Source organism: Mus musculus, chromosome 8 (assembly GCF_000001635.26).
Source record: "Mus musculus strain C57BL/6J chromosome 8, GRCm38.p6 C57BL/6J".
In the NCBI taxonomy this organism is placed as follows: Eukaryota; Metazoa; Chordata; class Mammalia; order Rodentia; family Muridae; genus Mus; species Mus musculus.
Window position 1 is genome coordinate 75,187,512 of NC_000074.6, and position 72,089 is coordinate 75,259,600.

General features: G+C 46.2%; 1 protein-coding gene across 1 annotated transcript; it reads left to right on the forward strand.

The window, feature by feature from the left end:
• The first annotated feature begins 26,432 nt into the window (after window positions 1-26,432).
• Rasd2 (RASD family, member 2) lies at window positions 26,433-36,602 on the forward strand. The gene is made up of 3 exons (NM_029182.1): window positions 26,433-26,567; window positions 31,025-31,304; window positions 34,208-36,602. Exons 2-3 carry the CDS (start codon window positions 31,034-31,036, stop codon window positions 34,735-34,737), a joined length of 801 nt encoding a protein of 266 aa, NP_083458.1. The 5' UTR covers window positions 26,433-26,567; window positions 31,025-31,033; the 3' UTR covers window positions 34,738-36,602.
• The last annotated feature ends 35,487 nt before the right edge of the window (window positions 36,603-72,089 follow it).

Consider the following 72,089-nt stretch of genomic DNA (forward strand, 5'->3'; position numbering starts at 1 on the left):
CAATAATCCACAAGACAGAGGGATGGGCCAATGGTGGCCATGATTCTTGTTGCCCCAGCATCCTGTCACTCAGTATTCATCTGCCTTGTTATTGACTTTCTCCTGTGGCACATCCACCTATGCCCACTGGAGCAGTATTTCCCTTCTGTCCATGTGTCCTGCACTGACCACTGCACAGCCAGGATTGGCACCAATCCTTGTGCTGCTCTGTGGCCGAGGCTCTGACTTTATGCATGTCACAGGCTGTTGGGAAAAATTAACAAGGATACAGTGAATGATGCTACATTATGGTGAATGAGGGGCCGTGGGTGCTGCAAGGACACAGGAGAACCACATGCCTTGAGCTGGGCATTCAGAGGAGGTCTGAGAAGTGCTGTCCAAGACAGCAGCAAGGACAGAAGCTCAGCCTCCAAGGAGGTGATAGGCCATGTGATGTTGGGGAGCTTCAAGGATTCCTTATGATTAAAGACTGTTTCCTGCAGGATGAAGAGGAAGCTGGAGGGAGGTCAAGGCCAGGAAGCAGGTGTCTGAGGACCTTCTAAGTAGAGGATAGATGTGAGCACAGGCACCTCTGAGCACAGGGCACTGGTGGTCTCAGAGCACCATGGCTGCTGCAGCAAGAGGAGATGGCCGGTGCGCTGAGTGAGGGATCCTAGCTGTTATAGGGTCTCAACCAAGATTGTAGCTCATAGACTGAGCCCATCTATGGGCCAGGTATGGAATGGGGGAGGGAGGGGATCCACCTCCCTCATGAGGATCTCCACCCTCCCCCCTTTTCTAGCTTTGCTGGTTTCTGGCTTTGCTACCTCTGGTGCTCAGCTTGGGAGGTTGTGTGGAGAGATTTTAACTTCATTTCAAGAGGGGTCCCTGCCACTCACAGAAGAAAGGCATGGTCAGTGTGTGTGTTAGAAACATCAGCTTTGACATGTTATGGAGACACCTGCACATCAGTGTCTACTGTAATAATAGCTGAGTTTCAGAACCAACCTAAGCATCCAAGGATGGGAGAGTGGCTAAGGAAAATGTGGTGTGCATGTGCGGTGGAATTCTTTTAGCCATAAGAAAAGAATGAAGTTCAAGTTCTATCATTCAGGAAATAGATGGAACAGGAGATGGGTGTACTAGCCAACCAAGTCGGTCCTACAGAGACAATTATGACGCTTTCCTCTATTAATGAGTCCTTGCCATTATAGATATGCTAAGGCACATCTGTACTGATGCCATGCAAGTAGAAATGAAACTGTCTGAGGAACAGAGAGGACTTGAGGGAGTGTAAAAAGGGGAGTGGTGAGGTATGGAGGAAATATAGTAAAAATACATTATATATTAGCACAAACTGGACTTGTGCAGTCCCAAAAAATAATAAATTGGAGCTGGGTGGTGGCTGTGTACACCTTTAACCTAAGCTCTAGGGAGGCAGTGGTTGGCAAATCTCTGAATTCGAAGCCAGCCTTGTCTACAAAGGGAGTTCCAGGAGTACCAAGGAGAAACCATGTCTTGAACATTTTTGTTTGTTTTATTCTTTCAAGATAGGGTTTCCTTGTGTAGCCCTGGCTGTCCTGGAACTTCCTCTGTAGACCAGGCTGGCCTTGAACTCAGAGATCTGCCTGCCTCTGCTTCTTAATGCTGGGACTAAAGGCATGAACTAAGAGCATGTGCCACCACTGTTTGACAATAGAAACAATTCTAAATGTTAAAGAAAGAAGAGAAAGGCCAGGCAGTGGTGGCACATTCCCTTAGCCCCAGCACTTGGGACACAGAGACAGGTGCAGGCAGATATTTGCATTCAAGGCCAGCCTGGTCTACAGAATGAGCTCAAGGATAGTTAGGGCCACACAGGCAAAACCTGTCTTGAAAAACCAAAAGAAAAAGAAGGAGAAGGAGGAAGAGGAGGAAAAGAAGGAGAAGAAAAAGGAGGAGGAGGGGGAGGAAGAGGAGGAGGAGGGGGAGGAGGAGGAGGAGGGGGAGGGGGAGGAGGAGGGGGAGGGGGAGGGGGAGGAGGAGGAGGAGGAGGGGGAGGAGGGGGAGGAGGAGAAAGAAGAAAGAAACACATTGGTTCCAGGAAGGCTTGGTGGAGGGCTGATGAGGGATGAGAGTCAGGCACATGGCAGGCAGTGGTGGGCAGGAGGAAGATGGTTGTTAAGTTGCTTGGCAGTCAGGCATTCTCCGAGTATCTTTCTTCACATGCCTCACCCTAACAAAACCAAGTCCCTATCTAGGATCTGCCCACTTTTCAGCCACTCACGGCTGCTTATGGATTTGTACTAAGAAGCATGACTCTTCAGTAACTACCAAGGGCTCAAGGTATATCTCAGTAACCATAGGGACTGTCACTGACTCCTCCGCACCTGGCATCCTGGGGTGTGGTTGGTGTTTCATATGAATTTATCTGGTACTCTGCTCCCTCATAGGTGCTCAGTAAATAGTATCGGCCACCCTAGCAACTTTTGGGAGACAGTAAATGTTCATCTGACACCTTATAGGTACTCAATAAATGTTGAATGCCTTTTGAATATGTGAAAGTATGCTTCTGGCTGGGGTAGGCTAGCCCTTGGATTATGTAATGTAAGACTAAAGAGGGTGTGCTTATTTGTAGAATTTAGAGGCCACATTTAGCAGTTTAGATAAGATCTCCAAAGCCATGACATACACTTTGGAAAGAACAAAAGACAAATGAGTTTTAAAGGAATCTTAAGATAGCTTATGGGCTGAAAAAGACTCTAGCATAGTATTCAGAGCTCTGAGACCGCCCAGTTTCTGAGTTACTTATTGGGAGCTGGCAACCCTCTGTTGGCAAAGGGAACCAAGACAGAGCCCCGACCTCTTGGTACGTGACCTTTAATGGAACCGCCTATTAAGAGAGAGCTGGATGGAACATTCATTTCCAATCTTGAGCATATCTCAAGGGTGATAATCATATATTTTTAACTTTAAACATGTTTTTGCTCAACTAACAAGTGAACAAGTTTTTCTCCCTCCCCTTTTCCGGAGACTGGAGGCCTGCCATGGAGATAGTGGCTGGCATGGATCACCCTTCTGCCACCTTAGTTACACTGCTCTGGGAGCCTCAGTTTCCCCATGCTTAAGGAGACAGATGACTTCTGCCCACGCCCTTCAGTTGCCTCCCAGGGGTGTGAGGTAGGAGAGCACATTGGCCGCTGAAGGACCTTGGATATTTTAAAGTCACAGTTTTAATAGTGAATGAGGTAGTACTCCAAGGTAAGGGACTGTTCATCTTTCTGCAACCTTTCTGTTCACATGGGAGCAAATGATATTCTTTGTTCCACATTTCCATCTTCCAGGAGGGAAGAATTCAGCTAATCTTTTTTGCCTAGGTTTCTGACCAGTAGGGCTGGTTGCCTACATGTTGGGCATCACCCCCTCATTCAATTAACCAAGAGCAGATTTCAGGTCAACCTCGTGCAGCCAGGCCCATTTCATAGATGAGGGCACTGAGGTTCGGATGGTGTAAGTCACACCATTGAGCTTTCACTGTAGCCTTGATTCAAGCTCTGACTTTGAGCTCTGTTGGCCTTCATTCATCTTTACTTCATAGGCTCAGTCTTGGCCCGGAGCATGACAGTTGCTCTGTCAGCTTGTTGAGCGAGGGCTGGAGAATAATCACACTTATTTGATGGGCTCATTATGAAAATTAAATAAGTGACTATGAGAGAAGGTATCTGGCACAGACACAGGCGGTGAGCAGAGGTGAGTATACACTCGCTAATTCATGGGTTCATCCACTTGCTTCCTCATCTTCCTGTTTTGGGGGGCTGGAAACTGCCTGTCTACACATTACAGACTGCCTGGGATGCTCCCTTCCTCTTTCCCTCCCCATCCTCCTCCTCCTTCTCCTTCATCTCTATCTCAAAACTCCCTCCTCTTTTGTGGAGCATCTGCAAGCTCTATCCACCAAGAGGACTACTTTAAGCATCTCTGAGTGGCTTCTCTAGACTGGCCCCTTTCCCTCTGTGCCCCCTGAGAGTTATGTTGTGCTCCTGGCATTTTAGGGCTCCCCTCTCTTGTGCTGCCTACATTGACCCTGTTCCTATGGGCCTCTTGCTCAACCCAGAGGCTCAGGTCTGGAGACCTGTCTGTCCCAGCAGAAGACACATTTCTGTTCATTGTCCACCCTTCACACTTTCCCTACCTCCTGAAGCATGCTGTCTTGGGAGTACTGCAATGTTGGTCTAGCTGTGTCTAAGCCACAGATACTGTTGTGTCTCAGGTAAGAGGCTTCATCTTTCTGAGCCAGATTTCCTGGGTGTTAGAACTATATAAGAATTATCACTTGAGGCCGGAAAGTGGTGACACACACCTTTAATTCCAACACTTGGGAGGCAGAGGAAAGCAGATTATAGAGTTCAAAGCCAGCATGGTCTACAGAGTGAGTTCCAGGACAGCCAGGACTACACAGAGAAACCCTGTCTCGAAAAACTAACTAACTAACTAACTAACTAACTAACTAACTAACTAACTAACTAAAATAAAAAATAATAATTATCACTTGACAGGCTGTGGTACAGACTTAACAAGACTTGACTGGCCAGCGAGTCTTGCCTAGCATGAAATGGCTCATAATGGCTGAAAGTGGATTTGCTAATGAATTTATAAAAAGGTCTCAGTTGGGTCATGTTGGTGTACACCTTTAATCCCAGCACTTGGGAGGCAGAGACAGGTGGATCTCTGAGTTTGAGGCCAACCTGATCTACAGAGTGAGTTCTAGACAGCCAAGGCTACCCAGAGAAATCGTCTCAAAAAATAACCAACCAATCAACCAACCAACCAACCAACCAACCAACCAACTAACCAACCAACCAACCAACCAAAAAAAAAAAAAAAAAAAAAAGTCTTACCCTGTATTCCAGGCTGGACTAGAACTCACAATCCTCCTGCCTCTGCATCCTGGTGTTAGGATTACAAGCCTATATTATTGCATTATGATCTTTAAAGGGGATTTAAGCAGGCAGGACCTTCTACACAGTATTTCAGCTGAGTTGTACTAGTTCCTAAATAGGCAGAGTGACGAGGGTCACCTCATCTAAAGGGAGCTCAGAGCTTTACTAACTACCCCCCAAACCCTGTGACACTCTTGGCAGGGAAGGGCTCCTCCTTTCTGCCTTCTTCCCTGGTGGGGTCTTCAGAGGTGTGGAGATGATGGGACCAAAGAACTGGAAGGGAAGAGGGGGGGGAGGGGAAGGTAATGAGCGGCAGTGGGAAATGTAGTCACAGACTCTGACAGCCTTCCCAGCCTGAGACCACTGACAGCAACCTTCGGAGCCATGGGTTCAGAGTCCAGTTTGTTGCAGTATCATTTACATAGAGCAGATGCTATACTTGTGCATATACAAATCAATGCATTTCATGTGTATACATGTGCAAATGCACATGTGTGTGTGTGAGTGCATGTGCATCTGTGGGAGCATGTTTGTTGAGGTCAGAGGTCATGAGTCTTCTTTCATTCCTCACCTGATTTTCTGAGACAAGGTCTCTCACTGAATCTGGAGCTCAGTGGTTCACATAGGCTGCCCTTCAAGTCGCAAGGACCCTCTGGTCTCTGCTTCCTGGGTGCCTTGGATGGTAGGATAACAGATGTGGTTGTGTCTGGCTCTTGTATGGGTGTGGGGGGACTGAACTCGGTTCTTATGTTTGTGTGGTGTGTGGTATGCGTACTGGAGTCCAGCTGTGGTTCTGTGTTCTCCATTTCCTCCCTCTCAGGGTGTCTAGATGCAGAAGTGGACTGGATTGGAAGGAGGAAGCAGAGTTTGGTCAGGTTAGAAGTGAGTGTGGGGGTTGGGGGAGAAGTGCCTCTCCAGTGACTTTAATAGAACCAGCTCTCTGAGACAATCTTGGCTTGTGTATGCACCTTTATTTGGGGTGGGCTTGTATGCATATAGTTTATTTGGGGTCAACTTGGGCTGTATAAACCCAGGAAAATGAGAAGGGGTTCTTTTTAGGTTGAAGTTTTATTAGCTGAGGTTTAAGGTTCTGGGGACACCTCATTTCATGGAGAGATGTTCTGGAAGCTGAACCTGTAATTTCTGCCAAGGATTACCTGACATTCCTTAGGTAGAGTGTGGGGTTTGGGGTTCCTCAAATAAGGTAGAACAGAGAAAGCACTGGTGGGAAAGGGAGGCCTCCATTTTGTACTGACCTCAGGCGAACTATCCCAACATGGTAGACTTAGACCTGAATTAGCAGGGTTTCTCAACATGGTGGACATTTTACCCAATTGAGCCATCTCCTAGCTCCCAAATGTATGGATTTTAAGGATTGCACATAGTCATGTAGGTACCACAGACTAGAAGTCTCCTCTGTTCTTTTGTTCTCAAAAGTCCATCATCTGGCCCAGGCAGATATTGTGAGGCTGTGTCATAGGTTAGATCAGGCTGTGTCATGGTTAGATCAGGGTTGCTCTGCCCTTACACTGAATGGACCATGCTAGCCGACACTATTATCAACACCCAGGATAATCAGCTTGCAAAGAGAAAAGGTTTATCTGAACTCACAGTGTTGTAGGTCTGAAGCAGGCCAGCCTCATTGCTTTGGGTTGATGGTGGCTTATCATAGCAGAAGCCAATGGCAGAGGTTTGTTGATTGCTAGATGACTGGAAAACAAAAAATAGAAGAGTGCAACATCTCAAAACCTCATTTCCCAGGACCAGGCCACACCCCTTAAAGGTTCCAACATCTCCCCTAAGTACCAGGCAGGGGATCAAGGCTTGAACAGTAGACCTTCGGGACACTTCAGAGACAAGCTGTAGCATGGATTCTATCTTCTCACGGGTCATTTCTGCTGAGGATATTTGCATTTCAGTTAGAAGTCAACTGTTGAGGCAGAAGCCTTCTGCAAGCTTTAGGGTTTGGCTTGGTTTTTGTGGGAATGATCCCCATACCCAGCAGGCAGGAGGTGCTTTCTGGGCCCAGGTGAGGTGGACTGTTACGTGGGGCTCCATGGCATCAGGTGCCTGCAGCCACAGGGAGACAGGTCTGCTGAGGATATCCAGAGAATATCCTGAGACCTTTCAAGCAGTAAGCAGTGTTGGGGGGGCGCGTCCCACAAAGTAGGGGGCTGCCAGACTGTCCATAGTGATGGTGTTTTGTGCTCTATGTCTCTGCTGTCACAATGCACAAAGGCATGTTGGACAATAGCTCTCCAGGGGATATAGCTCATCTCAGCCCCTCTATCAGGCAGGCACAGATCTGTGAGCTCAGCCCTCCATCCTGGCTGCCTTCCACTACCCCACCTCTCCACCCTCCCCTGCCCCCCCCCCCCCCCCAGGCTCCTCTCTTCTGAGGATGACTCACACCCTGCTGACTCCACTCAGCCCATCAACTGCTCTTCTCTGCAACTGGAGGAGCTGCTGTCTCGCTTATTTATTGAAACTGGCAAACACAGGCTCTGAGTTAATAGGTACAAGAGGGTAGCCAGAGGAAAACCCCCTTCCCACCTCCTTCCCCAGCCTGGCTCTGGGAGAGGATGATCCTTTGCATATGCTAATATGAAGCTGTCTAGACGCTTTGCTTTCCAGGTGCTGTGCACAAATGGTAGCCCTTAGAGCTAACAAACACCTGACACAGGTGACTTATTTATAAAGAGAAAAGACTGAGTTGGTACATATCTGTGATCTCAGAGCTGAGACGCTGAGACAGGAGGATTGAGAGGTCCACACAAGGCTGAGCTGGGCTATATTGCATGACTCTGTCTCCAAAACAAAATAAAACACAAGAATAAAAAATAAACACAAAAAATGAGCGACTGGTGGGCAATTTTGGGGGCTGATGATTTTAAAGGTGAGTGGCCTTTAGAGTCTGTGGTGAGTCTGCCCATCATGGTGAGAGCACATGATGGAGTTGCTTCATTTGTGGCTGCAAATAGAAGTGAAGAAGAGGTCAGGGTACATTTGATGGCACATTTTTAATGACCTAGGCTTTCCCTACGACCCACCTCTTCAAGGTCCTATGCCCTTTGCAAAGTACCACAGGCTGGAGGTTCAGTGTTCAACACATAGCCTTTGGGAGGAAATCCCAAATATAAACTTAAGCATTGGCCAATAAGAACCATTTGTAGCTGGGAAGATGGCTCAGTGGGGAAGAATATGCACAGAAGCATGAGGAGGTGAGTCTGGATCCCCAGCTCTCAGCCACATAGACCTCTAACCTCAGCACAGGCACTGGAGACTAGAGAACCTCGGGGCTTTGCTGTCCTGTCTTGCTGAGACGATGAGCTCATGGTTCAGTCACACACACCAGCACACACACACACACACCAGCACACACACACACACCAGCACACACACACACCAGCACACACACACACACCAGCACACACACACACACCAGCACACACACACACCAGCACACACACACACCAGCACACCCACACTCACACACACACACACCAGCACACACACACCCCCCCCACACACACAGAAAGAGAGAGAGAGAGAGAGAGAGAGAGAGAGAACAGTTTTGCTTCAGTTAACATACCTCACAGTCTATTTTCTTTCAAAGCATAGACTCATTCATAAACAGGAATACAGGAATGGCAAGACCTCTCTGGAGAGGAGCCATCTGTCCAGACCATTGGTGACAGACATGGCCGTGTCTCACTGGGTGGCTGATGTTCCATGTTAGGTGGCCCGGGCTTCCTTGGGAGGAAGCAGTGCAATATCCCTGGCTGCTGTTCTTCCAATCTCTAGGATTCCTCTAATCTCCCCTAGAGATTTTCTAAAGTGGCCCCATGGGCACCTTTCTACTTCCCCCTCCAGAAGCTTCCTCCATTCCTAGTTCCTTACTTCCTGCCCCAGGCTCCCTAGCACCAGCCAGCCCCCCAATGAGTCGAGCCATGTCTCCCTTCCCTCCCTCTCCTTCCTGCCTGTTCTCTCTTTAACACAGGAGCCCTGCTGGGATTTCCTCTCTGATTCCTTGAAATCAGTGTACCTAAGATGGCTTGTGGGAGCATAAGTGTCTCTCTTCATCACCCAGTCACTCTTCTTCATGAGAGTTACTTCTCTAATGATCAGAGAAGTCTTTTTTATAGACTTTCCCTCTCCTGCCTCATGCTAGCACAGTTAGTTTGGCGATTGTATGACCATGTGTAGGATGGATTGTCCCTGTACTACAGGGGAACTACTGGAGTAGGCTTAGTGTTCAGCCTATCTTAGGGGATCCTGGCTTATTTATGTAATATCATTGCTGGTGGCTTAATTGACCTGTTTCACTGGTTGCTATAATAGTGAGTATGTGAGCTGACTCCAGTAATTGAGATAGAAACAAAACATTTCCTTCTTCATGGAAGAGAAGGATACTCATGAAGAATACAGCCATTGTGGGGGAGGAGTGTGAGGGACTTGATATCCAGATCTGTGGCAGTCATTTTGTGACATGAGACAAAGACCTTGAGGAGTCAAAAGACAGAATGGCAGGGTGGAAAGAGCTGGATCCTTTGTTCTCCAGATATCTCAGATGTCCTTACAGCTGATCAGTCAAGATGATCATAAACATACTTCCACTGCTGACCAGATGTGGATGCCATGACCCTTCCACTGCTGACCAGATGTGGATGCCATGTCATTCACTCTTCCACTGATGACTATCGACCTATAGCAAAGCCAATTCCACTGTTGTTATCTAATTCTTCCTTCCTCACATGAGAGGTTGAAGGACAGCAGGGGCACCTTGCAGTGGTGACTCACAAGTCCCTAAAGCCCCAGAGACCTTTTGAACTTTGGTTGGTGACAGGAACCAGTAGAGAGGTCCGTGCTGAACTGAACTGGAGCTGAGTGCAGGTGACTCAGCTCAGATGAGACAGTCCCAGCGTCTTTGTTAGCTCCTCTTTCCCATTTGTCAGCCATCCTTCATCATGCCCCAGTTTCAGGGTATATTTTTAGAGGAAATAAACTCTCACCACCCAGAATTACACAATTTCTCCAGGAGCTTGGCATCACCTGCGAAGGGAGCAAGCCACCAAGAAGGCATGTGGAGACCATTCCCCTGGCCAGCTCCTGGCATCTAGAAAGCCTACTGGCCCAGAAGGGCAAACAGATAGGAATCTGTAGTTTTCTGGAGATCTCTACTTCACTGGTTAAAGTCTCAAGGAGAGCACTGTGGTCCAAAAGCTGGGGCATATGAGTCTTTTCTGCAGACATAAGGGATCAGCCATCCCTTCTTATGCTAAGCTGCAGTAGCGCTCTTGCCCTGTGGTATAGCTAACAGCTAAATGGTCCTCTTACAGCTTTGAATCATCCTGGGGTGTGGAGGGCATAGAGGGCCTTGTAATCCTGGGCTTAGGCTCATTAGTGACATGGGGTGGAATGGCCCGCATCTCTGTGGCTCTGTTCCTGTCCCTAGAGGTAAGTGCCATCATTCCACCTGACTTGGGCCTGCCTGTCACCACCCACACAAGCGAAGAGGCAGGGAATGTTTGTTTTACTTGCCCAAGGGCTAATGTGTGCTGGTTGTTTGTCAGTTCTTATACTATTTTGACTTTAAACATTCTCCACAAGTTCTTAAAATATTCGGAGCAACTGTTGAGAAGAGTAAAACAAGCCCTCCCTTGCTCGGAACAATTCCACATACTCTATCTGGCTCTGTGCTGTTCCTTACATGGATACAGCTCATTAGCACTGGGGTGGGACTTTCCTCAGGAAGGAAACCTTCAGCAACTGACACAGAGGGTGGACAGGGCATAGGCATCAGACGTTCTGGAGCTGGAGTCACAGGCTCTTGTGCCACCTGATATAGGTGCTGGCACCAAATGTGAGTCCTCCAAAAGAGCAGAAAGTGCTCTTAGCCACTGAACCACCTCTTCAGCATGTGCCTTATTTTAAAAGTCTCCCCTCTCCCAGTTAATCATTTAAAAAAGACATGTCTTCCTGGATGTACATTCATTTGAGAAATTGTGGAACAACTGGCTGCCTAAGTAAACTTCAGTCTCAGCCTTGACATCCTGTGCACAGCTGATGTCCTAGCCTGCAATGACCCCAGGTCAGCAGTACAATAGAGGGCTGAGTTTGTAGCTTTGTAGGTAGAGTGCTTGCCTAGAAGGTTCAGGGGATCTGGATTTGACTCCCAGCACTAAATAAATAGGGTGTGGTGGCTGCCCCAGCACTCTGGAAGTAGAGGCAAAATTATCTACAGTTCAAAGGCATCATAGAGAGTTCAAGGCCAGTCTGGGATACAGGAGACACTGTCTCATTAAAAATAAATAAATAAATAAAAGGAAATAAAGCCTGAAGGGGACAGAGCAGAGGGGGTGATGCTACTTCAGGGAGGGTGACTGTTGTAAAAGCACAGTGAGGTGCAAGTAGGGTCAATTTCTAGAAATGCACTCCTGGGGTTTGGGGAGGGCACTGTGATAGTCCTGTCTACTTCCTCCTTCCACGCACTTCCATCTCTCTTCTTCTCCTCTCCTGCATGAAGCCATATGCAGTCAGGGACACTGGCAGACTGCTTGGGAGAGTCCTCTGTGGTGGACCTTCTGACCCAGAGTCCTATGTAGCTGCCTGTTTGGTCTGAGGGTCTTAAGCCCCTTCTGCAGTGTCCTTGTCTGGGCTAGAGCAAGGTGTGGGTGGAGGGAACCCTGTCCAATGAGAGGTGCTACACCTCTCCAACCGGGCTTGACATTTTATGTGTGGGGAATGTAAAACCCAGCGTTGCTATGGAAACTGCCATCCCCTGCTCCCTCTGTCATTCTAGGAGAAATTTCTGTGTTAGCATGGGGTTGGGGGAATCTCCCGCCTGCTGGGTGCCAACATGCAGAAGGCATCTGGTATGAGAGCCCTGATCCTCAGAGAAGTTGCAAAGTTTTCTGCCAAGGGAAGGTGGGGCCTGGGTTGGGGCTGTATCTCTGAAAGAATCCTGGTAGTCACACATCCAGAAAGGCAAATGTGGTCTGTTGGGCAGCTAGGGAAAGCTTAGGTCTTACAATGGTTGAATCCCAGGCTTGAACCAGCTCAGTGTCCCTGCCCTACCTTCAGTTTCTTCCTACTGGGAATGATCACATGCCCTGTACCTCTTAGAGAGGAGCCTGAAACCATGACTTTCACATTACTGGCTCTGGCTCTGGCTGGTATCTCTATAGCAACCAATTAAGGGGTTCTTTCTCCTCCCTCTCCATCACCTGACCCCACAGCAGGTAGGCAGTTGAATACAATCCATGGATGAAAGGCAAAGGATGGGAAGGAGGAAGGAACTCAAAGTCCGCTGGCTGGAACTGGTCCTCAACCCTGTTTAGGCCGCCTTCCTCTTATCACTGTGTCTGATAATGCCCTTGATCCTCAGCAACCTGACTGCAGGCCTCTCTGCCAACACCACTCCAAACTCATTAGTGGCCAGGCTTGTGGTAGCGGCAGCTCTCCCTGTTTAGTATTAAATCAGCATAATGTGCTTCACTTCCCCTGCAGGGGGAAGGGAAGAGATGAGGTCAGGGTGAAGAGCATCCTTTGCCCCATAGGTGATACCTGAGCACCCCCTAGTCTTCCCAGGTGACTTGAGAGTTCTTTATGGGGCAGAAGGAGGAAGACTAATTTTAACTTGGCAGGGATATTTTTAGCTTGTATGTTTTCCTGGCTAGGGGGAGGATGTCAGGTGTTCTTTGGTCCACTGTGTCAGCACAGAGGGAAGCTGGGGGTGGTGTTGCCTCTGCCAGGCAGCCCTTGCAGATCCCAGATGGCTCAGGGTACAAAGAAGGATGCAGTGGCCCGTCTTCCCTCAGGAAAGCTCTATGTTTCTTCCCTCAGACCTAGAGAAGGGTCCTCCTGAGGGTGGGAGGCTGGAGCTGGGGCCTGATTTCCAGACCAACTCCTCAAGGATTTGCTGTGTGGCTTTAAGCAAGTCATTTCCGTCTCTGGATCTCAGCTGCCACACCTGTTCCAGGGGGACAATCACTGGAGTCTTGTCTACTTTTCCCAGAGAGTGAAGGCACACTCGGAGGATCTTTGGACATAGCAAAGCATGAGAGGGTATACAGAAACTGTTAAATGGGGCAGGGGCTCTCATCTTGCCTGTCTGATTTAAAAAGAAAGAAAGAAAGGAAGAAAGAAAGAAAGAAAGAAAGAAAGGAAGAAAGAAAGAAAGAAAGAAAGAAAGAAAGAAAGATAGAAAGATAGAAAGAAAGAAAAGGAAAGAAAACAAAACAAGAGACTGGGCTTCAAGACCAGCATGGTGGCACATAACTTTGATCCCTGCACTTAGGTGTCGGAGGCAGGAGGATCAGAAGTTCAAGGCCAGTCTTAGCTCCATAGTGAATCTGTGGCTCTAGATCTATGAACCAACCCTGCAGTGCCTGGTCCATGATGGGGCTATTCATGCTTGGTTATGAATGGCTCATCAGAACAGCTCCCACTGGGAGTCTGAGGAAAATTAGCCTGGGAAGACCATGGGAGATCAGCTAATTGATCTTTAGGCAGCAGAGTAGCTCTGAAAAGTCTCCAGGGTTGGTGATTAGAGACAGCTCCTGGGGATAAATGAGTAGACACATGAAGACAGATTTCCATTCTCTCTGAGGGTGGTAGGAGGATAGATCTAGAGAATGCTGTGTGCGTGAGAACCAAATGGAAGTGCTTGGTGACATGTTTGCTGAGAGATGATAAAGCCAGAGTGAGGACGGAAGGCAGCCTTTGGAGGCAGTGACTTGGGTTCAAATCTCAGCGTCACTCCCAATGGCTATGTGATCCTTTTCTTCTCTGGTCTTCATTTGTTCTTCTGTGAATCTGGGGTTAAACAGAGTTTCCCTGGCCCAGAATTCACCTGCATCCACATATGCTGTAGATAGCTCTAGCCCAGAGCCTGACAAACAGTAAGCATTTAACCTGTAAGTCCTGAAAATTCACACTCATTAAGGGTGTGAAGTCCCCTTGGCCCTGAGTGACTTGGAGTCTTTTTAGAGAGGTGCTGTTGTTATCTTCACATTCAAAACTGGAAACTGAGGCTCATCTAGATTCTGCTGTGTGCTTAAAGTCACTCTTGACAATGGCCCTAATCAGAGCAGAATCTGTTTCTGCTGTCTTCCAAGTGAGCATCTACAGTCTCTGGGAGATGATCACATTATTCCTCCCTCCATGTCTCCAATACCTGGCCCAGCGAGGGTAAGTTCATACTCAAGGGTACAGAGCTGGGAGATAATTCAGGTTGATCCCAGAGCCCTAGGTTTGCTCTTTATTCTTCTACCCTGACATGACCATGATTGACACTCCAGGGCCTGTGGGCTGCCTGGGGTTAGAGGAGCTGAGACTAAGCCTGCCTATGTGTTTACAGCCCTGAGGTCTCATGACCCACTGGGATGCTAAGCCCTTGAGATGTAAAAACTCAATGGACCTGTGTGTGGGATCATTGGGACTGTTCTTGATAATCCCCAGCTCGGGCTGGAAGCCTAGAGTTCTGTTTACAGGGACAGGGAGAACACACACACACACACACACACACACACACACACACACACACACACACACACACAGGCAGAGCACACTCACTCTGTCTCCTCTCTGTGTCTACCACCTAGTTTCCCCCTTTCCAACAAGTCAACTGGGCTTCCCCAATCCTAGTTCAACTATAAAGCGTAACTAATGCTTCAGACCCTGTTTTTATCTGGCCCTCTCAGGTTTTGTTACTATTGGCAGCGGAACACAGAGGAGTTGACATCCAAGGTAGGTTACATGCAGTCAGATTCTTTTACTCGGAAGTGGGTTGCCTTCTAAAGGTCATCTCATGAAAGAAGTTGCTGGATCAGTGCAATGCCACGTCAACTTGATTGCTGAGTCGACACACAGAACCTGGCAGGATAGCACATCGGAGGAGGTGGTTATTCACACTTGCTAGGTGACAGGCCACTTGTCTTTTATGGGTTCAATAAAGATTGCTTTCAAGGTCTAAGAACACCATCATAGGACGATGGGCTGGCTGGAGGGTTTCATGGAGATGAGAGGACGGGGAGGGGTTTGTAGATCATTAGTGTTTGCTTTTTGAGGCAGGGTTTCATACAGCCCAGGGAGGCCTCAAGCTTGATATATAGCTGAGGTTATCCTTGATCCTCTGATCCTCCTGCCTCCACCTCCCAAGTTCTGAAATTACAGATGTGTGGCACTATGCTTAAGCTATGTGCTGCTGGGGATGGCACTCAGCATGCTAGGCAGGCACTACCAACTGAGCCATGCCACCAAACCTTGTTTGTTTTTTCTTTCATTTGGGACCAGAGTTCACCTTGTTATAGGTCTGGGCTATACAATAGCCATAGAGACAGATTTTGGTTGGTGTGGGAGTGAGTACTGTCCTCCTGAGGTAGGGTGACAGAGTAGAGAGTGGAGGATGGATACTGTGTCAGGGACCAATAGTCTTCATATAGACCTGTAGAAGCTGGCTCCTACTTGGGAAATGTAAGCCTGACCAGTTATAAGGCTTGCCCCTGCTTACCATCTGTTGAAGAAGGGTCACAGACATGCCACCTGGCTTCCTGGGGGGAGATAGCATCTGCAAGACAGGATAGCTCTTCTGGGAGATGCTTGGCTGGACTCAGGCATAATTTATTCAACAGCCTTAGACACCTGTACTCCGGGGCCGGTGCTGGCCTTGGCTATTAGCCAGAACCCAGTTCTGGATACATGCCTGTCTGTTTATCTGACCTGGGGATGTGAGATGTGGGGCAAAGGCCATCCAGAGAAAGCACCTTACCCTACCTTGAACTGCTTGGATGAAGGTTGGAAGGGGGAGTTTGTTTTGAGCCCTAGGTAGACCAGTATGGCCCGGTATTCACTGTCTGCTGCAGAGGAGACAGTAGAAGACCTGGTGGCTCTGAATCCCAGAACCTGAACAACCCCAGTATATCCTCTCTGCAAGCCTTCTAGTGGTCTCAGGACAGACTCATGCAGCCAGGCTCTTGGCATAGCCATTCCTGCTGGATCTTCACACCTATAGAATGGAGAAGACCACCACATTCCATCAGTCTAAATCAGGATCAGATCCTCCAAGTAACATGCCTGAAAAACACAGATGGCATCTGAGGACATGTGCCACCTCCTCAACTGCTCACACTCATATTTTCAGCATTGTCACCCTGATCCTCAAATGTGGGGACATGGTCATGAGGTGGCCCAGAGGAGGGTTTCCTGCCTTGAGGACTGAGCAAGGAGAATGACGCCATTCCATTTCCTCCTGTGGCTACGAGAACACAGACTTCTTTGGTCATTTGAACTGCAGGTCTGAGTGCACTCTCAGGCTGCTCTGAGCAGCTTTGAACATGCTAGTCTAATGAGAGCTTTGTTTTCCAGTTTTTAGCATTTGGCTAAAGGTTGAGTGAGCCAGGAACTCAGTATTTGGCACAGTGGAACCTGATGCTCTTTCCTTAACACGTCCGGCTCCCTTGGCTTGTGTGGCAACTCTCTCCCAGTTCAGCTGCTCTGTTTTCTCTGATGATAGCAACCTCTGTGTCCTGGTGCACCCACACACACAAAGGCCAGGAGTAAGCATCAGGTGTCTTCCTCAATTGTTCTGCACCTTGTTTTTTAAGGCAGGGTCTCCCACTTGAACATGGAGTTCAACAATTCACCTAGACTGGTTGGCCAGTAGGCTCCAGGGATCTGCCTGTCTCTACGTCCCCAGCTCTAAGATTACCAGTGCTCATCACCACACTAGTTTCCCTACATGCTTTCAGTAGATCAAAACTCAGGTCCTTATGCATGGATGACAAATACTTCAGTGATTGAGCCAAGTCCCTACCCTAGGCACTTTGCAGGCAGGATCTCAACAAATTGGGACAACAAACTAATGAGATGAGTATTATTTTCATTTTGCAGGTGAGGAAACAGCTTGGAAAGGTTCTGTGTATGTATGTGTACTTAGAGTTGTAATAGCAGGGAACGGTGGTGCCAAGAGCCACTGCCAAGTGGTCTGTCCTCGCCGCCTGGAAAAGCAGCCCTCAGCTCTGCTGCTCCACTTCTCTGCAACTCTTGCTACTATATCACTATCAGGACCTTGCACATGCAAGGCTGATGGCAGGATGGGTGAGCTGTGTGTGCGTCCAGGGAAGCCCACATCAAGTTGGTAGGCCCTTCACCTGCATTAGGCTTTCCAGGGCCATTCTGACTGCAGCTCCGTTATAATTCTTAATCATGAAGTAACAGCGGTTCCTGCGCAGAAGGAGGAAGGTGGCATCCCCAGCATCCAGATGGCCCCTGGCAGGCGTGGGCTTCATCTGGTCTTTATGTAAGAGTAACCCCGATTTCCAGCTTGTCTGCGAGGCAGACATTTGAACATTTGTTTTGTATTTATAATCGGGGGCAAGGGGGGGTGGTGTCAAGGGCTCTCAATGGACAGGAGGAAGCATGAAAGAAGTCAGGAGTGCCTCCGGGCCCCGTGGGCTCCATGGGAGAAGAGCAGGCTCTGGACTGCTGTCAAGATAAAGAGGAGCAGGTGGACTCGAGGGGCTTTAGGGGCTGGTGCAGGATTCCATGACAGTGGGGAGGTGGGGAAAGTTCCCTCGTGATGAGCTGCAGGGCCTGGTGTGAGTGTGTGGGCACAGGTCCAACCTCCATGGGCATCCTTGTACACAGGGAGACCAAGGCCTGGGGAGCTGTGGAGAATTGGCCGTGTCAGGTGTTCACATGCATAGACCTGGCCTGGAATGGTGTGGACTGCATCCTAACCGGGTGTGTGTGGGTATCCACATCTGCTCCAGCTCCTGAAGCATCCTTGATGAGCCAGCTGCTGTAGGGATGTATGGACACTGAAATCTAACACCTCCACTCCCCAGCTGCAGCTTCTAAAGTCAGTGTCTTACAAGTCTAACATTTGATCGTTTAGAACTTTCCCCAGGTTCCTAGAACCTGGATTGGAAGAGGCCTCAACCAGATCTCAGGCTCATGACTAAGGCTAGTGGATAATGGGTTCAAGGCTTGCCTGAGATACATAGCGAGGACCAGGTAGGCTCAAAAGAGAGATTATAGAATTAAATAAATAAAGCAAGCAAGCAAGAAAGAAAGAGAGAGAGAGAGAGGAAGAAAGAAAAAGAAAGAAAGGAAGAAAGAAAGAAAGCAAGAAAGAGAAAGAAAGAGAAAGAAATAAATATCAGGTTCTAGTCTTACCTCTATCCTGTTGAGGCCATGGACCACTTGGGCTGTGGCTGGCTACTCCTTGCCGCAAATCTGTCCACTCACTGTCTCATTCATCTACTTCTGACTTACTGTTCAATGCCTTCTCATTTTTTTTTACCAAGTTCATTCACTCAGTTGCTTATCCACCAAACTTTCCTGGAGGCATGTGCTATGATTCCAGAAAGATGTTATGGGGCTGGGAAGGAGCTAGGAGAAGGCCCCTGTGAGGCTGCACAGGCTCACACGTGCAGGCCTAATGGACTCAGCTCACCCCAATGGGCAACATATTTATGTACTGGTCTCATCACTATTGCAGGGAGTATCACTTCCAGGGGCAGGGTGGAGGCCACCAGCTTGCAAGGGACCCCTCTCCAGAGTTGTTCCTGTGACAAATAGGGTGTCTCCTGTTGCCCCCATCCCATGTTCCCTCTACATAAGGCTGCACTCTTTTTTTTTTTTTTTTTCGAGACAGGGCTTCTCTGTATAGCCCTGGCTGTCCTGGAACTCACTTTGTAGACCAGGCTGGCCTCGAACTCAGAAGTCTACCTGCCTCTGCCTCCCGAGTGCTGGGATTAAAGGTGTGCACCACCACGCCTGGCTGGGCTGCACTCCTGATGTGCTACAGAAGGTGGTGAGAATCAGCGAAAGAATTACTCCAGGCTCTTGTAGCCTTGGGCAGGCCTCAGGTCTCTGCTCAGAACACATGCTAATAATATTCTAGAAGATTAGCAGAAACCCATGGGTTTTGTGCAGTTTCTCTAAAGTCCAGCCAGGATGTTGAATGAGTATGGCCAAAGGAGGATTACTGGGATTATTGGGGCGCTGGAAGCAGGGATGAGCCAAGGGGCTGAAGATACCCCAGGACTCTGGTAAGGCAGAGTTGACACAAAATAGCAGCAACTTGGTTGTTTGTGGTTGGTGCTAGGTGAGCACTTCAGAGAAACAGTGATATCCAACACAGAGGCACTCAGCTCCATCACACGGTTAGGCGAACTGTGTTAATTGGTCTTACTATAATGAAATGCCTGAAGCCATGAAATAGGGAAGGGAAAGGGTTATGTAACTCAGAGTTTTGGAGGGTATAGTCCAAGACTCGTGGGTTTGTGTCTTGAATTCTCAATCAAAGGCAGGGTATAGTGGCCCAGTGAGCAAACCACATACATCACAAGTCATGAAGCAGAGAACCAGTCCCAGCCATGAGGACAGTTCCCTTCAGGGTCACACTGACAATCATCTAAGGACATTCTTTAATGTCCCACCTTCCACAGCTCTACCATGTTCTGGTAGTGCCACCCTGGGAACCAAGCCTTTGACACTTGGGCCTCTGGGGAATTTCAACATCCTAGCCATAGCACAAGCTATCCTTTTTTTTTTTTTTTTTTTTTTTTTTTTTGGTTTTTCGAGACAGGGTTTCTCTGTATAGCCCTAGCTGTCCTGGAACTCACTTTGTAGACCAGGCTGGCCTCGAACTCAGAAATCCACCTGCCTCTGCCTCCCAAGTGCTGGGATTAAAGGCGTGCGCCACCACGCCCGGCACAAGCTATCCTTTTGACTTGGGCAGCTTCAAACATGAATGTTTTCTGAGTTTCCTCTGTTCTATGGCAGGCAAGGTGAGCAATGCTCCATGTCATCATGGTTAAACACACATGTAGCTATGTTCAGCTGCTGGCTGGGAGACTCTGGAAGTTTCTAGAAGGTTTTCTCTCTTGAGATTTTTTTTTTTCAAAATATGTTTTTTGGTTTTTGTTTTTTTCAGGTAGGACAGGTTCTGCTCGACTTCACCATGGTGACTGGATTCAGGGACCCCACATCTCTCAGCCGCAACCTTGTTTCTCCCATGTCCTCTGCCAAGTCCAGGAGCCTCCAGGTCTCAGGGCAGAGGAAGTCAGCTCCAGCTCTCTATCAGAGGAACTACAGGTGGCCATATTTGCAGATGAATTTCCACAGGAAGTGGCAGGATTTGGGAACTGAGATGGGGACTGAGATGTGAATCGATTCAAAGCCAAGTGGCTCAGCCTCAGGACATTACGCTTAGTGCTGCCAGCCCTGCTCTTAAATGGGACCTTGCAGGGCTTCACTGCCTCCACCTGGCTTTCCCAGAGCTGCCTTCCTTTTCTTCATGCAACCCCAGCAGCAGGACGTTACTTAAAGGAAAGAAACCACACCAAGACTATAGTCATTACCCCCAGGAATACTGGGTTCTATTTTTGGTGGATGTGAGGTCTCTGGCCTTGATCCCCACTCTGCAGTCATCACTTGGGACAGAACACCCTCTATGTGCTATACACCCAGGAAACCTGGTGCCAGTGAGAGAGGAACAGCCTCTGGAAGGGCAGCAAGGACCAGCCTATGTTGGGCTGGGGTTCATTCCCAGTGTCAGAGAAGGACTACTTTTATTGAGCATCTACTGTTTACTGAGTTCTGGGCACATCTGCCCCTTGCTTTCCTTGAAGCTTCATCTTCTATTCTCTACTTCCCAGTCAACATGGAGGACTATTGCTTTTTCAAACAGGTCACTTTTTCTTTCCAGCCTTTGTATGTTCTGTTCCCTGTGTCTATGCAAGTCCTCTCTGGTCACTCTATCTTCTTTGCTAGATTGTGGGCTCCCAGAGCTACATGTTTTTAGCTACTGCTTGGTGCTAGCCAAGCAGTCTTTGCTTGTTGGCTGACTGCTGGAATGAACGAGTAATTCCCATCCAAGCCCATTTGACAGATGAAATCACTAAGGCTCATAGAGAACTAGCTTACTTAGGTAGGGCAAGGCAGGATGAGAAGCAGAGGCTGGACTTGAACCCAGATATGTTTGCTCATCAAGTTTATACCTTTTCTGCTAGAGCTGACTCTGAAAGATAAAAGAAAGGGCTGGAAATGGTGATGGGGAGCACAAGGCTACCCTCTGTCCCACTGCTTACAGGTAATGACACTACAGGTGGGCTGAGCCTGGGGCTGGCCACCAAGGTACCCAGTAAGTGAGACACTGCGGTCTCTCTGGAACTAAGAACTTATGGTTGCCTAGTCTGTAGACAAGAGGGGCAGGCTGACAGCTCAGCTGGCTAGCAGAGTTTTTAGGGCTGGGCTATTGTTAGGTCATAAGCATTGTCTGGTTATGGGGGTCTGGCTAGGTGGCTAGGTGGCTAGGTGGCACCAAGAGCCACATGGACAGCAGCACCCGGGGCAGAATGCTGGTTTGGCTTGTGTCCTGTCAAAGCTGCGAGCCTCAAAGTGGGGCTGCCTTTGTTCAAGATGAGGCCTTTTTCTGCCTTGTGCAGAAGTTACAGAGAGGCCGGAAAACATCTACATTGAGTGTAGTGGGATTCATTCATGAAGACCAAGATAGGGCCCAGATGCATGTGGTCCACCTTGCTTGCTGGACAGAGGAGGAAGCTGCTGGCTGTCTACTTATTCAGCTATTCCTGCATGCTTCCAAAAAACATATACCCTCTGCTCTCAAGATGAGGTGTGTGTCAGATCCTCATCTGTGTGGACAGTGACTCCAGATACCAGGCATTCTGACAGCAAGCTTAGGAGAACAATGCACACTGTCCCCAAGTGTTTCAGGGACAAGTGACTGGGGTTCTGATGGTAAAGGTGTGCCCCAAAGTAAGGGAAGTCATAAACAGAGCTCCTCAGCACAGAGGGGAGGAAACACTGTTCCCTATCAGGAGTCCTCCATGCAAAAGCCAGGTGCAGAGATCCCACAAGTCTCTGGAACTACAGATCAGTAGCACAGGCAACAGGCAGCATACAGGGTAGGAAGTGACGACTAGGGAGGTTAAATAGCTGACTCAAGGGGTACACAGCAATGTTGTCTTGCTGGGATCCTGATGAGTTGGAGTTTGTAGGGACCATGAGACTCATGGGGGCTGGAAAGGTTCACTATGCAGTCAGTTGGAATAGAAGGGAGGGTGCATGGCTTTCCTGTTGCTTCCTGGTGCAGGGCATTCCTCTGCCATTTGTCCTCCACTCTGGGAATGTGTGAAGGACCTACAAGGCTGCACAGCCAGTCCACCAGTCATTGCTCTTTGTACTGACATCTGACCCAGAACTGTGATCACCAATTTATCTACCTTTGCCCAAGTTCAAAACTGCTTCATATGCCTAGCCAGGAGGAATGGCTGTCCATATGGCTGTCCAGCAAGAAGACTGTGCCCTCAGTGGGAAGGAGCACTGTGCTGGGAGTCAGCTCTGCTCTCAGAAGTTAGCTCTCAGCAGGTGATGAACTGGGTTAAACTACAAACAAGGTCTTTGCACAACAAGAAGGCTGGGCTGAGTGGCCTCCAAGGCATTGTGGTTCTGCCCGACCAGAGGTTCTCAGTCTGGAACATATATCCAAGACCTCAGGAGGGCAGGTACCTCACAGTAGGCAGGTGTATGGGACTGGATTCTTCATCTCCAGCAATGCCCAACTGGTCCAGGTTTCTGCATCTTAAGAAAGGCTGCTCCAGCAAACCTGGCTGTGCTGGCTATGTGCTGGGATCATTGGGGGATTTGTCCAATGCCAGAACAGTTAAATTAGCTGTGGAGCTGTGTGTGCATGTGTGTGTGTGTGTGTGTGTGTGTGTGTGTGTGTGTGTGTGTGTGTATGTGTGTGTGTGTGTGAGTTGGAGATGAGGCATGTGTCCAAAATGTAGAAAGATACTTAGTTTATAAGGAAGTCAGACTGGTGCAGACCATTCTATGGTTTATTCTAATCCAATCCCATGAAGTCACTACTATTTTAACACCTACTCCAGAGGTTTAAAGAATCTGGTATCACCAGGTGTGGTGGTGCAGCCATTGGTTCAAGAATTCAGGAAGCAGAGGCAGGCATCTCTCTGTGAGTTCTAGGCCAGCTAGGACTTCATAGAGAGACACTGTCTTAAAACAAACAAACAAACAAACAAACAAACAAACAAACAAACAAACCTAAAGACTCTTCCAAACCCCCTCTCTGCTCAAGAAAAGGTCAGATGTTGATGGGGATGGGGTTAAGAGGACCAGGAGGTTCAGACCATCGGAAATACTGGAAGAAAGCAGTGTGGGTGAAACCCTTTGGGAGTGTGCTTTGAAGGATGTGTAGTGTTCAACCTTGGGAAAGTGTTATAGTGATGGTGGGGACCCATGCACACAAAGCTTGCAATAGTGACACCCTGCTTCTTTTTAGGAACATGGGAGTAATGAGATTTGTCTTGTGGGTCAGGTGGAGAGGCTTAGATTTAATATCTCAGGTAATGAGGAGCTCTGGAAAAATCCTTGAGCAAGGGTGGAGTTTTAAGAAAAGGTTTTAGCATGGCCCACAGAATGAATTAAGCAGGACTCATAGGGGCTCACAGATACTGGAGTGACAAGTCAGGAGTTGGCAGTAGGTCCTCTGCATACATGCTGGGGTTGTTTAGCGTGGGACCCTAACAATAGGAGTGGGGTGTCTCTGACTTATGTCTGCTCTTGTGACTTTCCCTCCTACTGGGTAGTCTTGCCCAACCTGGATATGACAGTTTGTGCCTAGTTTTATTGCATCTTGTTATGTCATGCTTGGTTATATCACTGGGAAGCCTGCTCTTTTCTCAAGGGAAATGGAGGAACAGTAGATTGGGGGGGGGGGGAAGAGGAGTGATGCGGAGGGGGGTAGAGAGGTTTGGTGGGAGGTGAGACTGTATTTGGAATGTATTGTATGAGAGAAGAATAAATAAATTTAAAGTGTGTATGTGTTAAAAAGAAGTTTTAGGTTCAGGGAAGAGAGGGAGCCTTAGGGAGTACAAAGGAGGAGGAGGCTTCAACACGTGGTCCATCCGGAGAGACCTGAGTGTAGGGAAGGGGACGAACTTGGGTACATGTTGGTGGGCTCCATGAAGTGTTCCTGGATGTGGAAGATTTCTGTGCACCTGCCTGGTAGCTGAGCTAATTTTTTTTTTTTTTTTTAAACCAGGCTGAAGCAGGGTCAGGTGGGTCCCCAGGGCCAGGCAACAACATGTGCATTGCCAGCCCAATGTGGATCTGGATCTGGTCACTGGGGTGTGACCCACTCATCGAGGAGGACTTGGCTGAAAGCCCAAGGATTGGGTTCCTGTGCCAGCTCAGAGCTGGCCACCTGCCACACTCCCAAGTGGAGGGTGGAAAGTTGCTTGGTGGCCTGAGTCCTCCCAGCTGCAGCCTTCCAGCTGAGGCACCCTGCTCTGGCTGCCTCCTGCTGCCAAGCTCACAGGCTCTGTGCGTCAGGCCCAGTGCAAACTCTCCGGGCTAAAGCTAGTTCCTAGAAGTCAAGTCTGGTTTGGGAAAGGGCACAGGACTAGGATTTTGCCATTTGTTTGCTACTGGTGACCTTGGGCAAGTCTCTTAGCTACATTGAAGCCTAGACTTAGGCCTTAAACCCCGGCCCAAGGGGACCGGCAAACCACCTCTTCCTGGCCCCTCCCCCATCCCGATGCATCTTCTCTCATATAGTATTCCTGGAGGATGTCAAGATACTTTAATGTTTGATGAGCAACCCATTTCCTGTGTTTTAAGCCCAAGGCCATGTTAACGATTTTGTTACTCAATGGACTTGGCAGTATTGATGCTCATTCAAAAATAACCCAAGCATGGACCAGAGACTTCCACAACTGGTCCAGGGAGGAACATTTGGGTGGTGAGCGACAGAACTGGAGCACAGAGCTCTCACCCAGGCTTTCCTGCCTATGACACACACAGCTCCCAGAGAAGGCTGTCCCACAAAGGAGACATTCCCTATGCGCAGGACCAGGAATTGAAGGGAACACAGCACCTACTTCTTTCTGGTCCACCTAAAGGAGTCCGTAGAAAAATGTCTGCTTTGGGCGAAAGAACTTCCACCCCTTCCAAGCCTCGCCCGCACATCTCCCTGGATAAAGGCAGGCTCCAGCTGCAGTTCAGAGGCCTTGCTTTGTTTTCGGGCTTGTTTTATACTAACCTTCTATTTATGGCCTGGGACACAGGCTTCCCATGTAAGGCAATGACATTAATGAGACTGAAAAATGTGTTGGGGGTAGCGGGTCTTGGATTAAAGAAAACATTAAGAAATATGTGGCCCGTGGAAGCAAGAACGCCTGATGTCTGGCTTGGTTCAAAGCGCTCCCTAGGATAGCACGCTCTGGCTCTGTCAGGGACGGGAAGACTAGGTCCCACCAAGCCAGAGGAGGTCTCTCCATAGAGTTCACTCTGAGCTGCTTCCATTACCCAAGGTGATTCAGGGCCCCTCGTGGCTGCACGTGTGCCGCCCATGTGCTCCGCAGGCCAAGCGTTCGCAATGGAAGCCGCGGCCTGGACCGGGCTCCCGGCGAACGTAGGTGGGCATCGGAGGGGGTGGAGGTTCGCTCAGGGCGAGGTTGGGAGGTCAGGAGCGGGTTCCCACAGTTTGGGCTGGCTTGCGGGCGAGTGCGTGCTCAGTGTCAGCCTCCCAGGCCCGTGCCTTACGGTCTTCCGGTCACGGTGCGCGTGGCCGAAGCCTCGGGATAGCCCTCCTCCCCCGCGGCCCCAGCCCCACGCGCCCGGGCACGCGTAGCCGCAGATTGCCGCGGCTCCTAGACTGGGGTGGGGCGGAGGCGGGACCTGGCCGCGGGACCCGCCGCTGATTGGCTGCTCATGGCGGGGGCGGGGTGCAGGCGGCAGAGCCCAGGCGGCGGCGCTGGGCAGGTGGGCTCGGGACGTAGCGCGCGCCAGGGCCCGAGGTAGGCGTAGGTTGCGCATCTGGAGCCCGAGCTTGAGCCACCGGGAGAGCACGAGGGAGGAACCCACCCTAAGAAACTTCTCCTCGCTTGGGGAGAGGAGGCACAGTGCGGAGCGACGTGGGCTTCAGGCGAAGTTGGAGCTGCTGAGCTTCGGGGCGGCGTTCGAGGCCCCCTCCCACTTGCGCGCTGAGCGCAGCTAGCGGCGTCGGGCGAGGAGCAAGCGGCGGTCCTTTCCGCGAGGGTCGGCTGCCCGACTGAGGGCAGCCGGGAAGGACGGCCCGGCGCACAAACCCCTCTACCCTGCACGCGGCCACCCGCTTTGCGTCCAGAGAAGGAGGTAACGTAAGCTGCCAGGCGGGTTCGTAGGCCGATCGTCACCCCCAAAAGTCCTCCTGAGTCTCCGGGGTTCGCTTCTATATCCCCGGAGTCGTGCCCCTTCCCCTTCAGCGCGGAGCTCCAGGCGGGGGCACCCCGTACTGGACGTCCCCAAACCTTCGAGCACCTGGCTCAACCGGAGTCCCCCCTGTCGGGGCAGGGCAGGGCCGCCGGCGGCGAGCCGGAGCCAGCCCAGCGCCCCAGCCCCGCCGAGCCCTCGGAGCCCACCCATGGGTCATCATCCCCTGATCCGCGGGCCTCCTCGCCCTGTCGCGCTCAGCCCAGCTCCGGGCGCCGCGCGCAGGAGGATCCGTACGCAGTGACCCTGGAGCCCCCGCAGACGCCGGGAGACTCAGCGGTCGGAGCGGCAGGCGGCTCCCCGCACCTCCAGGAGCTTCCAGGGAGCCCTCCAAGCCGTGCTCGGGGTCCGTCCCGCTGTTCTCAGGTAAGGGAGACATCCCAATAGAACAGGAGAGGTAGCTAGGTGGAGTGGGGCAGCCGGCTCAGTAGAGGGACGCAAGCTCGGTGACGCTGGCATTTTATGACAAAGGAAACTTAAACTGTACCCTCTACGTGCTGAGATGCTTTATACACGTAGAGCATTAAGCTCACTAGATGCCTAGCCTACTACCTCTGGTGGTCTTTAGCCCCTTACATAGCGTAGGAAAGTGGATTTATTGAGCTCTTGTGTGCTCCGTTTGTCCCTGGGAGCTTTCTTTTAGACCAAGAGACAGTCCACTTTAAAAGGAGGAAACTGAGACTCAAGAGGAAGAGGCAGTTACCCTCCCTAGATAAAACCTCAAGCAAGAATGATCAGGGGTCCTTTAACCTATCCTAGCGTCCCTTGAGCTTTGGAGCATTTCCTGCAATGTTTCCTTGCTACCATGGTTTCCTGAACTCAAGTGGCCAGTGTGTGGGGCCTCTGAGCCACACTCTCTTGCCCACCTCTGCCACCAGTCCACGAAGGATGAGGAAGGGTATTGGATTGTCCTGGACCTCCTGGAAGCTAGACTAGGGTCTGGAGCAACGACCGGCTTTGGACTCTCTGATTCAGGTTCCTCCTAAGCCTCAGAGGGACAAAAAAGAGTCCCTGCAAGTCGTCCACGGGGCTGGGAGCAGCCGGGTGGCTCATGACTACTCAGAGAGACTGCCCAAAGAAAAGAGTCTTGTATTGGAAAGGTTTCTGGGTACCTGACCGTGTTGCGTTTGTTTCTACCCAACGTTTAACAGAGAGGTGAGCTGAGTGCACAAACCAGATCACTCAGAGGTTCTGTGCTGACACAGCTGATCATCCAGAAACAGATGCCCCCTGTTCTCTGCCCTCCTGACATCCCCAGGATGGGAAGGGTGGCTTTGTAAAGCTCCTGAGACTCCCCAGAGCCTAGGGGAGGAGTCAGGACTACAGCGTGTCAGTCCTAAGAGGCTTGGGATGTGCACACAGGTGTGGCAGGTAGTGTAGTGAACCTGGCTCTGGGGTGCACCCAAGGAACTCATCCTGACCAATCTGTACCTGTTCAGCTCCCATCAAGCACTGGGGCAGACACAAGGGTGAATGGCCCACAGTTGCACTGCTTGTGAGCTGCTGGCAGGGTATGCAGAGTCCTGGGCAGGATGCCACCCCAGCTGCCTAGAGGGAGAGAGGAAACAGGACTATAACATGGATCACAGAGTCATTCCCTGTCCAGTGCCAACTGGGGCTCCACTGAGTCAGAGCTATTAGGAGAAGACTAGTTGAAGCCACTAGAGGGGTGGGAGTGGTGTTTTGAAGAGGTGAGATTGGACTCGGGCAGCCACTCAACTTTCCTGAGAACTAGAGTCCCCATCTGTTCCTGCAGAGCGTCTCATAAGAATAAGGCAGCCCCAGCATGACATGCCTAGGGATGATGGGCACTATTTCTGGGGACAGCCCCACTTCTATCTTTGAGGTACCTTCCAGCACTCTGCTTACATCCAGGTCCCTCTTCATACATTCAGTTCCCCACTTCTCTCTAGACCACCAAGGTTGGCTGCTGGGAAGGAGGGCCTGCCCCATGCTGTCTGTCCTGCACTCTGGGGGGCCACCTCCCACCATACACATGCTTTTCTGTCCAGGTCACTGTGGCTGTGTCAGCCGCCCACTGGCAGTTCTTACATGTGGTGGAGGTCTGGTCCTAAAACCCTGATGTCCCCACTGAATGCATACCTGTGAGTCTGTGCTTTGGGGTTGCACTGCTGTGCATACAGAAGGTACTCAATAACTGATCCCTGACATGAGAGACATTGCAGATGCTTCTGCAGGCTTCAGGCTTATTCAACCCTTTCATTCCCCTGCCCCAAACCCCACTCTGGCATTTAGGATTTGTCTTTGCCCACTGTGGAGTTAGCCAGCTGAGGAGCAGAGTGAGATGGGCAGGTGGCAGGGGAGACTCTGCCTACAGGGCTTTAGGGCTTCCCTCAGTCTCCTGTGGAGGTGGAGCCACAGATGCTCTGTCACCTGGCTTCCAGGTATCTGGGTGCCTCACACTGCCCCACGTGGCTGAAGCCATGTGAAAAGACTAGGTCTGTCAGCAGAGAAAGCCATAGGTTCTCCTCGCCTGTCTCCACCCCTCTCTGATCCTCCGGCTCTTATTTCTAACTCCATGCCGCACCCCCTCCCTCCGTGAGTCTTCTGTTTTCTCTCTTCCTTCATTCCTGTCTCTCCCTTCCTCCTCTCTCTGATTCCCTGCTGCCCTCTGACTCTGCCTTGTTTCTCTGACTCTCTCCTTTCATTCATTGTGTCTTGGGAGGCCTGGCTAGAAGCTGGGACAAGGAGACATCCCTGGGGTCTGCTGGCTCACTCCTTGTCTTCCATCTAATGAGAGGCTCAGCAGCCCTCCTCCCTGCAGAAGGACTGGGTGGGCGAAACTAAGCCATAGGTCTCCGGTGGTTTCTTCTCAGCACAGCAGCAGGAGCCAGACAGGTAGACTGGGTGAAGGGAGAAGTCCTCATAGCCAGAGCAGGTTGAGAGCAGGCTAGTGAGAAGTTTGGGTGAGCCTGATGCCTGCAGAAGTATCTGCAATGTCTCTCATGTCAGGGATCAGTTATTGAGCACCTTCTGTATGCACAGCAGTGCAACCTCAAAGCACAGACTCACAGGTCAGTTCAGTGGGGGACATCAGGGTTTTAGGACCGGAACTCCACCACATGTAAGAACTGCCAGTGGGCGGCTGACATAGCCACAGTGACCTGGATAGAAAAGCATGTGTATGGTGGGAGGTGGCCCCCAGAGTGCAGGACAGACAGCATGGGACAGGCCCTTCTTCCTGGGACCTTGGCGACTCTGTGCTTCAGTGCCCTCATTGTCTGCCCCCTGGGTCACTGAGGGATGGAGCAGATGTATGCCTGGCACTCAGAGCCCCGTGATATATATTAGCTGCAAAACAAATGTCAGCAGTGTTGTTGTTCTATACTTAGCGTGTGCTTGGCACGCTGCTGGGCTTGGCCCAGGAATGATGGTTCCGGTGCCAGGCCTGGGGTCCACAGTGTGCTGAGCTGGCCCATGCGTGTGTCTCTGACGTCCATTTTTGGAGGCCATGTTTCAGGCTGGGAGCTGGGAGCGTTTACATTGTGGAAATTGACAAAGGCTACCAAACAGGGCTTTTAGGAAAGGTGAAGGGTGTCAGGCTGGCAGGCATGAGCAGAGTCTGTGCATACCTAGAGACTTGCAAACAGGAGGATGTCACTCAGCCCGAGAGGCCATCTCAGACCCTGGTCTCATGGTAGGTCTGATAATGATAAAAAAAAAATGGCTGAGGTATCCAGATGAGGCTGTGGTCTCAGTGAGTACAGTACCTTTGTGCAACAGAGCTTAAACCCATAGGATTCATGAAGACACTCTTTGTGGTGGGATGAAGCCCCTATTTGCCTACTAAAGGTGTGGTTTGTGCAGTGTCCAGCCTACACAACTTGTAGTGGCTGGCAAGGAACACCCATGTTTCTGCAGGCCTGTATCCATGTGCAGTCCTGGGGTTAGCAAGCATCTTTTGTAATGTTAGAGAGGTGGCATCTGGGATGAGCTCCACAGCTAGAGAAGTGTGCTAGGGAGAAGCTGATGGAAGGAAAGGTGTGGAGGAGCTCATAGCTCACACTCACCTGGGACTGAGGGATCCCAGGGTGCTGAAACAACAGAGGAAGGGGACTGGGGACAGCCCTTTGATTGCCCTGTTGGAGCAGATGCCTACATAGTTCACGAAGGATCTAGAGCCTTTTACATGAGACACTCCCATACAAGTTTTGAGTTTCAGACCCCAGAATCCCAGTCTTTTAAGAGTCTGATGCTTGAGACCCCTTCTCCTCTCACTCAAGCTCAGGTTGCTCAGAGGCAAAAGTTACTGAAGCCAGTGGTAGGCTGTATGTGAGGAGGAGCCTACCATGATGCAAACCTTGGGTCCAGGGTGTATCCTGGGAGTGGTGGGGAAGTGGCCTGGACTGCCTTTCCCTCCTTCCTATTAGAGCTGCAGAGCTGACTGGGCCATGCACCAGAAGCTGTGGAATAAGGAGCGCTGCTCTAAGAGACGGCTGCCCCCTAGTGGTAGTAGACACTAGTGGTAATTTAGGAATTTCACCTGTGTCACGGTGGATGGAGTGGGAAGTGAGGCTCACTGTGAACAGCAAGGGTGTGACCTTGTGGTTGGTCCTGTGCTCAAGAGCGTGAGGATGGGTAAGTGAGCAAGTTGAGAGAAAGAATAAAGAGATTAGAGATCATGAATGAATGAATGAATGAATGAATGAACGAACAAGGGAGCCATTCCAACCTTGAAGTCCTTCAGGGACCCTAGCCAATGGCTTTTATTTTACAATAGAAAGCAGAAACCTAGACAGGGCCCACAGAGAGGAGGCCCCAGGCCAGAGGTCCCTGACTCCTGCCTCTTGCTTCTGCCACAGCCCAGAGCCATGATGAAGACCTTGTCCAGTGGGAACTGCACACTCAATGTGCCTGCTAAGAACTCCTACCGCATGGTGGTGCTGGGTGCCTCCCGAGTGGGCAAGAGCTCCATTGTCTCCCGCTTCCTCAATGGCCGCTTTGAGGACCAGTACACGCCCACTATCGAGGACTTTCATCGCAAGGTGTACAACATCCACGGGGACATGTACCAGCTGGATATCCTGGACACCTCTGGCAACCACCCATTCCCTGCCATGCGCCGGCTCTCCATCCTCACAGGTGAGGCAACTGAGGGGATGGGACAGCTGGCCTGCACCCACGTTCCTCTCGCTGAGCTAGGAGGCTATGTCTAGGAAACTGAGGCAGAGTGGTTAAGTAACCTCATCCAGGTGGAAGCTCATGATTGCTGTTGAGAGACCTACCCTGGGGACTGTCTGCCCTTCTAGGAGCAGCATTCAGAGAGGGACCGGTTGTGGGCCACCAGGGACCTTCTGGTCATATGGCACTGGTTGTCATGGTCATTCCTTGAAGCCAGTCTTCAGTTGATTACCACTGTTGGGTACAGCCATGCCCTCAGCTGTATCCCTGGATAGAAATAGAAGGGAGCATACGACCTGGGAGATAACTCAGCCAGGAAACTGTTTGCTGTTCACGAGCAGGGACCAGCGTTTGATCCCCAGCACACAGACCAAGAGCTGGTATCTTGGTGAGCACCTTGTTATCCCAGCACTGGGAACAGAGACAGGAGGATCCCTGGGGCTCACTAGACTGATCAGCAATTTCTAGATCTGTGAAAGACTCAAAAAACAAGGTTGATGGTGCCACAGGAACAACAGGCAGTGGTGGCCAACACATACACATGCACACACCCATGCACATAGACACTCACATGAACACATACACAAATACACACACACACACACACACACACACACAAACACACACACGGACACAGACACACAGGGACACGGACACAGATACACGCACACATACACACACAGACACAGACACCCACATGCACACACACACAGGTAGACAGACACACACACATGCACACACACACACACACACACACACACACACACACACACGGACACACACACGGACACAGACACTCACATGCACACATACACAAACACACACACACACACACACGGACACAGACACGGACACAGACACTCACATGCACACATACACAAGTATACACATACACACACATGCACACACAAATGACAATTTAAAAACACTTCCACATTGAGACACTACTACCAAGAACCCCACAAACTGCCCCCTTTTTCTCATTCACCCTTTCTGTCCCAGAATGCTTGTGGGGGGCCCCCAATTCTGAGAAGAAACATTCTGCTTAAGGAACTTAAGGTGGGCCTGGGTTCAAATCCTGACCTTGTTTCTGTAGCATAGTGATGTCATTGTCAGTGGCTTTGTGACCATGCTCCCCAAGTAGCTGTGAGAACACGATGGTGTAAGGCAGCTGCCCAAAACAGGTAAATGGCACGTGGAAGAGCTCTTCCTATTTGAGGACTGGGTGCCCCCTGGTGGAAATATGCATACTTCAATGTTAATTTTCAATTATAAAAGTGATACAAAGGCAAACTTTCATTAAACAATGCTTATGGTGACCACCAATCCCTAGCCAGCACCAGTGCACTGACATTCACTTTGTACCCTCTGTTTTCTGTGGACTGCATCCTGAGCATATCTGTCTGTTGCTTTATTTGCTCACCGTCCCAGGCCAGAGCTCATTTTCCAGCCTGGTTCTGGGCACAAAAGATGCACAGGGCTGCTCAGTCTTACCAGCTTTTTGTGCAGCTGCCAGCTGGCCAGCCAGGCTCTAATGCCTGGCATTTGCAGTCTCAGATTTGAACACTTGGAGGCTGCAGGTCCTCAGGGGCTGGTCTAATGGGACAGAATGAGGCTTGGCAGCAGGAACCAGAGCAGTTGGCAGCCAGTCGAGGACTTGTGTCAATCACTCATCATCCCAGCCTTTCATTGACCTCATTGAAGACCAGTGTGTGCAGGCCCCAGGGGACAGGTGGCTGGGCTAGAATGGGACAATGTGCTTTGGGGGCCCTACTTCCTAGTTCATGCAGTACATGTGTGTCATTGTAGCGAACCAAAATGTGTTTGTAGACTTCTCTGGACTTCCAAATTGTGATGTTTGGCTGGACCCAATGGCTGGACCTCTATCTACAAATCAGGGACCTCAGACCACACTCAGGACTGTAAAGTTGAGGGCAAAGGTGGGAAGGGTCTCGGAGGATGAAGCTGTTTCTCTGTGGTGATTGGCTTGGGACTGTGACTAGAGGCTGGTTCACATACCTGCAGCCCTTCCAGGGTACACCCTAATCACTGTATCAGACTCAAAGCCCCATTAGTGTGTTACAGTGGATCTAGTGTGGGCTGCAGTTTCTTACTTATCCTATGGTTTGTCCTAGAATCAGAGAGCAGATCCTGCAGGCGAGGCACAGGCTGGGTGAGGACCACATTGGATTGCAGCCATGGCCTACCACATTTGAGTCGTGTGACCTTGGGCAGCTTCCTTGCCCTTTCAGAGCCTTTAATTGGTTCACTCAGAAGAGTAATAAAATCTTCCCCATGGGAGTATTATGAGGTGCCCAGGAAACATGTGTGCCTACTCCTCTGCTCCCACCAGGTGCCTGAGTGCATGCTGTACTGCATGCATTAGCTCTAATCACCCTCCTGCAAGGCAGCCTAATTGACATGATGTGGGAGGGGAAGCTGAGGAGCTCAGAGATTCCACAGACTTTAAGGTCACACAGTTACTAAGCTGAGGTAAGATGCAAACCAAAGCTCCCTCTCACCAACATTGTCTGCCACACAGAGACACATGCTGAATTCCGACTGTGGGCAAGGTATTGGTGAAGCCTCTAAGGATGTGGCTGAGTAAGGCCAGCCACACAGTCCTGTAAGAAAACAGGACAGGGACTGACCATATCTGAGTCCACCTGGGTGTGCCTCACTACTCACAACCCCTGCTGAACCCTGGCTCCCTCTTTTGGGAAGTGGGGACAGTGATAGCAGATGCCTGGAGGAGCCTCCGGGTCAGGGTTTGCAGGCTTCCTAGGTGGCAGCTGATGGGACCTGTGCTGAGTGGGACACCAGGCCATCCTGGCCCTTGTTTACTTGCCTCATCCCCTTCACAGGAGATGTCTTCATCCTGGTGTTCAGCCTGGATAGCCGGGAGTCCTTTGATGAGGTCAAGCGCCTCCAGAAACAGATCCTGGAGGTCAAGTCCTGCCTGAAGAATAAAACCAAGGAGGCAGCAGAGCTGCCCATGGTGATCTGTGGGAACAAGAATGACCACAGTGAGCTGTGCCGCCAGGTCCCTGCCATGGAGGCTGAGCTGCTGGTGTCTGGTGATGAAAACTGCGCCTACTTCGAGGTGTCAGCCAAGAAGAACACTAATGTGAATGAGATGTTCTATGTGCTGTTCAGCATGGCCAAGCTGCCCCATGAGATGAGCCCTGCACTGCACCATAAGATCTCCGTGCAGTACGGCGATGCTTTTCACCCCCGGCCCTTCTGCATGCGTCGCACTAAGGTCGCAGGTGCCTATGGCATGGTCTCACCCTTTGCCCGACGCCCCAGTGTCAACAGTGACCTCAAGTACATCAAGGCCAAGGTCCTACGGGAGGGCCAGGCCCGAGAGAGGGACAAGTGTAGCATCCAGTGAGAGGCAGGGACATCGGGGAGGGGGCTTGGGCAGTGCCTTAAGGGAGGTGGCTGAGGATTCCCACTGCGCACATCCCACAGAGGGCCCTAGGTGTGTACCCTGTGCCCATTCTCTTGTTTCCTGGACACCTCCTGTGAGCCGTGAGTGTGGTTCCTTTGTGGGAGGACGGAGACATGTCTAGGGACATGACAGCACTCATGCCGAGACAAGCTTTCCGTGGGAGGGATGCAAAAAGGCCAGGAGTCCTGCATCAAAGCAAGATGCTCAGTACAAGTCACAGGATGAGAACATCTTAGCCAGATGCCCCAGCCAGGTTCCCTGGTGGCCTCTGCTCCCTCTGTTCAGACCAGCTTGGTCTCAGTGTCCCTGGAGAAACCACCATCCTGGGTCTTCAGCTCCTGCCGTCTGGCCCAGCTGTGTACACTGCCCCCCAATTTAGCCCCTGGGGCCATCATGACCTTGAGTGGAGGGGGGAGAGAGAAAGGGAGAGAGAGAGAGAGAGAGAGAGAGAGAGAGAGAGAGAGAGAGAGAGAGAGAGAGAGAGAGAGAGAGAGAGAGAGAGAGACCGGTGTCCCCCAGATCACTGCCTTTTGGCTCCACTCCCAGGCTCCTCCATACGATATTTCTCTTTGTTTTGAAGTGTCTTTCCTGTTCTGTTTGCAGTAGACATGAAGTCCTTGTACTGTAAGAGGCCAATGCTTTGTCTTTGACCGGGCTTCCCAATTCAAATCCATTGCTTTGGCCGGGGTCTCCCTCCCTGCTCCCAGGCAGGCTGTGTTCTGCCCAGTGTCCATCGGCCTACAAAGAGCCCACAGTGCCACAGTCACAGCAGTAATCTCCTGCCCTCTGGAGAGGATGACTGAGCTTTGAGAGAGTGATTCTAACCCCCTCCGCACTCCTAACTAGTTCAGGACAGAGCTCTGACTAGATGCAGCTTTCTTCTGCTTTAGTTCCTTAAACATCTGCCAAGCACCTACCTGATACTGGTCCCTTGTGTGCTAGGCAACAGAGAGCGAGGGGTCCTGTGTGTCCCCAGCTCCGGCCTCTGCCCTCCCATGGTGCCCTTTCTGCGCACACAGCTGTTGGAGGAAGTGGAGCAGTTGAGAGCCAGAGCCGAGTCCAGGAAAGGTTGGAAGGACATATTGCAGGACTTACCCTAGTGTTCAGGCTATGCTAGGTACACAGGAGTGGGGGTGACCCTGAAAACCAAAGGTCCTGTTCACCACCTCTTAATGCATCTGTGCTTTAGTCTTATTAGTACTGCAGCTGGCCCATTTGAGATGACTCTGGGTAAAGACACCTGCTGCCAAGCTTTCAACCTGAGTTTGGTCCCGGGGTTCCATGTGGTGGAAGGAGAGAAGTCATCCATTGACCTCCACACATCCATCATGGTACCCCTAGCGCGCCCCCCCCCCCCCATGAATTATTGAAGCTGATGATTATCAGAAACCACAGCAATCTAATAGTGCATTCTCTCAAGGCCCAGGTCACTCCCTGCAAGCTGGGTCGGCCATGGGCCTTCCATACACACCACGTCATACCCTGTCTCCTTGGAGCTCCCAGTAGCCGGGATTTGGATCATGTTACATATGCCTTCCTCAGAGCAATCACTGAGGCTATCTGTGGATACTGTGCACATTGTCACCCTTGCTCTGCACACCAGGCCCAGCCCAGACTCCATACACACACCTGCTGCTCAGCACAATTGCTTCAGCACCTGCTTCTGTCCTACAATGACTCCAGCCCCAGTCCTGAGTATACCAGGTACTTGTCCAGGCAAGTCTATGGCCTGGTCCATCCGGTCAAGCTCTACTGCCTGGACCTCTGTGTACACTATCAATTAAAGTTGGTTTGTTAGCTGTGCCTTTGATGCTTACTTCCTGTATTTCCCTGGGAGGGGCCTCTGTCTGGGTCAAGACCTCCTTGCATACAACAGTTGTTTTTGAGTTCAAAATTTGGAGGATGAAACCCAAATAAGGAGATTGTGCCTGGCCTGCCAGAGTGTGTGCCCTGAGTGGTTATTAGCAGCACTGTCTGCAATGATCATTGATTATCAAGACTGGCCGAGGAGTCAGATACTGTGACATGTGTCTGTTGTCCAGTTGTGGCAGGAGGATTGCTACAGTGACCAGCCTGGTAATATGAGTCTGCTTTCTTTACATAATGGAAAAGATGGGATTGCTCCACATCTCTACTGGGAGGGGCCAGAGATGTTGCTCACACTTTTCAAGACACAGGACGGAAAATCCATAGGGATGGTAGGCGGTGCCATCTAGAAGGCCAGCTTGGGGCAGGACCAGCATCTGTGAATGTGTGACAACAGGCAGCTTTCTGAATGGCAAGAACAGTCAATCTTTCCAAGTTGAGAAGGGATGGAATGTGGTTGGGGACAGCACCTGGAGGCAGGGATGCTGGACGCATCATGAATGACCCCATAAATGATGCTTAATGTGCCTGGGTGCCTCTCTGGGCAAAGAGAAAGGCAGGAGGCTGCTGCTAACCCACCTCAAGCACCCTCCTGTCCATTTCCATGATACACCGTTGTGGCCCATGTTTTCTCAACTGGCACAGAACTCAACTGCTTGTCCAAGAGGCATAACTGACATGTGAATGGTGTTCTGGGACCGTGGTGTGTCTGGGAGAAAGGTTTTCATCCTGGCAGGTGGCTTTGAGCACAGCAGGTTGCCAGGGCCTGCAGATGGAGATCAGAGAATAAGACAAAGGACCCACAGGGCCAGGAGCCCAGCTAGGGGGCCACAATCCCTATAGGGTCACTTGCAAGCAAAGTAGGCTAGACTGTATTGGGGTGTGAAGAGCACCTTTCTACATGTCTGTTCTCTAGCACTTGGCCTCACATGGCATGGGTCTGAGTGTGGCACAAGCCTCTTGGGCACTTTCTCCATCATGTCTTTTGTAGAATGAAATATGGAAGTGATCTCTCCCTGTTGTTACAGTCACTGTCTTGGCTACATGGGAAAGTGTTCTCCCCAGTGTGTCCCCTCAGAGCTTAGCCTACTGCCACCATCGCATAGCTTCCATGCGGGACCTTGAGTAAATAACATCCCAGCAAACACCATCCACATACAGGAGGTAGGCAGGCATCTGGGTCAGATGAGCACAACACAAATCAGTGTAGCCCAGAACCTGCTAGCTCCATGCCACCTCTTCCTTCCCCTCTCCCTTGCTCCATGCTCCCTCCTTCCTCTTCTCTCTCTACTCCTCTCTGCTCCCACAGTTCTGGCACTAGAATGAGGTTAACAGGGGTGGGGTGAGGGGATGGGGGGGGAGGGGGAGATTTCCCCTGCAGACATCTCCACCTAGGACAGGGTAGAATGAGCTGTTAGGCTGCCCTTCCTGGAGAGACTGAGGCTGGCCTGAGAACCTCATGCCAATCTCCTGGCCTCTAAAATGAGCCCTGAGAGTCAAGTTTCAGAGAGGCCCATACTCTGAACATGGAGTACTTGTCTATCCTCTCTCCTTGAGCCCGTCACTCAGGAGAACATCTTCAGCCTGCGTCATGGCCTGGTGGAGGCTGATTTGAGCCTGCCAGCAGCTTAACAACAAAGGCTACTGGGAGTTGGGAAGGCAGGGATCTGACTTCTGCTGAAGGCCTGCTCTTCACTGAGCCTATGCTGGCCTCTGGCTTGTGTTCTCTCATTGGATCTTCTTGGCAAAGCATCATATAAGGAATGAACGTCTTTCTGATAGTTGAACAGATGCAGAGAGGTAGTGTTGCTTGCTTGATATTGCACAGCAAGTAACCAGGAAAACTGGGTGCATATCACCTGGTTTCAAAGCATTTTATTCTCCAGGCTTTTGTAACTGGGTGGCTGAGGGTCAGCTCTCTGGAGGGGAATTGGCAGGTGTCAGCAGAGAGAGGTGATCCACCCCACCTGGCCAGGCAGAGCCCAGGCTTCTTTCATTTCTAGGTTGTTCCATGTCCAGGACCTTGTCATCATTTGTAAGGCAGACACCACATTGAGCTTCCGCTAGAGGGTCAGGGAAGAGAGTAGAGGAGTCGTATTCCTGCATGCCACAAGTGTCCACTGGCTCTGGCTGGAAAGTTCTTTGCCAAAAGCCCCAAACCTCTGATGACATTCATTGTGGATAAGGAAAGAGCCGTAGGTGGCCTGCCATTGCCCAGTGCTATAGACCCAGACCCAGACCCAGGACACTGTATACTGTACATGGTCTGAGTCCCAACAAGACCTACTCAGCTCCACAATCAGACAGTAGACCCTGTTCCCTATGGCTTCTTGGTACATATGTGGGAATGTATGCCACAGCCCATGAGTGTAGGGTCAGAGAACAAAACACCTTTTTGTTTTTGTTTTTTAAACAACTGTTTTTAAGGCAAAGTAATTGGTGTTGCAGGATATTTGATAACATTGGGAACCCCAAGATCATGAACTGGAAAAACCTTATTGTGGTGTGGCTCAGCCCTAGCAAACACCTTTAATCACACATGCTTTCTGTAAACAGGATTAAATAAAGTCAACAATAGGTCAAGAGGAGGAGAAGCACAAAAACAGTATGCCTACAGTGTGGACTCTGGCCTAGGTTCTCTCAACATCACAAAGCACCTGCTACAGAATCCTGGCTCCTCTCAGAACTTCTTACCCCACCCACTAGCCGAAACTTCCCCAGCCCCTGAGCTTCGTTTCTCTCCCCCCAGCTTCTCTTTCCTATATGACTCAGCCATTTTGCCTATGTGTTCTCTTGGCTCTGCCCTTGGATTCTTGGATGTCTCTCTCTTTACCCTTATGGTCTCCCCCTCTCTTCTCTTCCTCTTTCACTCTTCTCATGACCCAGTCTATTCTGCTGGCCATGTGAGCCTGGACTCATCTAGATGCCTCTGGCTGATCTCTCCCTCATAGCTACAGTAAAAAACCTTCTCAACCATGCATAGGAACAATCATGACATTGTTTTTATTTACGTATTTTTTCATTCATTCATATATGCCAAACCTGGGAGTGGCATATTAGAGTTCTCTTCCAAAGGACATGGCCTGTCTGAACCAAGGTGCTGATCGGCCTCTCCTAAGGTATGTATAGATCATCTGTTTCTGCTCGCCTCTTACACCCAACAAGTCTGACTCCAAATCTTAGAGTCCACCTCTTCAGCTGCTTCTTACCTCTACTAGCTGTAACCATTGTTGATGGTAACTCCTCGTCTACATTGACTCTGTAAATATCTGTCTAGCTCCCCAAGCCTCCTAGTCCACCTGCTACACTATCCATGTGGACATCTCTCTAAGACACGAATGCTTCTCCCTCTAATGGAACCCGCCCCTTTCCCCAAAGCTTTTCTCAGTCTGCCTCTTCAGCTGCTCTCTCCTCTCCTCTGCTACTGGATAAATGTCACCCGGAGCTTCCTAACTTAACTAAGTCACACCTCTGTGCCAGGAGGCTCCTTTCACCCCAATGGGCCTCTGTGACATGGGAAGGGATGCCTCTCTTCTGTGGTTTGGGACATTCCTCTCAGTCTGCTTGGGAACACTTGGAATAAAATTCTTGTCACCAAGACACTTACCTCCTCTGCTCCCTTTGTTCTCAGCTCCGTTAGGAAGCTTCCTTGCCTCCCCATAGGAGCTGCTTGCTAAGTCCTGTGGCTCCTCTCTGCCCTCCTGGGCCTCAATGATTTTGGAATGCTCAGGAGGAATTCCTTATCTGGCTCTGCTCTTTCTCTCTTCTGGAATTTATAAGAACCATTCTTCTAGTGGAGTTCTGTTTTGCAACTCTTTCTCTTTTTCTCCTCAGACTCAGAGATTTGCTTCAAGCTTCACTGTCTTCCTGCAAACAGCTTGGTGCGCTTGCTTTCCAATTCCGTCATGTGGGAACAGCTTCTGCCACTCCACAAGCAAATGATCCGGAGTCTCTAAAGTATACATAAACTTCCTCTCTTCTACGTTCCCCCAAAGTCTCTTATCTCTAAGGTTTTCCTACTTTCCATTCTTTTTGTTTGTTTGTTTGTTTTTGTTTTTTCGAGTCAGGGTTTCTCTGTATAGCCCTGGCTGTCCTGGAACTCACTTTGTAGACCAGGCTGGCCTCGAACTCAGAAATCCGCCTTTCTCTGCCTCCCAAGTGCTGGGATTAAAGGCATGCACCACCACTGCCCAGCTACTTTTAAAAATCTTTCATCTCTATGATTTATTTGTTCTCTGCTCTAAAAAAACAAGTCTCTTAGAACCATGTTGTAAACTCTCTCAGGATTCGTAAGTTCATCGGGTATGGTTTAAAAAAAAAAAAAAAGGATCTCTAAAATTTGTAACCAAAAGTCATCTTAAATCCTGTAACCAAAGTTGATAATTTATAAATCTATACATAGGTAATATTAATTAGCTATGATATATTATATATGTGATTCAACTCTTGCTTAATAAAATAGATATTTTTAAATAGCAACCACATGATTCCCTCCATCTTGGCTGATGACCTAATCAGGATGGAAGCAACCATGTGGTTGGCATCAGGTTAAAAGAGAGTGATAAATAAGGTTTATGAATTCCTAAGGTTATAAATGTATAAGCAAAACTGACTTAAGAGATCTATATACTACCACTTATGTCTTTGCTAATTGCTTAACATCAAGCTTCTGAAAAGTTTAAATAAGGAACAACTGTTTTTTTTAAAAAGGAACTATTTTTTTTTATTTTATGTATATGAGTACACTATATATATCTTCAGACACACCAGAAGAAGGCATCGGATCCCATTACAGATGGTTGTGAGCTGCCATGTGGTAGTTGGGAATTGAACTTAGGACCTCTGGAAGAGCAGTCAGTACCCTTAACCATTGAGCCATCTCTCCAACCTGGAACAACATGTTTAATGAGTAAGGTTTATGAGTTCCTAAGATCAACTCAGGTTCACAATAATGACTTGAAGATGTGTGTCCAGCCTCTTTGTCTTGCTAACTTTGCTAAGCTTTAGCTGCTTGGAGAAGTGGACACTTGCCTCATCCTTAGCTCAGAAGCTATCTCCAACTGAAAACCAATTGCAAACAAAAATTTAGTTTTCTCCAAGGGAGTCTCACTGAGTTAACTATTCTTATTTTTTCTTACATAATTTTTTATTGATTCTTTGTGAATTTCATATCATGTACCCCAATTCCACTCATTTCTCAGTCCTTCCATATACATCATCCACTCCTCTAACCTTCCCCACAAAAGAAAATTAAAAAATAAAAATTAAAAAATTCAAACATGTATCCATGGAAGTTGCAGTGTGTCATGGTGTGTAATGCATACACCCCTTGGCCCACACAGGTTTACTTGCAAACGTCCATTGCAATGTTTATTCCATTGGTCTGGTTCGAGGCCTCTGCTTCTGCTACATTATCAACAAAGGATCCTCACTGAAATTCTTCCTGGACAATGTGCTGTTGCCCTCAGTCATGGAGGTCCTGCAGCTTTGGTTCTGCAGGACCAGCTCCTTCATGTGCTCCAGCAGCTCATAGATGGGGTAAATGTTGGTAAAGGCTAAGTCAAAGCCCTGGATCTGGGCCTGGGTGGTATCTCAGTTGGTCAACCTGCCAGTTCTCCTATGCAGTGGCCAGTGAGGAGCAAGGTCAGCTTGGTGCAGCCCTCAAACATCAACATAGCTTCAGGCAACAGCCCAGACCACAGACATCTGCATGGCCTTTGGTGGAAACATGGACCATGGACGTTGGCACAGATGCCTGCTGTGGTAGGGTCATGGACGCAGACATGGCCCTTGTGGCACAGTGGCTTAGACATCATTATGGCCTCAAGTGTCAGCACGGGCCTCTCACAACAAGCTGCTCTCACATCTGTGGTGTTTCCAGTTCTGTCTCTCTTCATACAGCACAAACCATTCTGCTTCTTTTTCTCTACCATCTCTCCATCACATACTTGCTCATTGTAGTGGTGCCCACAGGCTGGACATGAGGCCTACCCACAAACTGATCTTGTGTTAGGTCTCATGCCCAGCCATTGACAGCCAACAGGAAATGAATTCAGAGGTGTCTTTGGAGGTTCTCTGTCTGATAATGTTGAGTCTGGGCTTTTCTTTTTATATTTTATGTTTATTCTTTATTTTATTTTTTTGTACTTAGCATTTTAATGAAATGTTACTGTAAACGTATCATTTTACCCACATGAAGGTGATTTTGTAAAACGTAATTAGTACCTTTCTTAAGCACAGTTTTCGAAAGATTCATCTGTCCTAGTACCTTACATCCAATTTTCTTCTTTTTTATCTTTTTTATTAGATATTTTCTTCATTTACATTTCAAAAGCTATCCCCAAAGGCCCCTATACTCTCCCCCCACCCTGCTCCCCAACCCACCCACTCCTGCTTCCTGGCGCTGGCATTCCCCTGTACTGGGGCATATGATCTTCCCAAGACCAAGGGCCTCTCCTCCCATTGATGGCTGACTAGGCCATCTTCTGCTACATATGCAGCTAGAGACACAGCTCTGGGGGTACTAGTTAGTTCATATTGTTGTTCCTCCTATAGGGTTGCAGACCCCTTTAGCTCCTTGGGTACTTTCTCTAGCTCCTCCATTGGGGGCCCTGTGTTCCATCCAATAGCTGACCATGAACATCCACTTCTGTGTTTGCCAGGCACTGGCATAGCCTCAGAAGAGACAGCTATATCAGGGTCCTGCCAGCAAAATCTTTCTGGTATATGCAATAGTGTCTGAATTTGGTGGTTATATATGGGATGGACCCCCGGGTGGGGCAGTCTCTGGATGGTCCATCCTTTTGTCTCAGCTCTGTACTTTGTCTCTGTAATTCCCTCCATGGGTGTTTTGTTCCCCATTCTAAGAAGAAGGAAGACCAAAGTGTGGATACTTTATCTTTATTTTTTATTTTATTTATATTAAAATTTTTCTGTTTCTTATTTACTTCCTTTCTTTTTTTTCTTTTCTCTCTTTCTCTCCCTCTCTCTTTACCCTACAGGTCTTTGCATATAGATGATGGTCCCTCCCCCACTTTTGGGGGATTCCTGAGTGTGTGAACGAGTGTGTCTCTGCATGTGTATCTGTCTCTTGTGCCTTTTCTGTCTGTATTTTTATATTGTCCTGTTTGAATGTGTTTGTTTTTTTATCTTATAGCATTCTGTTTTATTACTAAACATTTCTTAGAAGCCTGTTTGTTTTCTAATGGGACAGAAAGGGATCTGGATGGGCTTGGATGTGGGGGAACTGAGAGGAGTAGAAGGAAGAGGAAACATAAAGAAAACACATTTTAAAAATAAGGGGGCTGGAGAAATGGTTCAGTGATTAAGAGCACTGATTGCTCTTCCAGAGGCCCTGAGTTTAATTCCCAGCAACCACGTGGTGGCTCACAACCATTTGTTACAGGATCTGATGCCTTCTTTTGGTGTGTCTGAAGACAGCTACAGTGTACTCATATACATAAAATAAATAATTCTTTTAAAAATTAATGAATAAAATAAGCCATAAAATTAAAATTAGTAGAGATTACAATTATTAGCCTAATAACTAAAGGAACAATAATAAGGTGACTTGATTTGCCAAACTGCTTATTTATATATATTTTTGATTTTGAAGTAAACCAACTTTTAGGCAAGATCTCTGAAGAAAGTGAGTCACACAACTGATTTTCATCATCCAGACCCACAATTAAAACTCAAGATTTCCATCTTTCTCATGTGTGTGCGCACGCATGTGTAGAAAAGTGAAATTAGTCCATATCTATCACTTTCCACAAAACTAACTTCCAATGGATCAAAGACCATGGTGTAAAACCTGAAACTGCTACAAACAAACATAGGCGGTGCCTATGGGACATAGAAATCGACTTTCTGAATAGGACTTCATTTGTCCAAGAATTAAGGCCAGCTATTGACAACTAAAACCAGAAAGCTCCTAGACAGGTAAAGACAATCAGTTGGTTTAAGAGGAAGCCCACAGACTAGAAGCAAATCTTTGTTAGTTATATACTTAACAGAGGTTTAATATTCAGGATATACCAAGAGCTAAAAACAAACAAAAACCACAACAAAACAAAAAAAAATTAAAAGAAAACAAATTTTAAAAAATCTTGAAATAAAAAACAGTCATATAAAAATGAATGAACAAACAAACCCAAACAGCTCATTTAAAAAATTGGCTTGTATATGTAGCAGAGGATGGTCTAGTCGGCTATCAATGGGAGGAGAGGCCCTTGGTCTTGGGAAGATCATATGCCCCAGAACAGGGGAATGCCAGGGCCAGGAAGAGGGAGTGGATGGGTTGGGGAGCAGGGTGGGGGGAGGGCATAGGGGGCTTTGGGGATAGCATTGAAATGTAAATGGAGAAAATATAAAAAAAAAAAAAGACAAAAAATTTAACTCAAAAAATCAGTAGTCCTCTTTTGTACAAATGATAAATGGGCCGAGAAAGAAATTAGGAAAACGATATCCTTTACAATAGGTACAAATAATATAAAATATCTTGGTGTAACTCTAACCAAGTAAGTGAAAGACATGAATGACAAGAACTTCAAGTCTCTGAAGACAGAAATTGAGGAAGGTATCCGGAGATGGAACGATCTCCCGTGCTCATGGACCAGGAGGACTAACATAGTGAAAACACCCTTCTTACTAAAAGCAACATACAGATTCAAATTCCAGCACAATTCTTTACAGACCTTGAAAGAGTAATGCTCAACTTCATATGGAAAAAGAAATCCATGGTAGACAGAAGAGCCCTGAACGATAAGGAACTTCTGGAGGTATCACCATCCCTGACCTCAAGCTGTACTACAGAGCAATAGTGATGAAAATGGCATGGTACTGCTATAGGAACAGAAACGTTCATCAATAGAATTGAATCAAAGACCCTGAAATAAACCCACATACCTGCAGACACTTGCCATTTGATAAAGAAGGCAAAATCATACAATGGAAGAAAAAAAAGCATCTTCAACAAATGGTGCTGGTTTAACTGGATGTAAACATGTAGAAGAATGAAAATAGATCCACATCTATCACCCTGAACAAAACTCAAGTCCAAATAGATCAAATACCTCAATATAAAATTGGATACACTAAATCTAATAAAACAGAAAGTCAGAAATAGCCTTGAACTTATTGGTACAGGAGACAACTTTGTGAACAGAACACCAATGTCCCAGGCTCTAAGATCAACAGTTGATAAATGGGACTTCATGAAACTGAACAGCTTCTGTAAGGCAAAAGACATTGTCAGTACAACAAAAGAGCAGCCTATAGATTGGGAAAGGTTCTTTACCAACCTTACATCTGACAGAGGGATAATATCCAAAATTTATGAAGCACTCAAGAAATTAGATACTAACAATCCAAATAACTTAATTAGAATGGGGTACAGAGCTAAACAGAGAATTCTCAACAGAGGAATCTTGAATGGTTAAGAAGCACTTAAAGAAATGTTCAACGTTCTTAGCCATTAGGGAAATGCAAATCAAAACAACTATCAGGCTTCATCTTACACTCATCAGAATGGCTAAGATCACAAACTCAAGTGACAGCACATGCTGGAAAGGATGTGGAACAAAGGGAACACTCCCCCATTGCTGGTGGGAGCGCAAACTTCTATAACTATTTTGGAATGTATTAAAGGGTCTTAGCATTAACAAGACCCTTTAATTCAACCTTATCAACTTTCAAATGATTCTTCAAAGCTACATATTTCCAATTTGTGTATGTTTTAGCCTGTTCCTGAGAACTACGATTAAGAAGGTTTAGGGGATCAAACTCAGGTTGCTAGGCTTGCAGAGCAAGCGCTTTTCCCTGCTGAGCCATCTGAGTCACCACTACTTTAATCATTGGCATGACCCAGAAGCCCAGGCTAGTTCACCAACACTGGAAAGTTATCAGCTATTTTGATTTTGAGTCATATTTGTGTCTTGCCCTATTCTGTGGCTTGTGGCTTAAACACTCATTTAGTTTATCCCCTTTGTCACAGTGGTTTGGTTTTGCTTCCTCTGATGTAAACTGGGCAGAAATTCGTGAGACCTTTTGTCACCTCCTTTCTGGAGTATCAGAAGATGGACCCTGGGGTCCTTTCAGTAAAGAGGTGTCCTCAAATGGCCTCCCCAGCTGTTAGGTGGCTGTAGTGATTCCAAAGCCCAGAAGGATCTGGGTGTCTTAAAGTGTATGTATTTGCCTAGGATTCATCTAGAAGTTCCTGCTTCAGTTGCTGCCATCTCCTGGTGAAAGGTGTCAGGTGCACTGGGAAACGTGTTGAGCATCTGAGGTTTTCTGTTTGTTTTGCTTTGTCTGTTATTTTTAGATATTTATATCCTGAATAATTTGTTCCAAGTGACTTTTGAACTCTCAGTCAACACCTGTCTAATCACCTTGCCTCACCGCAAACTCCTTGTGTTAGATTACAGTGCAGTATTGTGTACAGGCTGCGACCATAGTACTTACATGCATTGAATTGTAGGGATGTTTAAATGTATAGAAGGGAAAAGAAAACAAAATACAACAAAACTGTAGAGGAGTTTGTAACATGAACAACACTCACGCCTTTAATCCCAGCACTCGGGAGGCAGAGGCAGGCTGATTTCTGAGTTCGAGGCCAGCCTGATCTACAAAGTGAGCTCCAGGACAGCCAGAGCTATAAAGAGAAATCCTGTCTTGAAAATCGAAAAACAAACAAACAAACAAACAAAAAAAAAACAAACAAAAAAATGCCAGAGACTTGTGAACATCAAGAAATATTCAAGAAAGAGGATTAGCATGTTAGCAGAAGGTCATGATCTACCTATGTTACCTGGTCAATAATTCAACCTTATCAACTTTCAAATGATTCTTCAAAGCTACATATTTCCAATTTGTGTATGTTTTAGCCTGTTCCCGAGTCTACAACAAAGTATCTTCTAAATGACTCAGCTGAAGCATCAGGTCATTTTATATGGTTTGGTGACCTGAGAAGTCCAGGTTAAAGGCTCATGCAGATTTGGTGTTGGTTGGGCATCTATTCCTTCTTGGTGTGGCCTCATGCTGTAGAAGAGAGGGAAGATGGAGCACACTCCCTCCACCTTCTCTAGAAGGGTTCTGATACTTTCATGTAAGCCCAACACTCGAGACTTACTAAATGCTGCCACTACTGAGTCTGGGCAATGATGCCACTATCCAGGTCTTAACAGTATGTTAGTAGCATGAAGAAGTGTGCTCTAAACCAGTGCTGATTAATGTCCACCCTGAGAATGTCAACAGACTGTCTACAGGTTTAGAAAAGTAAATTCCAGATTTGAGTCACTTCTTTCTGATTTCCTAAGATACATTTTAGACAGGTGACAGATTGAGAATATATACTTATTTTTGTCTTTAAAAGTGGGGGAATAAAAGCCAGTCATGGTGCCTCCTCTCTTCAACCCCAGCACTGGGGAGGCAGGAGGATTCCCATATTTGAGGGGCAACCTGGACTACACAGTAAATTCCAGGACAACCAGGGCTACACAGAGAAGCCAGGTGGCCAAAGCCAAAGCCAAAGCCAAAGTCAAAAACCCAAACCAACCAACCAAAAAAAAAAAAAAAAAAAAAAAAAAAGGTGGGGGATAAACTCAGACAAGTGATACTGTTTTATTATTGTTTGGTTGTACTGGGGATTGAACCAAAACCCTCACATTCTAGGCAAGTTCTCTACTACAGACCACACCCTTGTCCCCTCTATTATATATATTTTGAGGCAGGGGCTCACTAAATTGCCAAGGTTGGCCTTGAAGTCATGGTCATCCAGGTAGACTTTGAACTTGTGAATTTTCTGCTATAAGCTCTTGAATAGTTGGGATTGTAATCTTGTGCCACCAGGCCTAGTGTGATTCTGGGTGCATTGTTTTGCTATAATTTGTTTTTTAAGTGATATAGCAGATAAACTTTCAATTAAGCTTTTATTTTTGCTATATTTAAGGTTTTAAAAGTTGTGGTATGTAAATCACTCCTTTATGTGCTTATGTGACAGGTATACACATCATCTGTGTTGTGTCTGTCTTTGCATTATTAGACTTAGATAAACTTCAAGGTATCATGAAAAACCCTAACTTTTTGATAGTATTCCCCAGCAGTTTGTCACATTTACTGATTGTGTGTGCTCATATGAATGTGTCAAAGGATAACTCTCAGGAGTCAGCTCTCATTCCATCATGTGGATTCTGGGGAGGAGACTCAGGCCGGGATTGAGGGCAAGCATCATTCATCCACTTAATTCATAGGACTTGTGTGAAGTTGGCAAGGGCATTTCCTCCTTTGAAGTAGGCACCTGGCTTTGTAACTAAGTACGTTATTTTTTGAAAGTTTAACCGTTCTGAACCTCAGATGTCAATTGTGAATTGGGGAGAATTAATCTAGAAAATTAAGGGCCAGATTGCTGGGATTGGTTTTATGTGCTGTGTATTCAGGTGCTGTGTCTGTGCCCCAAGATGAGGCTGCAGTCTTGACATAGGCACTGTATTGATCGATGTGTTATAAAGAATGCTTCTAGGAATCTCTGACTGGGTAATAAAAAGCTAGAGTCTATGTCTGCATAGGAGAGAGAGAAAAGCTAGACTTGCGATCAAGTAGTGGGTCTCAGGTAGGGTTCTTGAGGGAGGAGAGAGGAGATAAAAGTAGGTTGCCACGAGGCAGGATGGACCTTGAGGATGCCCTGAGCACATGGCCAAGAGAAGCTTGCCCTGAGGACACACATGGAGCAGAGCAAACAGAGCAAGGCTCAGCTAGCAAATAGTGGGGACATTTATCTGGTTATTAATAACCTAGCCACGTTATAATAGTCTTAGACCCTGTCCAGTTTAGGTTTGTAGCTTGTTAATAAATTCTGATGTCTTGGTGTTGTTTACTTGGGAGCTGAATGGGAAAGAGTAAACCTCCTGTAAAATTACTTTAGTACCAGAGAGATGACTCAGCCTAACATTACAAGCACATTGCTCTTCCAGAGGACTTGAGTTTGATTCCAAGTACCAGTGTTAAGTGGCTCAAAATGGCCTGCAACTTTAGCTCCAGGGAATCTGACAACTTAGCCTCTGTGGGCACCCCAACGTATTGTATGCTCATATCCACAAACACACTTTTAAATAAACAAACTGGAGAATTAAATTGGAGGTTTTTAAGGTTTTTAATGATAGTGTGCATTTAGTATTTAATACTTCAATAAAAGATAGCTGCAGGTAATGAGATTTAGCCTTTAGGTTACAAAACTGAGTAATTTCATTCTTGTGATAACAAAGATCTGATATGTCACTCTCACTTAACCGAAGAACTTTAAGTCTCAGTTATTGTAACTGTAACATGAAATATGGTGATTTTAGTAATCACATTTATTTGACACACAATTTTTTGATTTTAAAATTTAATTTTGTGAATTTTGGATTATTTGCTACCTTACAAGAATCAAATATTTCACCTGAAGTAAAAAATCCTAAACACACTAGAAACCTCACAGCTTCTGACTCTGGGGAGGTTTCACAGGACTCTTCCATTTTGATGGATTTTTTTTTTTTTTTAGATGTTTAATATTTTTCAAGACAGCAGGATTATTTCTTGATACAAATGTAGATTAACAAGCCCAGCCCCAGAAGGTTGGAAGCCCATAAAAAAATCAACATGTACATTTGTTACTAGCTATCTTATTAAATCTAGTTAGAGCATGGATGCTAGGAAGATGGCTCAGTGGTTAAGAGCACTTGCTGCTCTTCTAGATGGTGTGGGTTTGATTTCCACCAGCTACATGATGTCTCACAACCAGCTCTAAGTGCATCCAATGCCCTCTTTGGCTTCCACAGTACTGGACACAAATGTGATGCACAGATATATGCATGGGCAACACTCATATACATTAAAAAACCTAGTTTGGTCAGGAATTACAATTTTTGCCTTTACCGAATATCAGTCACTCATTGATGCAGGTACCTAAGGACTACCCACTGAAATATGCACCCTAATGCACTTTAAATTAGTGTGTATGGTTAGAGGATCTAGAAGAGTATATTAAACATGCAACTTATATTTATCCAAAATGAATTTCCACTCATGTCAAATACACTGAAAAGACTAAAGTCTTCACTGGGTCTGCTTGTCTGACCAAGTAGACTCATGTGCTGTGAAAGAGGAAATGCTGGGAACTCAGACAGGCCATGCTGGTTGCTGTGACCCCTTTACTACTTTCAGTGAGATGTGTTTTTGTGTCTGGTAAATAGATTTTTATAACATAATTCCCAAATTACTTAAAGATAATAATTCAAGCCGGAGTAACCCACCATGTATGAGAAAACAGATACTTCTAGATTTCATCTTAGTTGTGGTTGCAATTTAAGCAGTGTAGTCCCTAAATTAGAAATAAGCACTGATGGGCTGGAGACATGGCTCAGCAGGTAAGAGCAACGGCTGCGCAATACTGAGGGTGCGAGCTTAGTTTTTAGAATCTATTCGAAAGTCTGGCATGGCCATGTACCAGCCTTTACCCCACAGATGTGCAAGGCAGATGAAAGAGGATCCCTGGGCCTTACTACATGTCAGTCCAGTTCCAGGTTCAGTGAGAGACCATGTCTCATAGGAATAAGACAGAAAATGATAGCTAGGACACCTGATGTCGTCTTCCTCTAGCTTTTATGTGTATGTGCATCTCATTACATCCTTACATATGTCTGCCCACACATGCACATACATAAATACATACACATAATGATTATAAATGCTACATAAAATATGAATTTACATGCAGTACAGTTAAAAAAATGTAACTTATCCTTTTGGGGGATGTATCTTCAGGTCTTTTATAGATTCATACTATGAAACTATCAAATAGCAGGATATTTTAAAAGGAAATGTTTCTATATTTCTGAGAGTTTTCCCCGTGTGATGTTAAAGAATACAGTTTTAAGAAATTGTTGTATTATAGTCCTTCACACATTACACAGACTAGCCAACTGAGATCTTTTTACGCACCCCAAATCACTTATTTCTTTACTCTTTTCTATTTGAAAAGTATATTGTAGGAAGAACAGATAATCCTGCAAAATAAATAGGTCTTCACTCCCAGTAATAAGCAAATGGTTTTGGAAGGTCAATGCTTTACAGTTAAAATATCACATGTTACAAATGACCCCAAATGCACAGAACTCTAACTCACAGAAATCCTCCTGCCTCTGTCCTTAGGGTGCTGGAATTAAAGGTTTGTGATGCCACCACACCTCATACAGAAAGTGCACATTCTAAAAATCCTTATTCTAGGTTTGGAGACATTATATTAAGATAATCTGGTTATATCTGCTCAAAAATCTCTCTTTTTAACTTACTAATTATTTTCCCTTATTAGAGTAAGGTCCCAATTCTTGTCAGCAATTCCATAGTCAAGGTTAAATCTCCAGCTCTTGGCTAAAAATGAGACAGGGCCCCAATTTAGCAGTGTCATCACTAACACTTAGTTTCACCCACAAGTGGCTATGCCAAGGCTAGAAACATTAATACATTTTGAACTCCTTATTTCCAATTTCCCAGTATTCTTTCCTCAATTCATCTCCCAAATAAAAATTCTCTTCCAATAGAAAGTAAACAATCACTGAAAACTCTTCCCCCTTCTCATCTCAAGATAGAACAAAGTTTATCAAGGTCCTTTGATCTTAGGAACATTGGGCCTCGCCCTACCTTCACTGAGTGAATCACAGTTGACTTTCAGGCAATTTTGGTAATTCTACCTCTTTTACTTAGTGATAAGTCTGGCAAGTATTAGTTTTCTATTGCTGCTGTAACAAGTTCTCCAAAGTTTAGCAGTTCAGCACAGAAGTACTCTTCTGTGGTTCCATTGGCCAGGATTTAGGAGTTATTCCATTGGTTTTTCTGCTCTAAGTTAATAAAGATAAAACAAGATGCTGGCCTGAGATGTTTTTATTAAGATTCTCTGAGAAGACTCTGTTGAAGGATTTTCCCTGTCCAATTACATTAGTGCAAAGGAGGTCTGTGATTGGACAGGGAAAAAGGGGTGGGGCTAAGAGTTGCAGGGAGAGAGGTAGAAAGTCTCAGAGGAGGGGAAGAAGAACAGTGGCCACAGACGTGTACCCACCCGCTTGGCGTTTTCCAGCCACAGGTAGCTATGATTTCATAAGGTTAGAAATACTGGGATTAAGCTTTTATCCTTATTGATTGGCTCTGAAATTCTTGTATTGGCATCTTGTACATTGTGATATTATTAATACACAAATCTGATTGGTTAATTAAGCATTGAGAGTCTGATTTTGCTGGGTTACTGGGTATTGTGTTGTCAAACTGTGAGGATGGCGGATCTATTTGGTTACCAGAGTGTGGGACCACCGGTTACAGGGGATTATAGCAGAAAGGGAACTTAGTGGCTTGCAGGATAAGTGAGACAGATGCTGTGAGGGTTAGCCTCGGAGAGTTGGCAGGCTGGCAGGAGTGCAGAAGCTTGGTCTGGCACAGCACAGAGAATTGGTGGGTTCATTTTTTAATACTTCCCTCAACAAGGCTCTGTCTCCACATATGTTCAGCTCTATGGCAAGATACAACAGTTGTCATTGTAGAACTCTGTTCCTTTCCCCTGTTGGTTATTGACTCAGTGTGGCTCCCAGGTCACTAGAGGCTTCTTATATAAGAATCCTTACATCTCTCCAACAGAGTGTTGAGTTCTCCATGACTGGAGTTACCCTAATTACTTTTCACTTCTCTCATTTCAGCTAGAGTAAATACTTGCTGTTAATACTTTAATCCTTGAATAAATCTATGATATATTCTAGATAAGGGTGATTTAAGTACATTGTGTTCACAGGTTATAGGGATTAGAATATGGATGGCCAAGTGGCCTGTTATTTTTGTTTCTTACAGTATGCAGTATGTGTGTACTATTGTTGGTGACTGACAAAAAAATCTTAGTGGAGAGAGGGTTTATTTTAGTTCACAATTCCAGATCAAAGTCCATTATAGCAAGAAAGTTAAGGTGGCACGAACTTAAAGCAGCTAATTATATCTGTCTTCAACAGCAGAGAGAAGTGAATGTGTGCATGGTTCTAGCACTCAGCTTGTACTTTCCACTCTCATACAGTTCAAGATTCGAGCCCAGGAGATGTTGCTGCCCATGGTGGACTGTGTCTTCTTACATCATTAACAAAAGCAAGACAACTGCCATCCCTTATATAACCACAGGCCAACCTGATCTAGACAATCCTTCACTGAGACTCTCTTTTAGAGTATATCAAATTGACACTTAAAGCCAATGCACATTCACATGAAAAACCCCTTCCCAGTCTCCAAGGCTTATATAGTCCTTGTCACCCCAAATATAATATGTATGCACAAGTGTGCCACTGAATAACAGAGCTGTTTCATTGAATTCCATCTAAAAGAGCTGTGACATTGAAATCCTTGGAGAAGGCTAACCAATCTACCTTTGTACTCACAGTCAAACCAAGATCCTAACAACCCACACTCTCTAAGCTCAGATTTATTCTTCCTCTCCCTGTGTGCAGCCTGGATACCCTGAGGGAGGAAGCAGAATATGGAACCACACAAAATGTTTGGATCTGCTGCAGCATGTTGTAACCAGGTGTACTGGCTGGTTTTGTGTGTCAACTTGACACAAGTTAAAGTCATCAGAAAGGAAGGAGTCTCATTTGGGGAATGCCTCCATGAGATCCAGCTTTAAGGCATTTTCTCAATTAGTAATCAATGTAGAAGGGTCCAACCCATTGTGAGTGGTGCTATCTCTGGTGGTCCTGGGTTCTATAAGAAAACAGGATGAACAAGTCATGCAAAGTAAGCCTATAAGCAGCACCCTCCATGGCCTCTGCATCAGTTCTTGTCTCCAGGTTCTAGTCCTGCTTGAGTTCCTTTCCTGATTTTCTCCAATGATAGACTATGATCTGAAAGTGTAAGCTGAATAAACCCTTTCCTCTCCAACTTGCTTTTTGGTTATGGTGTGTTTCGGGGAATATTAAAAAATGAACCCGCTAACTCTCAGCAGGGCCAGGCCATGCTCCTGTGCTCCTGCCTCCGCCAACAACTCTCTAGAGCTAACCCCTGCACCAGGTGATCTCACACACTCAGTCTCTCAGACTGCCACCTTGCCAACCCTGAGAGGTCATATGGCTCCCACCGGGCCATCTCTTGGACGCCCCCCCCCCAGTTCCTCTCGCTTTCGCACGATGCACCTATGCACCCCTGGATAGCCATCTCAACACTTAATTACCTGGTAGAATCAATTAGCAAATTAGACTTATGTATCAATAATAACACAATTAACAAGGTGCCAATACAAAATTTCAGAACCAAATGATAATGATAAAGCTTTAACCCAATTATCCTAACCTTTTGATAATACCATGTCAGCCTCCATTCTGGTTCTCTCTCCTCCTGAGACCTCTCTCTCTGTCTCAACTCCTCGCTCTGCCTCTCTTCTCCTGTCCAATCACAAGCCTCCCTTCTCCTGTCCAAATATAAGCCTCCCACTGTGATTGGACAGGGAAAATCCTGCAACATTGGTACTTCATTGCAGTACTAGAAACTCTAAGATACCAGGAAACAGTAAGAATTAATATGTTGAGAATGTTAGCTTATGCCTTTAATCCTAGCATCCAGTAGGCAGTGGCAGACAGATTTCTGTGACTTTGAGGCCAGCCTGGTCTACATAGTTAGTTACAGGGCATCCAGGGCTACATGCTGCCTCAAAAAGGCAGGGGGAGGGGAATAGTATAAATGGGCCAATAAGGTGGCTCAGTGGGTAAAAGCATTTGCCACCAAACATGGTGATACTAATGAATCTGTGTTGTAGGAGAGAACTGACTCCCACATTGTCTTCTGACCTCCATATGCATGTCTCACACACCCACTCACTATAAATAAATAAATAAATAAATAAATAAGTAAATTGTTCAAAAAACAGTGAGAGGCTGCAGAGGTGGCTCAGTGGTTAAGAGCCCTGGCTGTTCTTTCAGAGAACCCAGGTTCAATTCCCAGCACCCACATGACATCTCACAACTGTCTGTAACTCCAGCTCCAGGGAAATCCACCACCCTCACACAGACATACATGCAGGGAAAAAAACCCAATTCCCATAAAATTAATTATTTGAAAAATAGAGTTGGAAAATCCACCTTAAAAAAGGATAGAAACTGACTGTGATCATCCACTTCTGTGTTTGCTAGGCCCCGGCATAGTTTCACAAGAGAGAGCTATAACTGGGTCCTTTCAGCGAAATCTTGCTAGTGTATGCAATGGTGTCAGCATTTGGAAGCTGATTATGGGATGGATCCCTGCATATGGCAGTCACTAGATGGTCCATCCTTTCGTCACAGCTCCAAATTTTGTCTCTGTAACTCCTTCTATGGGTGTTTTGTTCCCATTTCTAAGAAAGGGTAAAGTGTCCACACTTTGGTCTTCGTTCTTCTTGAATTTCATGCGTTTGGCAAGTTGTATCTTATATCTTGGGTATCCTAAGTTTCTGGGCTATTATCCACTTATCAGTGAGTACATATTGTGCGAGTTCCTTTGTGATTGGGTTACTTCACTCAGGATGATACCCTCCAGGTCCATCCATTTGCCTAGGAATTTCATAAATTCATTTTTTAAAATAGCTGAGTAGTATTCCATTGTGTAAATGTACCACATTTTCTGTATCTATTCCTCTGTTGAGGAGGAGCTAGAGAAATTACCCAAGGAGCTATAGGGAACTGCAACCCTATAGGTGGAACAACAATATGAACTAACCAGTACCCGGGAGCTCTTGTCTTTAGCTGCATATGTATCAAAAGATGGCCTAGTCGGCCATCACTGCAAAGAGAGGCCCATTGGACTTGCAAACTTTATATGCCCCAGTACAGGGGAACACCAGGGCCAAAAAGGGGGAGTGGGTGGGTAGGGGGTTGGGGGGCTGGGTATGGGGGACCTTTGGGATAGCATTGAAAATGTAAATGAGGAAAATGCCTAATAAAAAAATTTCATCTGTAAAAAAAAAAGGATAGAAACGAATACATCACTGCTGGCAGAGCGGTGGGCTTTGCCTGGTTCTTCACATCAATGAGCAGCAGGAACAATGCAACTCCCTTTGTCTGATTGGCTTGACATTTTGAAAAAGAAACTTGTGTTCTGTTACTGGCAACTAAAACTGGTGCTAAATGGTAAGTTTCTCTTTTCTTAAGTTTTTGGAAGTCCGGTTTTTAGGATTTAAAATGTAGAGTTTGCTACTTTGACTCAATTGGGTTGTACTTCATTTATGCTATGTTATAATCCATAAGAAATATAGTAAATGGTAGGTCCAATAATAGCTTTTCCCTGGGACTGTTCCCTCAATTATAGAACTTTAAAGGTTGGAAAACTGTAGTATGACAGGTGAAGATAGTGCCGAGCTTCCTCCATCTAGTATTCTTGCTGAGGTTATTTCAGGTTTAACTGGAATTTGATCTCCTTGATGGAGAATTGTTACCTCTTTCCAGCCTAGTAAGGCTGGCTGTGACCATCCACCACTTAGGCAGAGCCACCTGCTGTGCTGCTTCTCATCACTCTCCTTTGATGTGCCACTACCTGCTACTTGCCTGAGGCCGAACCTGTTCTCCAAGATTTTCCAGAGTTAGCACCGAACTGTGATCTTCGAGAGTTCCTACTAAAAGGCTGATCTGACAACTTCAAAGGAACTTTGCATAACTGGGAATGGGCCTCCCCTCTTCTTTATAAAGCTGTGTTCCCCGACATTAAAGTTGAGTCTTGATCAGAATTCAGTCTTGACTCCATTTCTTTCTTTACTTGCCTAGATTCCCTCTTTTCTTTCAGTTCCAAGATGCATCCCAGGCTTGAACCCAGACATGAGAGCCGCAGGCCGGCCCCAACAAATTGGAGTCCCACTCAGGGTCTGGGAAAAGGCAGAGGACATGGGAAGGAACACTGCTGGTTTGGAGCTCCATGGAAGAAGAAAATAATTAAAAGAAAATTCGTACCAGAACACGAGAAGCAACAGGCATAAGGTTGCCAGGTGTGGTACAGTCTAAGCTGGATCAGCGCTAAACCCGAGCACTGGATTCACTGAGGTTCAGCAGTGAGATTATCAGAATCTAGGAATGTAGCAGGCAGTTAGCCACAGCTTCCAGAAGCTGCTTCTGAAAGACCCACAACGTGAGGACTCCCCCACGTTCTGACTCAGGAGAGGCGACACCCCAAAATCACCAACGAGAAAACGGTCTTGTTGCAAATTGCAAGAGGATTTTTATTCAAGAGCGCTCTCGGGCCCACGGTCATACACCACGCAGGGGTAGAGGACTGTGGCGCCCCGAGTAGCTGAGTAAGGGGGTATTTAAAGGAAAAAAACACAACTCAAGGAGGTGGGAAGGGCGTTGTTGGAAAATGCCAAAAATACCAGATAAGAGTCACAAGGAAGTACAAAGTCACAGGTGTCACAAGGAATACCTGGTAATTGTTAACTCTCAAGACAGTTTCTAAGAGCCCCTAACAATAGCACATTTGCATTGCAGCTTCCGGTAATGGTCAGGGTGACTTTCTTTGAATGAATACTCCTTGAACTCAGGAAGTGGGTGGGTGGAGGAATGTCACTATCTGTTTTATGATTAGCATACCTTGGAGCACTGAGTTTACTACTCTTTCACTTCTTAGGTGAGAGAGAAAAAAGGGTTTAGATTTAATAATTAGGCGGATTAGCCACAGTCAGAAACTACATCAGGTGAGAGGAAAATGTCCCAGAACCAGAGAGAAATTTTAGGTGACACCCTGTCTTGTTCTCTCTGGGCCCTACAGCAGAAGTTTGCTGCCCTCTTTGTGTTTTTGTCTAAGGTCTTGTCTAATGTCTGGTGCACCAGTCTGTTCATGTGTTCAATTCATGTATGTTCATGTCTAGTCTAAATGAATGAATGTTCTGTGTTTTCATGTTGAAAGATAAAAGATGACTAAAACTTTCTCTACTGGTATAGCAAAGCGAGAGTGGCCACAGGCTTTAGCCAAAATCAGGCACACAGCAGGAGGGCCCCTGCTGAAAAAACTGTTCTTTAAAAGAAAAAAGAGAGTCTACAGCCTCATGGTTTTAGGGCAGAAAAAGCTGATAGATTTTTTTTTCCTAAAAAAGATTCTCTGCATTCGTGATTATTGCATTTAGCTAATTACAAAGTGCTTTTTATTTTATAATTATAGCTAGAAAAATTAATATTCTCTGATTGGTCTAAGTGTAACTGCTTTATTGAGTTTTTTACTGGTAATGTGCTCTGCGTGTCTTCACAATCAGCTCATAAGTTATTGGTTAGGATTAAATAATTGTTACATTGGTAACAGAGGGTTAGCGTTAAATTGGCAACTCAGGAGTTTTTCAAACACATGACATAAACAGGCCAAAAAACTGGGCCTCCTAAGATGCTTCTAGCTGAGATAATATTTAATGTGATTCTTATCCTAGAAAGTAAATTTTAAGATAAGATTTAAAGCAATGTCTGTTTAATGAAGCATTAAAGCTTGCACTGTCATGTATTCATAGGTATAAACTGGCAGCCAAACTTCGTAATATGATAGTAATGCTTCTAATATTAATTCTAAAGATGATAAATTGTTTTAAAATTGGGTTTTGCTTTCCCAAAGTTATAGTTATAATCTAATGCTGCAAAAGAAACTTAGTAACTCTAAAATCTGTCCTCATGGCAAGAGGAACTAAGCTTGGAGCAGCCTCAGCGAAGTTTGTGTGACTTTCTTTTGTCTTACAAACGGTGCCTAAAAAAGGCTCTCCTTGCACCTTTGCAGATCTAGCCAGATGCTGTTTTAATAAAGTTCAAATTCAAAGTTTATAAAGAGTCAATCAGACTGTAGAATTTATAAAGGCATTACAATCTGGCTTGCCTACTTTTTATATAGTTATTATAGATCCAAAAGTTTGGTTTTTTTTTTCCTTTACATCTTAATGATTGTAAAGTTTTTGCTTCTAGTGAGTTTGTAAATACTGAAAAATTTTGCCTCTTGGTATGGCTAAATATAGGTCTACATTATGTGAGAAATTTTTATCATTTCTGCTTCTATACAAGAAGCCAAGAGTTTAAATCTTTCAGTATATATTGTTTCCTAAGTGAAAAATATTATGTTAGCTAATGCCTCTCAAGGGAAATTTTCTTAAAACCTTAGCTGTCATTAAACTAACCCTAGGCAGAGCCGCTTTATCCTTACTGTAAACATTTATCTGGTTCCTGTTAATTCTTTTGAAGTCATTCCTTTGTTTCATGTCAGGTAACTTCTAAATATTTTGCCTGCTGTGACTTCCTATCCTCTTTTATTATCTGTATTCTTTGGCTCCGGGCCAGCGAATGCTGGCGGCTACAGGGCGGGGGCCCCTTGGTCGAGCAGCTTTCCCTGAACGTGGTGACACAAAAAGCTGCCAAAAAGCGGGTAGCTTTGTAACAAACTCAGGGCGTAGGGCCTTGCCCGCCATGGCCCATGAGCCTCTGCCTGTCTCCTCTGGGGTAGCCGGATTCCCCCCACCCCCAGGCCCGGGGTGCTCCGCCACCCTGGCTTTGATAGCAGGGCCTGCGCCGCTGCCAGTGCTAGGGCTGCGAAGCTGCTGCTTGACATCACGGCTGAGCACTGTCTGTGGCGGTGGTGGGCACGTCAGGTGCGCACCGCTGATGTGGGGCTCAAAAGCGGGTTAAAATCCAGAGTCCTTTTCAGAGTGACTCCACATGCCAGGGTGACAGGCAGCCAGGGCTGAAGAGGATTTAGGGCAAATGCCCCCCCCCCCCCACCAGGTACCCTGTGGGTGTAAGGCTCGAGACCGCTGAGCCACGACAAGGCAGGTGGGCAGGACGGAGGTAGCACTCACCTCAAAGCACAGTTTCAAAAATCTATTAAAACTACTGTGGTGCTAATAAAGAATTGTAAGATATATTCGTGTATTTTGAAAAAACTATAACAAAAATTGTGCCTTAGAAACCTGACAAAATGTCTGTTCCTTGTTCCAAACAGCATTTAATTTGGTTATTACAGAATATTAATAATTGATCTATTACATACCATCATTTTAAATAAATTGACAATCAATATCCCAAAGATAAGTTAAAAATTGTTTTTATGCATGCTTCTGTATCTTCTATAAATTCATGCATGCATACATCCCATTTACTGTGTTTAAAAACAACCCCTCTATGAGAAATATGTAGATGTGAATTAGATCACACGCTTATTCTTTTGAGCTTCCCCCTACTTCAGCACAGATAGTTAAGTTGTGTGCTGTAGATGGTGTTTTAAAATGCTAAACAATCAAACCTTAATTTGTATATTAATAGTCAATATTATATCTCAGAGCTCACAATTGCTTAAGATTGTTCGTCCCTCAGATGCTATTAATTCTCAAATTTGCAATTGCTTATGATATACAACTCATAAAAAAATGCTGTCCTTTTAAGAAGGCTGTTTTTAGACATTTAATAAATTGTTCTGGATTGCCTAGACATCTTAAAACAATGCCATGCTGGATTTATATCTCAGGCAATCTATATGTCCTACATATAAGATAGATTGGATATATAATCTCATTCTTTATATATTCAAAACAGTTATGGTTTAAGATAATATTTTAATATTCTTAGAAATTGTACATGTCAATTTCTTTGCTATTAGCATCCTCAGTTACTACTTGTTTCCACATAATAGTGTTAATTCTTGAGGACTTATATTTAATAAATTGCTGCAAATAAATGCTCCTATTTCTGATTAATTAATAAATAAATTATGCACATGTGACTATTAATAACTTTTCAAGCTTTCTAGTTACAACTGCTCTTTAAGAAAAACAATGAAAGTACAATTAGTAACTGCCCATGTTACATAAATACTGACTATAACAGTCAAGTATTTGAGATGTTTTGTCAACAAATTATTAATTCTAAAGGACAAGATATTGTGAAACTTTAAAACTTTAACTTCTTAAAAGACAAAAAAGGGGGAAAATATATCCCCGTGCATATTATTTAGTGCATTCCCATGCACATTATTTTAATCATACTTTTATTTAAAAATTTTAAAATTTAGATGTCAAAAAACTTAATCAATGACTTATAGTATCTTAAAAGGATCTATTTATTGACATATGGTTTGATCCTAAACAGCTACCTTATTAGAGAAGAGAAAAACATAGGTTCTCTCCACAGAATGCTACAGAAGCATGATGGTTAATTCATGTGACAAGCTGGCAGGTGAGTTGGCTCAGCGCCCTGACTAAAGCGACAAGGAAGCTAAATTGGTACATGTTTTCGACCCATCCTTGCTTGCCATTTTTTTCCAGTTTAGACTAGTGAAGATGCCTTGCTTCAAGCTTTTTAACTTTATGACAATAAGAACATCAGAGACTGTATATTCTGATTTAGAAAGACGAGTCATTTAATAGAGTCATAATGATTTTTCTCTTTTCTCCATTGTGACCAGTTATTCTAACTCAATCTTAGACTGGTCTAGTAATAATTCCAATATTAGAGATTCCTATTGTAGATAGCTAAAATTCTTAATTACCTAGCAAAGTTAATTTAGAGCTCAGCCTCCACTTCCAGAGAATCTCTGGCCTTTCTGCTAATTCTCAAAGCCACCTTCCTCACACCGGGAGCTCAAAGCCTGAGCTTGGTCATTGCTAATTTGCAACTAAATAGGGTACCTAGACTTCTTCAAAGAAGCCTTTATACTGTTGCCTTTCACTGTCCTACCTTTGTTTTTCAAGCAGGTCAGTTAAGGCTGTTCAGCCTGACTGCAACAGGAGTAAAATCTTGCTTCCAACAACGCAGGTGGCAGTTATTATTATTGTCCATCAAAAAGAATTCAAGTACATATTGTGGCTTTGGTCTGATTTGGGAATATGGTGTGCGATGAGGGCCTGATGAAAGAAAGATGAAATTTCAAGACCTGTAAGTCATATAAACTACTCAGAAATTGCTGGTTGTTTGTGAGCTAGAGGCTGCCTGGGGCTGAGAAAAAAGAAAAACAAACCTGGGTATGCCCCATAGTTAAAACATTCCTGGGGACAGCTTAACCTTTAAGATAAAGAGGAATGTGAGGACATAACATCTTGTCTGGGTCAACACCACCTGGCCAGAAACTCCCCTCTGTCTACTGCCCCTTGATGCCGGGTAAAGTCATACATCAACTGGTTGCTATGTGAACAAAGATAAGCCCCCAGCCCACAGGAACAAAGTCCTGATGCCCTTTTGCTGACATGTAATCTTTTTGTTAATGTTTGAATAAGCCAATAGTGTGTTGCTATGCTGAATTCCACACCCCTAAGCCCCTTACCCCATAAACCCCCCTAGCTTTTGAGCCTCGTGGCCAACATCCGTTATCTCCTGTGTGGGATGCATATAGGTCCGGAGCTCCGTAATTAAACATTCTCATGTATTTACATCAAGATGGTCGTCTGTTTGTGATTCTTGAGTGCACTCTGAATCGGGAGTTGAGTGGGGGTTTCCCCACTAGTTTCTAACACTGACAGTCAATGACGGACAACCAGATCACGAAATCATACCAATCTAGGGCAGGGGTACATGCCAAAAGGCTGTGGTTGTTGATAAACACCACAGAGCCATGTTTGTGTAAATTATTACACAAACTAGCTACATGTAACCTCCTATGATGAAATTGAATGGTTCGAGAGGATCTGAGATCCTAAGACAGACAGGGCCGCCAGCCACCATAACTCCCAGGCAGGACTTTAGAGCATAAATAAAATTTATGCCTCAGTCCAGTTTTGTTTAATATTTAAAGGGGAAAAATGTTACCTCCTTCCAGCCTAGCATAGCTGACTGTGACCATCCACCACTTAGGCTGAGCCACCTGCTGTGCTGCTTTTCATCACTCTCCTTTGATGTGCCACTATCTGATACCTGCCTGAGGCCAAACCAGGAGTTAGCACCGAACTGTGATCTTCTCTTCGAGAGTTCCTACTAAAAGGCTGATCTGACAACTTCAAAGGAACTTTGCATGACTGGGAATGGGCCTCCCCTCTTCTTTATAAAGCTGTGTTCCCCGACATTAAAGTTGAGTCTTGATCAGAATTCAGTCTTAACTCCATTTCTTTCTTTACCCGCCTAGATTCCCTCTTTTTCAGTTCCAAGATGCATCCCAGGCTTGAACCCAGACATGAGAGCCACAGGCCGGCCCCAACAGGGAATCCCATAGAAAATGACCAAACTCTATTGTAGGAGTTCAAGGTCAATATTCCCTAGCCGACTTATCATAGCTTCTGTTAAACTACTTACTTCTGTGAATGCCCACTGCATCTGATGAGCAAGATACCAAGATGTGGATTTTGCCTTCAAAACTCAGTGCCCTGGACACCTGGGGCTACACCTGGGTCCCTAAATACCCAAGTGTAGTCCCAGCCAGCTGGAACAAAGACTTTCAATTGGGTGTAAACTGTGTCTGAATGATCATTTCTGGTTGGATCCCTGTTACAATAGCTCACTTGCCAAACTTGCCAGAAGAAGTAGGACAAACTAAGAAAAGGTTTCTATGTTTTTAAGGTGTGTGTGTGTGTGTGTGTGTCTGTGTGTGTGTGTCTGTGTGTGTTGCTGTGGACTGGCCCCAAGGCCTTGTACAGGTTAGGCTAGTTTTCCAACACCTGCTCATCATCTTTAAAGGTTTTGTTAAAAAGAAAAGAATGAAAGTAAAAGAACACATAGGCATAAAGCAGGAAATACTATCTTAACACTTACAGAAAAATTTTGCCAACTCTTGAAAAGCCACACAGTGATGTCATCTAATGAAGCTGAGATTAAAGTTTTACTAAGGAAAGTGCTATTAAGTTTGCACTTCAATGCCTTTGAAAAGTATTATAGTTAGTATTATAGTAAAGCTTTCCCCCCCCCCCCCCCACAGAGGAAGATGAATTCTATCTTTAAATTCAATCGCTTTTCAATACAGTTCAGTTTATTACATTCTATTGTTAAAAGGATATGAATGGTATGAATGAGACAGGGTCTCAGAGCAGTTTAAGTCTACACAGGGAGTCAACTCTCTATGCAACACCCCAATAAAAGATAAGAGCCTGTATACATAAGATTATACACATGTGTGTGTGTGTGTGTGTGTGTGTACTTGCATGTAGTGTTGGAGCCCAGGGTTTCTGGAATACCAAGTAAGTTCTATGCCTTGGAATTATGGAGTCAGCACTTAAATTTTTATATTTATCTGTGGGAACTTAAAAGGGGTCCGGGGAAGGATGGGGAGGGAGGATAGCCCATGCCTGGCCAGAGTTCCTCCTATGTTCTGGGCAGGTGGATGTGGGAGGGCTGCCAGATGCTTTTTACTAGGCCCCAGGTGGGCATCTACACCACTCATCCCACTTGACGGAGGGTGGACAAGGGGCAGCCCCTGACCTGGGAGCCCCAGGGTTACACCCTGTGCCCTGGGGTTTTGGGAAAGAGGGCTGAGGGAGAGAGGTTCCTACATAGGCGAGAGTCTGCGCAGCAGTCCTTGATGAGCAGAGACTGTCTACGGTTTTAGAGCTTTATTATAGAAAGGCAGGGGGAAAGAGAGAAGGTAAAAGAGAGACAGAGAGACCGGCCATGGCCAAGAGGAGAGAAGGGGGAAAGGGAGAGAGAGAAAGAGATAAGAAAGGCTAGAGAGTAAGAGAGAGAGAGGAAGAGAGAGGAGAAAGGAGAGGACAACACAAAGAGAGGAGAGAGGGGGGGGAGTGAAAAATAGAGGAGGGGCCAACCCCCCCCTTGAAAAGTATGCTGCTATCTTTTCTGTTGCTAGGTAACTGGGGAGGAGTTTAGGTTGAGGGAAAAAAGCTTGGGACATTGCCTATGTGACTGTTAGCCACACACTTCTCCTGTGGGGGCTGAGAGGGGCAGTAACTTTGACAAGAGCCAGAGTTCCAGGAGACATGAGAGAACTTCCGTCCCATGTAGGTGAATTATCACCACTGGGTCCCAGGGTTCAACATCTCAGCTCAACTGGAGACCAGACTATCTGTGTATAGCCCAATGTCCAACATGTATCCTTCTTTTTCTAGAGAGGGCTGGATAGTAGATAGTTGGAAATGTGTGCCAGGAATTCAAAAGCAGAGGAGTAAAGGAATGAACACGCGACGGCCACTTTCTATGTTGTATTTTATTTATTTATCATCCCCAAAGGAAGATGCTGTTTGCTGTACCTCGAGACTAAGGTTGTAGTCTACCATGTCCAGACAGTTTTCCTGAGCTCTGCAAAAAGTGGAGGACTTCCTTTTCTTAGGAGGCTTCCTTTTCTCCACCTAATCTGTGGAGCCTGACCCCCTGTCTTCTATCTGAGGAATGTCATGTAATCCCTGGTGAAATTACAGGTTTAACTTCCTAGAATGCCTCTCCGTGCAAATGAGTACCTTAAGTCTCAGCCAATAAAAAAAAAAAAAAAAATCACTGTCTTAGTTAGGGTTTCCATAAAGACTTTCAATTGGGTATAAACTGTCTGAATGATCATTGCTGTGAAGAGGCACCATGACCAAGGCAACTCTTATAAGGACAACATTTAGTTGGGGCTGGCATACAGGTTCACAGGTTCAGTCTACTATCATTAAGGCAGGCATGTCGAGGGAGGAGCTGAGAGTTTTATATCTTGATCTGAAGGCCAATAGAAGAGTAGCTAGGAGAAGGGCCACTCCCACAGTGACACCCTTCTTCCAATGAGGCCACACCTACTCCAATAAGGCCACACCTCCTAATAGTGCCACTCCCTGGGCCAAGCATATTCAAACCACCAAAGTCATTCTAAGAAGAACCCCTTTCCACTTTCCAAGGTTCATAAATATAGCCCTTGGTTCATCCCAAATAAAGTGTGTAGAAGCTGGTTTGTTGAATGTCATTTTAAAGAGCTATAACACTGAAATCTTTGGAGAAGACCTCCTCCTAGCATTCACTGCTGGACTGGGGTCCTGCTGACCCACCCATTCTAGGCTTTGTTTCATCCTTTTCTGCTCAGTGTGCATTGGTGCCCGGACACTCTGAGGGAAGACTCAGACTGTGGGACTCAGCTTCATCCATCCTTCCCTGCCCAGACATCCCAAGGGAAGAGGCAAAAATGGGATCTACAGCTGTTTTGTAGCTTCTACTTAAGGTTCAGGGAAGTCAGAGCCAAAAGGGAAGAGTAGGAAATGACTCACAAATGCATTCATAGCTGGTCAGAGTAAACAAGAAGAGAGAACGTTCAAAAATAAAGCCTTAGGGACTGCTGAGGGAGAAGAGGCAAACTCAGAAAATCAGAATCGGAATGTAGAAGATAAGTAAAAGAGAGTAGTTTCATGAAGGCTTACAACTTGTGAAAAAGCTTCTGCACCTTAAAGGAGGGCACACACCAAGGTAAAAAAGGTGAAGTAATTGAACTGGGGCAACAGGATACAGGGATATTTTATAGTTTTGTTCAATTTGGTAGTCAATTGTCATACATGGGTGTTCCAATCGAATTAAAAGTAAATAAAACATTTGCAATTCAAGATTTCTTTGTTAAATTGTATTAGCTACATTTAAAATGCTCAAAGCCACCAAACTGGTGTCCATCACACTGGACAGCTCAAGGTATGAGATATTCTATGTTTGCAGATCACTATTGGTATTTAGTTTTGAAAGTGTCCGATAATGCAGAAGCCATGGAACCCTCTCTCTTGTCTGTGTTCTGGATAGTTTTACACCAACATGACACAAATTAAAGTCATCAGAGAGGTGGGAACCTCAATTAAGAAAATGCTACCATGAGATTGGCTGTCGGCAGCCTTTAGGGCATTTTTAAAATTAGTAATTGACATGGGAGGGCCCATCTCATTATAGGTGGTGCCACCCCTGGGCTGGTGGTCCTGGGTTCTATAAGAAATCAGGCTGAGCAAGCCAGTAAGCAGCACTCCTCCATGGCTTCTGCATCAGTTTCTGCCTCCAGGTTCCTGCCCTGCTTGAGTTCCTGTCCCGTGTTCCTGTAATGATAAACTGTGATGTGGAAGTGAAAGCTGAATAAACTCTTTTTTCCCTAAGTTTCTTTGGTCATGATGTTTCATCACAGCAACAGTAACTTTAATACAGCCTGGTTAGTTTGACCTCTCCAGCTTGCCTCTTTGTAGTCTCCCCTCCCCCAGCCTGAAACCTGCTTGCTCAGGGGTGGAGCTTCCCGCTCAATCGTTCTGCCATGCCCACTGCTGGAACCTGCCGCTTTGCTGTTCGGAGCCACACACGCATTCACCCTGCTACTGGACCCCGAGACCAGTTGGCAGGAATCGGGTTCCCTCCCCCTTCCTTTATAACTGAATGTCGGAACTAGTAAAATTGAGCTTTGAACAGGATGAACTTGTCTTGGCTCCGTTTCTTCTTTCTCCCCGTCTAGTTCCTCCCTTAGCTTGAGTGGCCATCTCAGTTGAACCGTTCACGTTGAGAGCTGCTGGCCGGCCGCAACACCTCTTCTCATTTTAAAATTTGTATTTAATTATTTATATGCATGTGTGTCGGTGTAGGAATATAAGCATGTGAATGCTGTTGTTCTTGGGCCAGAAGAAGGTGTTGGGCGAACTGAATTACGGTATCTGCAAGAATAGTGTGGGCTCTTAACCTGTGGGTCTCTCTTTGCTCTTTTAATTCAGTTTTGGTCTCAATCTCTCTTTCCTTGTGTAGTGTCTGTTGAGCCCTACCCCCCAGCACATTTTGTTCCATGCCCACAAGCTATTTATACTGTCCAGCTATTTATACTACTCAGAGTAGAAGCATGCTGACCTAATACTCTGTTATATACTGTATGTTATGAAGTTGTTAATCCTAAGAAATTCTATAGCCATATGCTTCATGTAGGACTCATCAAGTTAAAAGTCAGTACGAACTGTTATGTCTAAAATGACTTGAGTCAGGGCTGACCACCAGGCAGCACTTCCATCATCTTTATATGTGTTCATTGTTTAGATGTGTGTTCAACAAACCATCCCTGTCTGACTGAGTTGGTGTTCACATGGTGTGTGGGGTGACTCCTGGACCCCAACACTGTCTATCTGCCTTCTACCTTCTGGTCTATCCTCCTGTTCTTTTTTTGAGACAGGGTTTCTCTCTGTAGCCCTGACTGTCCTGGAACTCACTCTGTAGACCAGGCTGGCCTTGAACTCAGAAATCCACCTGCCTCTGCCTCCCCAGTGCTGGGATTAAAGGCAAGCACCACTACTGCCCTGCTTATCCTCCTGTTTTGTTTTTGTTTTTGTTTTTTTTGTTGATGTGATGACTAACTGGGGAGAGATGTAATGCCATACAGTAGAGGCTTCACATATGGGAGAAGGAACAAGCTAAGTAAGTAGGCAGAGGGTAAGAAGGTGGTGTGGCAGACACAAGGACTGAGTCCTGTGCTTCACTGTGTTTAGTGACACTCAGAAAGTCAGCGTTGGCACTGGACTTCTTCACCTGAAAAGGACATTGATGCAAAGCTCGTGGCTGTTTCAGTTTGAATGGGCAGAAAGCTTTCCCCCTAATGGCAGAGATGAGAGGAGGATGTCCATCCTTATCACTGTCCTTGAGTATTTGGGCTGGTTAATTTAAATATATAGACTTGACTAGATGAAAGGATCCTACATATCTGATAAAGCAGTGTGTGTTTGTGTGTGTGTGTGTATGTGTTTGCAGATGTCCACACATTCTTTGTTGAGTCAGAGTTTTCTGTTTGTTTTCTTACTGTGTATCCTTAGCTGGCCTGGAACTCGCTTTATAGCTTAGTTACCAAACTGCAGTCAGATTTTTAAAGCTATAGAGTGCCATTAGCTAAAAGTTCTTCCTTTTCTTCTTTTTCTTGTCTGGAATACGGACAATCTACTACTAACAGTAAAAAATTTAAAACTTGTTTTCTCTGATTGAGTTGGCATGGAACAAGAGAATGCTATCTTTTTACTAGCCTTAGTTAAGACTTCCTGGCATAAGAGGTTGTGTGTGTGTTGTTTATTTTTGACCCATGATCTGGGAGTTGCTTTGCTGTATTTTCTTGTACGTGTTGGAAATATATATATTGGTAGTTTTTTTATTTTTAAATATTTTTTATTACGTATTTACCTCAATTACATTTCCAATGCTATCCCAAAAGTTCCCCATAACCTCGCCCCCACTTCCCTACCTACCCATTCCCACTTTTTGGCCCTGGCATTCCCCTGTACTGGGGCATATAAAGTTTGCAAGTCCAATGGGCCTCTCTTTCCAGTGATGGCCGACTAGGCCATCTTTTGATACATATGCAGCTAGAGTCAAGAGCTCTGGGGTACTGGTTAGTTCATAATGTTGTTGCACCTACATGGTTGCAGATCTCTTTAGCTCCTTGGATACTTTCTCTAGCTCCTCCATTGGGGGCCCTGTGATCCATCCAATAGCTGGCTGTGAGCATCCACTTATGTGTTTGCTAGGCCCTGGCCTAGTCTCACAAGAGACAACTATATCAGGGTCCTTTCAGCAAACGCTTGCTAGTGTATGCAATGGTGTCATCGTTTGGAGGCTAATTATGGGATGGATCCCTGGATATGGCCGTCTCTAGATGGTCCATCCTTTTGTCTCAGCTCCAAACTATGTCTCTGTAACTCCTTCCATGGGTGATTGTTTCCAATTCTAAGAAGGGGCAAAGTGTCCACACTTATTGACAGTGTCTTTTGCCTTGCAGAAGCTTTGCTGTTTCATGAGGTCTCATTTGTCAATTCTTGATCTTACAGCACAAGCCATTGCTGTTCTATTCAGGAATTTTTCCCCTGTGCCCATATCTTCGAGGCTTTTCCCCACTTTCTCCTCTATAAGTTTCAGTGTCTCTGGTTTTATGTGGAGTTCCTTGATCCACTTAGATTTGACTTTAGTACAAGAAGATAGGAATGGATCGATTCCAATTCTTCTACATGATAACCACCAGTTGTGCCAGCACCATTTGTTGAAAATGCTGTCTTTCTTCCACTGGATGGTTTTAGCTCCCTTGTCGAAGATCAAGTGATCATAGGTGTGTGGGTTCATTTCTGGGTCTTCAATTCTATTCCATCGGTCTACTTGTCTGTCACTATACCAGTACCATGCAGTTTTTATCACAATTGCTCTGTAGTAAAGCTTTAGGTCAGTCATGGTGATTCCACCAGAGGTTCTTTTATCCTTGAGAAGAGTTTTTGCTATCCTAGGTTTTTTGTTATTCCAGATGAATTTCCAGATTGCTCTTTCTAATTCATTGAAGAATTGACTTGGAATTTTGATGGGGATTGTATTGATTCTGTAGATTGCTTTTGGCAAGCTAGCCATTTTTACAATGTTGATCCTGCCAATCCACGAGCATGGGAGATCTTTCCATCTTCTGAGATCTTCTTTAATTTCTTTCTTCAGAGACTTGAAGTTATATCATACAGATCTTTCACTTCCTTAGTTAGAGACACGCCAAGATATTTTATATTATTTGTGACTATTGAGTAGGGTGTTGTTTCCCTAATTTCTTTCTCAGCCTGTTTATTCTTTGTGTACAGAAAGGCCATTGACTTGTTTGAGTTAATTTTATATCCAGTACTTCACTGAAGCTGTTTATCAGGTTTAGGAGTTCTCTGGTGGAATTTTTAGGGTCACTTATATATACTATCATATCATCTGCAAAAAGTGATATTTTGACTTCATCTTTTCCAATTTGTATCCCCTTGGTCTCCTTTTGTTGTCGAATTGCTCTGGCTAGGACTTCAAGTACTGTGTTGAAGAGGTAGGGAGAAAGTGGGCAGCCTTGTCTAGTACCGGATTTTAGTGGGATTGCTTCCAGCTTCTCACCATTTACTTTAATGTTGGCTACTGGTTTGCTGTAGATTGCTTTTATCATGTTTAGGTATGGGCCCCTTGAATAACTGATCTTTCCAAGACTTTTATCATGAATGGGTGTTGGATCTTGTCGAATGCTTTTTCCGCATCTAACAAGATGATCATGTGGTTTTTGTCTTTGAGTTTGTTTATATAATGGATTACACTGATGGTTTTCTGTATATTAAACCATCCCTGCATCCCTGGAATAAAACCTTCTTGGTCAGGATGGATGATTGCTTTAATGTGTTCTTGGATTCGGTTAGCGAGAATTTTATTGAGTATTTTTGCATTGATATTCATAAGGGAAATTGGTCTGAAGTTCTCTATCTTTGTTGGATCTTTCTGTGGTTTAGGTATCAGAGTAATTGTGGCTTCATAGAATGAGTTGGGTAGAGTTCCTTCTACTTCTATTTTGTGGAATAGTTTGTGCAGAACTGGAATTAGATCTTCTTTGAAGGTCTGATAGAACTCTGCACTAAACCCATCTGGTCCTGGGCTTTTTTTGGCTGGGAGACTATTAATGACTGCTTCTATTTCTTTAGGGGATATGGGACTGTTTAGATCATTAACTTGATCCTGATTTAACTTTGGTACCTGGTATCTGTCTAGAAATTTGTCCATTTCATCCAGGGTTTCCAGTTTTGTTGAGTA

Coding starts and splice junctions, on each gene's coding strand:
- Rasd2 (NM_029182.1), top strand. CDS start 31,034: ATGATGAAGACCTTGTCCAGTGGGAACTGCACACTCAATGTGCCTGCT. Junction 31,305..34,207: donor CCGGCTCTCCATCCTCACAG/GTGAGGCAACTG, acceptor TCCCCTTCACAG/GAGATGTCTTCATCCTGGTG.